The following is a 72,089-nucleotide window of genomic DNA, read 5'->3' on the forward strand; positions in this document are numbered from 1 at the left end:
TCTGAGTCCCAAAGGAGGGGTGCACATACTCGGGGCAAAACAAGGGGTATGGATGGATGGCCAGGTTCGTGCAGACCATCACGAGTGGGACTCACCTGTGTTAGGTTCACATCCTCATGTAATACTTTTGTATCACCATGAAATTCATATTTTGTGACTTCAGACATACACATGGTCACTCGGAAAACCGAATATGTTCTTAGCAAATGCGTCTTCTAGCAACTCTGCCCTTTTGAGAGCAATTGCAAAACAGTAATTATACAAAAATCAAGGGGAAGTGAAGGTTAGTCAAGTTATGTGGCCAGGCGTTAAGACACTTGGTGAAAGGAGCCCTGGGGCCCTATATATATGTGCATGCACGCTCAACTTCAAGCCACAAGCCACAAGCCACAAACCACCACCTTACAGAAGTCTCACTTTTAGTAGCAAGGAAGCTATTTCCTTCGAACACATTATACCCTCGTAAATATCAGCGTTGAAGAAAAACGATTTTCTCAAACATCTACGGTGACACCATCAACAGGTCCATGGGCAGCAACTACAAACAAGAGGGCTAACTTGCACTCAGGCTTAGATCACCGCCTAGTATGTTCTTTTCGGTTTTAAATCTTAGCCACCAACAAACTAGTTATCTGAGCAGCATTTTAGTGAAAAAGGCACACTACTAGTAGATGGCCCCATGCTTGCAAATCCCAACATCAGAGCCACATTTAATACACACTCCCAAAGCAGAAAGCAGAGAAAGATGAACGCACAAAGCAAGGGAACAATACGTTTAATGATGTCTAAATGTGTCACAAATTTGACTCTCCTTTCTAGGCCCTTCGTGTGTAGTGTTTACTAATTACACAAAGCCAGAGCAGAAATCTCCGTTTAAAGCAATTTTGAGGGAAGTAAAATCTGTTGATAAATTTCACTCACCCTACAGAAACTGTCTTCCCAAATGTCAGGATTCACCCAATAGATGTATTAAAGTACTAATTCCTAATCACCAACCTCTTAGGTGTGACATACCCATTGGCAGGGCGCCCATGAAAAGCCAGCCATGACATTATAATGCAACTCTTCATCAATTTCGATGGTTCTTAACAGACCAGATTCAAACCATAACTCTCAACCTGATGTCTCGACATCAGTAACTTCTTGGGTCTTGGAGTCAGCTCTTCCCTCACCAAAATCCATTGCAACCTACACAAAACTAGACTATGTCATGCTCAGAACTAGCTTTGTACAAGACAACATGAGACCACAAATATGTGATGCCATGAAGGGAAAACACAATGTGTGCATTCACAATAGAAAGCCCACACAAATCATGTCTTTCAACAACTTAGATTTTTAACAGTGACGGCGCACACGTAGACAATTAAAAAAGAAACGACCGTCACCCTTCTTCCTCATCAACTGTGCAGCAGCATTTTAATCTCTAGAAGCGCTTGCCTTATCAGATGAAGACGTCTTCCCTGCATACCGCTGCAGAAAATCCCCAGAAACAAAAACTCTTAGAGATGCGTATAACATGACATTTACAGATAGTAGCCAGATGCATGTATTGATATGCTCCTAAGAAAACTACCTGTTTGCCAAAATCAAATGGGACATATTTGTATTTGATCATGTGTCGTAGTTGCCGCTTCATAGTGAGAACAAAGAGTACCACCCAGTAAAGCAGTAGAATAGGCCAGAAAACAGGCACATCGAATACTGAGAAGAATGTCATTACAAATGCCACACAGAGTGCTTTTGTCAACGAGTACCTGTAAAACAAACAAAGCAATTAAAACAACAGAGGATACTGTAACCACATACACATGCGCTTGAGAGAGAGAGAGAGAGAGAGAGAGAGAGAGATTTATCGTTGCCTGAGAGAGGCCAAAATAACCCACGACATCAAAAAGGTACAATGTCTATACAGCCTGTAACAGGAATAGGGCATCCATAAAGCTATAAAGAAATAGAAGAACTGGGCAGGTCATAGCTACGACCATGTGTATCTCTGCTATAGCTGCAAGCTCACTGTGTCAAAGCAATGGGATTTTAGAGGCAGCTGAAAACCTCATGTTTAGAGGCACAAGATGGTAAAGCCTTCCATGTGTCTACAATAACCCCTCTGCACTCTGCAGTTTCCCCGGGGCAGCGAACATAATGCTGGGTCCGTGGGATGCTGAGTTCCAAAATGTCCTTGGACACGTGGTTAGAACCTAACTTAGAAATTGAAAGTACCCTCAATAAGTTGTAGCATTAACTAGATTCTTTTCACAAGAGTAAATAGTAGGATTGCATGTTCATAGTCCCAGAGCACTCCAAACGTAGGTTTTTTTCCAAAGCACCACGTCCATTGTGGAGAAAATGATCCTTACAGCCCTTCTTTGCTTCACAAGGCCTAATGATACAGAGAAAGGATATGCATCCCACATGCAGGCCATGCCACACGGAAGGTATGCACGTGACATCCTCATCCCCTCCTTAACTTGAGGAGGGGTGCACATAATCCTCTGTCGCTCCAACATGGTATCTGACTGCAGGCTCAACCTCCAACATGATCTGCCTCCTTGGAAATTGCAAGCACTCAAACTAGCCCCTTTGCCTTTGGATGCTCTGCTGGCATGGTAGATTCACGAAAACCTCGAGAAAAGACTGAAGCACTCAACTCATTCTCATTCTCAATGGATTTGGAGAAGGCATATTCTTCCTCTGCGGGATCACCTTCGAGTCTGGCACTGTCTGCACCTCAAGATCATCCTCTGGAATCTAGTCCTTACTTGCGAACTCTGTCTCTGTTGCCACTTCCTCTCTTGAAAGTTGCATGGCACACTCAGGCACTCCCTCTTGCTGAGCTTCGTCCATGGGTGGACTCACCACTGTACTTGCTCCCTTTCTTGCTTGAATCTCTCATTGGCATTCTACCAACTTCTCCCAACACTTCCCGTAATCAGCATTACTTCATGAACTCCACTCTTTCCATTATGGAGAACATATTCTTGATGGTCTCCTACCAAATCACCAACCATCCATCTGGAATAGTCTTGATGGCTTTCGTACTCAGCATGCTGCTGAACTTTAGACAACTGGCACTGACTTGAATCAGTTGATTTTGACCCCACTAAAGGGTGTGTTTGTTGTCCACAGAGGCTGCTCTACTGCACTGGCCCTTGTCACCAATTCCTAATTTTGCGGAGCTTCTTATGTTAATCTTGGGCATGTGTATGGATCTTTATGCCACTTGAGGCCAAGGACATGACAGGATTATTTTTGGAATCTGTGATCTGTACAAACACTGTAGTGCTAGTGCCTAGATTCAAGGTTTGTACACGTGCTTGTGCCCTAGGGCCAATATTTATTCATGGTCTGTACAGGTGTTTCTACTTGGGCCTGTACATATCTTTGGTCTGGACAGGTATTTATATCTGGGGCCTATAATGGATTTTTGGAGTACAAATGAGTTGATGGGGAATTTTTCCAATCTTCAATGCATGCATGTGCATGAATGATTCTATTTGACTGTGTGAGACTTTTTGTGACGACATGGACAATGCCTGGTTTTACTGCATGTGTGGTCCATGGGACGGAGGACGCCTAGGTACCCTTGTGGACACGTGCTGCACACTTGTTTTGGACTAGCAGGTGGTCGTATGGGTTTTGCAGGTGGTAAGTGTATTTTCCAGTTTTAATTTATTATTTTAAGTCATGTTACTAAGAGTCATGAAGACAGATTCACACACCGGCCGGGTTGGAAATGTCCCAAGACACGACCAAATCACCCTGTTGGGCACTATGATGGGGAGGAACTACCCTCACACAGGCACCGAGATTGTGCGTGGAATTATCAAGTTTGGGCCATTTAAGAGAGAAAAAACAGTTATAAGTTACTTTCAACTATTTTTGGCAGTTTTGTTCCATCTTCAGTGAAAAAGCAGATCATGACTCATCGTGCGGAGTTTTTTAGGACAGCAAGAGTCAAAAATACCTCGTTTTGCGTGCCAATTGATCCTGGCCCTTTTTGCCAAGCATACTCAGTTTTACCTCCCTTTTGAAGCTGTTCGTGCATCAAATCTTTGTATCTGCCATTGGGTCATCCTTACTTGTTTTTGTTGGTTGCTGGAATTATTACGTTTTTTGGCACTTCTCTTCATGCGGGCGCTTGCTACAGAGCTGATTACTTGTGCTTCTTTTATGGTCATATGTAACTATTTGGCCCTTCTAGCTCTTCTCACATGACGAAACCCGTGCCCGGACACTGGATAGGTAGATGAAAGTAAGGGAACGGGGACCATGATGTTGGCACATGGAAAAGCACCAGTTTTGGTCAAAAAGCAAGGATAAGCAAAAAATCAAACTGATTTGACCCGAGCCAAGTGCACCATTGGCAAGAGGAGACTGAGCCAGACCAAAAACCGGGAGGTCATGGTTTTTGCCAAAAGCTTAGTCAAGCTTTTGCTTTTCTCTTTTTTGACTTTGCTTTTCCTCTTTTACCTTTTAATAATAAAAATATTACTCATCTTTTCTCAAAGTTCTTTTGTTTTGCTTTCTGGCTTTAGGGAGCTTTTTCGTCCTAGAGTTGCTTTTTGAAAAAGTGGCTTTTAGACAAGTATAAAAGAAGCAAGAGAGTCCCTCTTGAGGCATCATCAACAAGGGGTGTGAATATCATCAGGAACGTGGAGATCATCCTCGACTTCATCATCATCATCTTCTTCTTCAACTGCCCGTACCGTTGTGCACTGAACCACCTGCCGTACTGCTAGGTTGCGCCGCCAACTTCTTCCGCCTATGCCACCAACTACTCCAGCACCACTCGCCTCTGCGTCTGGTTGTTCCCTTGCCTAAGCCGCCTCTGCCTACTACTATCCAGCGCTGCCCTTTTCAGCAACCAATGCCACCAGCGCCAGCCTGCGCCGCCTCCGCCACCCCATCAGAACTGATGCCCGCTTGTCGTACATCAGCCAGCCGCTTGCCAACATTTGCAGCTGTCAGCCGTTTGAAGAGTCGCCCAGATCTGTCATCTACCGACCGACAAAACTCCCAACACTGCCTATCTTCTGATAAGGCCACCCGGTTATTGCACAACCTTGTTGGACCGTAACTATTCCAGGATTGGGCATCTCCCTATGATCCATACGCATGCCCAAGCCATATGGTTCACCAAGGCAACAACCCTTCCATGAAACCATACACGCTCGCCAGAGTTTCCCCTTCCACAAGGCTTCACTCACCAAGGTCACCAACCCTTCCATGAGTTTAGATACTAACTCACTAGAGTCACCAACTCTTGCATGAGTTCACAAGGCCACCAACCCGAAATCACTCACTAGGGTCGCTAACCCTTCCATGAGTTCATGATATACCCACTGGAAACCCTACTCTCTATCTTCTCTCTCTATTTCTATCTCTTGGATACGTGGTTGAATCTGTCTCACGGAACGCCCCGTTGGGCTTACATCATAACAGCCGTTTGGCATGTTTTATGGTGTTCTCTCTCTCTTCCATACATAGGCCAGGGTTTGCTCGGTGAAAGCACACAGGCAAGGTCTTTTTCTTGGATTCAGAGAGGGCTGGATAGCACCTTAACGCGAAGAAAGTGTCCGACTCGCAGGTATCTACGATGTCCATGGTGCCTTCTAGGTGTCCCATGCATAGCAAATGCCACAGGGGTTGATTTGGGACTGTTTTGTCACGAAGAAGGCCTTGCTTTTAAGGTGAAGATTGAAGAGCAAGGGTTCTACTCTGACAAGGCCCACCTACAGGGTTGACATACTCACGCAGGAGGCGAGGTTTGACCATTACGACCTCGTGGCGAGAGAGTAACACCAGTGAGGACCAGTCTGGACTATTTGCTTTTGTTTTTTTCATTGCTGTATTGAAAGAATTGGGTGCATACCAATGGTGAACCCTAGGCACCCGCAAGTTTGTACTCTGGAGCAGACTCCTTTTGGTAATTGATATTACCTTTGGGGGGGGGGGGGGGGTGCAGCCCATCTTTCTAGTCCCTAGTGTTGAGCACTGTGCAGATCTCTTTTCTCTTTCATGTTGATGAAGATTAAAGTGTGTTAAATATTGGTTCTCTTTTATCAACGCTTTCGGTTCCGTTACATTGGTATCAGAGCAAGGCTTCTTTGTCTGCTCAGAAAGGGACGGTCTTGGACACACGGAGGATTCCAATTCGGGCATCCAGCTTGCCAATCATGAGTGCTCAATCTCACCCGCTTGTTCCGGCGAATAATCAGAAGGATGTATACTCAGAGTTGGAAGCTCTCCAGCGTCGGGTTAGACGCTATCAAGAGGAGACAACGAAATTGCAATCACTAAAAGAAGATCTTGATGTGAGAAGGATTCTGGATGCCAAAAAGAAGACTCTAGCAGATGATACAGTTTTTGAGGCCATGGCTACAAAGAGGGGATTCAAAAATCCTAAGGACTTTGCTTTGTCTTATCTCAGGGGCAGTAAGGAAGTAACACATGATACTCATACAAGGCAAGTTTCTAATGTAGGTACACATATGGGTCCAGGAGAGTCTTGGGAAGTTACTTCGCATACTCGCCGCCATGATGGCTATCATAGATCTTTGAGTGTTTCTCGAGATCATGGTAAGAGAACCAAGGATGATTCTTTTATTTTTCAAAGGAAGGTTCAAGAGAGTTTTCCTCAAAGGAAGAAGCCAAGAGAATTCGATAAGGATGTAAAGTTTGAAAACTTTCATGGGAAGATGGATAATGTCACCAACCACCCAGTATGAAAGGGGTCTGGTGGACCCAAGGACGTCTAAATATTTAGAAAGTACAAGCTTTGGGAATGGGGGATTATCCTGGAATACAAAGGATCACACTCCTAAAATTTAGAAGAGTTGCTATTTTTGGCCCGACTCCGATGGAAATTATGTTCGCGTCATTACATCTAGAATTGAGCAGATACCAAGAGTTGCCAAAGTACCTAGGACAAATGGGCTACTAGTTGGGATATTTTTAGAGATGAAGATTATGGGAGAACCCATCTCTTGGTACATAAGGTACAGCGGCTGGTGCAACAGGTACAGTGACTGGGACAACAAGTACAATGGCTTGAAATCATAATTAAATGATTAAATACCTTGTCTTCAATATTTCTTTGCAATGGAAGCCTTCAAAACAGTCCCCAACAGCCAGTATTCTCATGGGCAGCCTTCAACAGTCCCCAACAGCCATCACTAGGGCAGCCTGTAACAGTGGTAGAGGCTAGTGTGCAGAAAGAGAACCTCCTCCAAATGAAGAGAGAGGACTCCAATTTTTAGATTTAGACCTCCCATGAGCTAAAATGGTAAGAGAAGGCTATAATGACAAGTGGAGAGCCACACAATAGCTGAAGTGAGAAGTGTGAGGCCACTTGTCTCACTTTGATCCACTTTCTTGCCACATGTCCCAATCTAAGAGATGGGTTCTCCCATAATCTTTACCTCTAAAAATATCCCAACTAGTAGCCCATTTGTCATAGGTACTTTGGCAACTCTTGGTATCTGCTCAATTCCAGATGTAATGACGCGAACATAATTTCCATCAGAGTCGGGCCAAAAATAGTAACTCTCCTAAATTTTAGGAGTGTGATCCTTTGTATTCCAGGATAATCTCCCATTCCCAAACCTTGTACTTTCCAAATATTTAGATGTCCTCGAGTCCACCAGACCCCTTTCATACTGGCAAATGCCCTGGCTAGTGACAGATAATGCAAAAGCACTTGCTTTTATTTGACAATTTGAGATTGCTGAAGACTTTTCTGAGAAATCTAAGCTCGGACATGTGGGCATACACGTGAAGGATATGGCCAGTGATTGGTGGATGTCTAAAACTTTTGGATGGTGCAGCGGCTCTTTCTTGGAAGGACTTCAAAGCACAATTCTATGAACAATTTTTGCCTCTAGATTTTGCAAAAGAGGTGCGCAAAGAGTGGGATTGGTTGTCCCAAAGTGAGGATGAGAGTGTCTGATCCTATGTTGCCAAGTTTTGGAGAATTCTGTTGAAAGTCACCCCTTTCATGAAGATATCCGAAGAGGAGAAGATGCAGAAGTCTGAATCGGGATTACAAAGGATTATTCAAAAGAGTCTGAAGTTGTATCCGAACTGCACTTTACAGAAGCTCGTTAATTCTGCTACTATTTCCGAAGAATTGCATGTCAAAGGGACTCCATAGAAACAAGAATTCAGCACCTATAAAGCAAAGCTCAAGGCTGCCCATGTGCAAAAAAAGGGAGGACAACCACCTGAAGGGTTTCATAAAGAGGAAAAAGACACTCAGGATGGCTCAAGGAAGAAGCTAGGAGACAAGCGAAATGGTTCTCACATGCCCACACAGCGATATGAGCAATATCGGAAAGAGGGAAAGTGCTTTGTATGTGGCAGCAAGGATCAAATGCGGAAGGATTGTCCTCTGCAAGTGAAAGAAGGGGAACCACAGGTACCAAAGCCAAGTGTGAATGTAGTTCCTGATGTGCATGTGCCATGGAAATACTTCATATGAGCCAAAAAGCAGATTGCTATGCAAGGCTTGGGGTAATATATATATACCGTCATAAGTCCAAATGAATCTGAACTTACAAATAATTTTAAAAGAAAGAAGAGAATCACGAAAAACAAGCAAAATTATTATTATTTTTAACCTTAATAGAGACACCCGAGAAAAAATAATAATAATAATAGTAATAATAACTTGCAAAAATAGACAAATACATAACTAAATCACACACACCCACATACACACAAACAAATTCTTTATTAAACCACAACAAAAGAATTTCTAACAAACAAGCTAAATAAATTTTTAATAACTAATTAGCAAAAACCGATGTTGAAACTCGCTGAAGCTCCCGCCTCCACCCTGCTCTGCGCGCGCCCGCCTGTCCCCCCTCTCTCTGTCGCCTATTCGCCCTCCCACCTCTCCGCCTGTTCGCCCTTCCACCCCCGCCTGCCTTCTTCTCGCCATTGCGCCCCCCCCCTTCTGCCTCGCTGCTTCGCCTCCCCCCTCATCGCCATTTCGTCCCCCCCCCTCCTAGCCGCCTCTTCGCATTTTCCCCCCCAACCCCCTCTTCGCCTGTTCGCCGCCTCCCACCTCTCCGCTTGTTCGCACCCTCCTCCCCTCAGCAGCGCCCCGCCTCCCCTCCCTTTTTTTTTTCTTTTTTTTTTTTCGTTGCCGCCCCCCCCCCTCAGGGCTTCTCCTCTCTTTTCCCCCCTCCCTCCTCGTTCGTGCTGTTTTTCACCCCCTGGGGGTTTTTGTTTTTCTTCATTTCCTTCCGGTCTTCCGCCTCTTCGTGTGCAGCCCGTTTCTTGCAGGTTTCCCGCATTCGCCTGAGCTTCAGACTTTGATGGAGACTCCTCCCGCCTCGCCTCAGAGGGACTCATCCGCAGCCCCCTCGCCCGCCCCCGAGGACATCCCCATCAGGCTTTCTCTTTCGCCGGAAGAGGAAGCGAGCCTCACCGCAGAGGTGGAACGCCTCCAGGCTCATTCCACCATCTGCCGTATAGTCGGCACTCGCCCCAGCAGAGGGGAGATCAGGGATCTTCTTCAGGCTCGCCTTCTTGCAGATGTGGGCAAGATCCTTGATGTACAGCTCCTGGGCAGGGGCCATTATCAGATCGAATTCGAGGCCGCCCAGAGCGTTGCCAAGGTCCTTGCCATGAGTCCTCTGGACATCAGGGGTGCTCGGGCTTTCTTCAGACCTTGGCAGCATGGTTTTGACCCAGCAGCGGCGGAGCAGGGAGAGCGCCTCTTCCATATTACAGTTTGTTTCCCTGGTCTCCGCCGGGAGTATCTTCCGCTCCTCTCCAGGCTCGGAGCATTGGTGGGCTCGGTACTAGAGACGGGCCCCTCAGCTGCTTCAGTGGTGGCCAGAGCAGCTGGGCTACCTTCGGTCAGAGTGTTGGTGTCTGACATCTCCTCCCTTCCTAAGGTCATTCAGCTACCTAGGATAGGGGGGGGGTGGATAGATCAGAGAGTGGAGTTTTCGGGGCTCCCGAACCAGTGCTTCATTTGCAGGCAGGTCGGTCATCTGGCCAAGGCCTGCCCTCGCAGGAGACCTCGACCCGCACCACAGCAGCAGGCTACTGATGGCCCACCCACAGATTCGGCTCGGCAGGCTGCCTCAGGGACACCTGCTCAGGCCACAGAGACCTCGGAGTGGCAGCCTGGACAGGGGCGCCGCCGAGGGAGACAGCCACAGCAGCACGCACAGAGACCGCTGCAGCAGCAGCCACAGTCTCAGCCTCACTGGGTTCCTGTGAGGAACAGCTTTGCTCCCCTTCAGGAGGAGACCCCTGCAGCGACCGAGGACCAGGAGATGCCAGCTCCCCCTCCTTCACCTCCCCCACCCCCGTCTCCTCCCACCGCCTCGCTTCCACCTTCGCCTCCGCCCGCCCCCGCTCCGGTTTCGGCAGCGGCTCCCTCTCCACCTCCCTCGCCTCCCCCTCCTCCCCCTCCTCCCGCCTCACCTTCCCGGTAGACCCTGGCAGTTCCCTGGCGCTCACCTGCAGTCCGGAGAGCGCTGAGCACTGACCTCGCTCGAGTATCACAGAGGAGACCTATGCCGATTAGGGCCTCACGGATTTCATCTATTCGTAGTCGGCTGAGTCGCCTTGGCATTAGACAGCGCTCGGAGGCCTTTGATTATACCTTTACACGGCTTTTTGGAGCAGAGGGCCCCCATGAGCCAGCACCCATTCGAGTTCATGTAGTGATACCTCCGGCCCGCGGGGAGGAGGCACTAGACTCAGCGGTGGCCTTCTCGTTCCCTCTTTGTGGACCCTGTGATCGAGAGTGGACTCTAGAGCTCGCTCTCAGCACTTTGAAGACTCAAGCAGTTGAGTTTTCTCACCACATGAGCGATCTGGAGGTGACTGATGTGATAGGCCGACTTTGGGAGTTGGCTCATTTTTTCCTGGATCCCGGGAGTGTGGATACCTCAGGGATTCGGCATTTGGTCGTGCGCATAGTGGCAGACTTGGCACGCGACCCTGGATATGTGAGTATACACGAGGTTTCTCTGTCAGAGCAGGAGGCAGTCGCCATGGGCCACAGCCACTGGCGCCTGATCCGGGATTCTTGCAGTACACCGGGTGGGCAGATTCGCAGCCGTTCGGATGGGGACTACTCCCCATCCAAGCCGCTTGCGAAGGCCCGCCGTACAGCTGAGACAGCATCCACCTCAGCAGGGCATCCATGAGGATCATCTCATGGAATGTACAGGGCCTCGGCGGAGCACACTTTATACGCTATCGAGGTTGCTTGAGGCAGGAGCTTCAGAGATGCCTGGTTGGTGGCAGCATTGGCATTTTGATGATGCAGGAGCACCACTTGGGTGAGAGCAGGATCCGGAGATATGGTTCGGTGATGCCTGGTAGATGGGACACTTTTTGGTCTGCAGGGTTTGGTCCTTTGGGTGGACAGGGAGGAGTATGCATGGTTATTGCAGATGTATGGCGGCAGGCCATTGTGGATCGAGGGATCATTGTGCCAGGTAGAGCACAGTATGTCATTCTGAGGATGCATGGTGAGCTATTGGGTGTGCTCAACATCTATGCGCCCAATCATGCTAGTGCCAGAGCAGAGTTCTGGACTCAGGTTACAGATGCATTGCCAGAGGCCGCACATTGGTGTGTTGGAGGAGACTTCAACATGCTTGAGGACCCGGCAGATAGGGTGGGAGGCAGTCATGTTACAGTGCACGGCACGGAGCTTGCAGCTTGGGACCGGTTTTGCATGTCACTGAGGATCACTGATGCATGGCAGCATGGGGCTTTCTCCCGGTCTCAGGACAGTCTTAGTTTCTCTCGGTCGGATCGCCGGCAGGGAGGGACTAATTTATCACGGATTGATCGCTTTTATGTGGGCGATTGGTTAGGGGAGCGAGGGGGCTCCGTCGGCATTCTCGCTGGCACCTCATTTTCAGATCATGCGCCAGTTATATTGACATTGGAGGAGGGGACACGGGAGCCCAGCTTGCAGTTGAGGATCCCAGAGAGGGTACTTGCCGATCCCAGTCTCGCTGAGGACATTGAGAGGATCTGGCATGATAGTCAGTGCTCTGACCAGGATGCAGCGGGCCAGTGTGCCCAGGGACTCATTGATCTTAGCTCTTTTCTACACGCTGCAGCTTTGACTCGACTGGGAGAGATTCGCGAGCGGGAGCAACGGCTGAGACGCAGCCTTGCTTCGCTACAGCGCCTTCAGGAGCAGCAGCCTGCATGTGAGTGGGTGGCGTCCCAGCTGAGCCAGGCACGCCAGGAGGTTAGAGAGGTAGAGGAGCAGAGACATGAGTTTTACTATCGTCGTCAGGCCTCACAGTGGACGCAGCTTGGTGATAGAGTGACTGGGGAGTTTTTTGAGATCACTGGACCCCGTCATGCGCGAGCAGGAGTTCGTCAGCTTGGTAGACCGGATGGATCGGTAGCTACTGAGCTCGGGGAGATCAGAGCCATCGCCACTGCTTTTTATAGTGACCTGCTTTCAGCAGAGCCAGCCACTGAGGATCGAGATGTTTGCAGACAGACTGTGTGGGCCCATGTGCAGAGGAGGGTCACAGACCATATGCGTACAGTTCTAGGTGCGCCTCTGTCAGAGATTGAGCTTGCCGAGGCCTTGAGGGTCCTACCGCGACATAGTTGCCCAGGGGAGGACGGACTGACGCCGGCCTTTTTTATGCGCTATTGGGACCTTTTGGGGCCAGGCCTCCGCAGGGGCTTTCAGCATGTTTTGGACACTGGGGTGATGCCGCAGAGCTTTTCAGAGGGCTTGATCTATCTTATCCCCAAGGGGGAGGGAGTATCAGATGACATTCGGCATTGGAGGCCTATTACGATCCTCAATACTGTCTACAAGGTCTTAGCAAAGGCCTTGAGTTTGAGGATCCAGCCCTTCCTGGGGGAGTTGATTCATGCTACTCAGACAGGATTTGTCAAGGAGCGCAGTATCCTTGACAACATCTTTACTTTCTGGGAGGCGACGGCCCGAGCTAGGTTTCTTGGCGAGGACTTGGTCGTGATGCTTCTCGATTTTGAGAAGGCATATGATAGAGTTGATTGGGGATTCTTAGAGGGCACTATGCTTCGCCTGGGCTTTGAGCCAGGATGGATCAGAGGGGTGGCAGCTTTGTATTCCACAGCTCGCAGCCAGGTGCTGATTGCAGGAGGCCGGGGGCCGAGTTTTGAGCTGACCAGATCAGTCCGTCAGGGGTGTCCTCTCGCCCCTTTCCTTTTTCTCTTCTTTGCGGAGGCTATGAGTATGTATTTGACGGCAGAGGAGGTTGGTTTGAGAGGACTTCAGCTCCCAGTCCGGGGAGAGGATTTGCTTGATGCTGAGTTTGCAGACGACACGGGCTTATTTTTGCATGGCCAAGAGGCCAATCTTATTCGGGCTGAGCAGTCGCTCCAGGTTTTTAGTGCAGCTTCGGGAGCATTGATCAATTGGCGCAAGACAGTGGCCTTTTGGATCAGTAGTGCTCCCACTCCGGCATGGAGCCCGGACCCCGGTTTTAGATGGATTCCTCCAGGCACAGCAGTGCGGTATTTGGGATGCCAGATTGGCCTCGATTTGTCACCTGAGCAGCAGATTGCCCCGCTTCTTCTGAGCATTCGGAAGAAGCTATTGTATTGGAGTACAGCTCGACTATCCTTGGCTGGGAGGGTGGTGGTGGCAAATCAGGTGCTGTTAGCGACCATGTGGTACATTACGTCTTGCTGGATTTTCTCGAGCTCTTGCATCAGCCAGGTACAGAGGCTGATCACGAACTTTCTGTGGTCTGGGCGGGACGGTCAGCCAGCTCGGGCAAAGGTTGCATGGGCAGTTATTACACTTCCGCTGGCTCAGGGCGGTTTGGGCATTATAGATCCAGTCGATCAGAGTAGAGCCTTATTGGGGAAGCTTATTGTTCGGGGTTTGCTTCCAGGCGCTGAGCCTTGGAAAGAGCTCCTCATGCAGCGGCTGCAGGCTCGGGCGCCCCCAGCAGGGGGTACTTGGGCACCAGAGATTCGCTGGATCTTCATAGAGATGAGGAGGACAGGCCTCAGTAGAGGATGGGAGGACAGATTTGCTTTGAGTATCCTGAGAGCTTGGGAGCTGCTGAGACCGGGGCTCTCTCAGCGGCCTCCTTCTTGTGTTGAGGAGCGGGCCAGGCAGCCGCTCATCTAGAGCCCAGCGGTTCGTACGGAGCAGGGTCATATGCTGGGTTCTCGGCCTTGTCTAGCCTGGGGACCTTTAGCGGCAGGCCCAGCTCGTAGTTTTGGCGACTGGCAGGCTTTCTGCAGTCTACCAGAGGAGATCCAGGTGGAGAGGCTGAGTCACTTCAGAGGGGGGTTGATTATGAGGGATGATATTCAGGAGGCACTTACAGAGGAGTGGTTCACACCTCTCGAGCCAGTGGCCCCACGGTGGATGGGAGCCTTTACACAGTTGGAGATCCTGATTGCTGTCAGAGCTAGCACTGAGGATGGCAGATGCCTCTACTATGAGATTCAGGATGAGGGCAGACTCCAGAGAGTGGAGGTGGAGTCGCCTTTGGTTGCAGAGTGCACCTTTCAGAGGATCAGGGTAGTGGCTGCCGCTTCTCGGAAGTGGCATATTGACCCCGACCCTGCTGATGTGCTCCCGGATTGGCGCATATGGGCATATGCAGCGCGCCCCTTGGCCCGGCTACAGTGGGACCCCGGGGAGTACGAGTGGCATGATCCTTATGCATCCCTTGAGGCCACAGAGATCACCTTTTTCCAGTATACTGTTCGGCTGGGACGGCATATTTTGACGGCGAGGAGGACGGTTTCTCCAGCGGCAGCGGGGCATTGGCGATTACAGGGACTCTCACAGGAGTTCCTGGAGGATTTCTGGGCTCGGCTCTGGGCTAGTCGACAGGCCCGCAGGATCTCGGCTTTTCAGTGGCTGGTCGCCCACAGGGGCTCAGCAGTTGGCACTTGGCTTGTTTACAGCGGTCTTCCGGCGGCCTGCGTCCAATGCGGCCACCCTATGGAGACACAGAGACATTGCCTTTGGGACTGCCCTCACGCACAGCAGATTTGGCTGCGGATGCTGCGTATTCTGGCCCCCCTCTCTCCAGAGGGTATGTTTACGTGGGGTGCCGCTGCTTGGTCGACTTCGTCAGGGCCTGCTATGGGCTATGAGATGGAGCAGGGCAGTCAGGCCATCAGATTTATTAGGGGCCAGCCTCGCCTGGTTCCGGCACCGGATTTCTCGTCCGCCAGCTGGACACAGGAGAGGGATTTACGATGGGAGCTCCTCAGCAGCCTCACCATCTGGTTCACCTGGAGGGCCCGGTGCTTTACGGCCTTCGAGGGGAGATTAGAGCCACCAGCAGAGACTGTTCGGGGGATTTGGCAGGAGTTGATCCACACCCTGCGAGGACAGTACGACCGCATCCGGGGAGACTCGGATGAGGCGATCTTACGGCGCCAGGCCTTTCACACCACTTGGCGCTGCGGCCCGTTCTACACCCTACACACGGGATCCCCCCGTTGGCACTACAGGCCACCTGTTTGGCTCTTCCCCCCCCCTATTGTATGATTTAGCCACTCAGTTCTTTATACTGATGCTTGTATTTTGCAGCACCTAGGGAGAGTCTCCCGGGCTGCCATGATGTATTCACTGCTCTTCTCTCTCTTAGGAGCAGGAGAGATCTTTTGTAGCCCTACGGGCGTTTTTACATAACTAATGAAAGGATCTTTTCTCGGAAAAAAAAAAAACTAATTAGCAAAAACCAACTTTAAATGACTAATTCACTAAAACAAAACAAGTAAAGCCAAGAATACAAAAAGTGTGAACTTTACCTCAAAGATTGTCCAGTCATGAAGTATAAGATCATCAACTTCATCATGCATAGCATGGACTAGGTGCTACGACATCCCTACTCACGTCGTCAGCACCCCAGAGTAGGTGCAGGTTTACATATAAAAAATTTGTCCCAACCAAGAGGACACAATTTTTATACAGAGACCAATGAGCTGAGTTTCTATCATTTCTCCGAAGGTGAAGGGCAGACTTAGCCATGATGACGGCTGGCACTTACAACTAGACTAGCAAAAACAAATCACTTCCCTATTAAAGCAATGATTAAGCAAGACTAGAAGCAATGATAAATAACAACTAAGAGCTAAAATTATCTAAATAGAAAATGGACTTTTAAGCTCCCCATTTTTGTGAAACTTATTGCTTATAATCTTAAACATTCCAAAAGCAGAAATCTCAAAGATATATCTACTTCGATTTGCTTAAAACCTTTTTAAAGCAATAATCCTTTTGCACAAGCAAAATGATGAGTTGGCAAACTTGAGTAATAAAAGCAAACTTGTTTCAACAAATACGAGAGAATCTGAATAACTGAGAAGAGACAACACCATATTTAGTTATTTTAGAAATGTTAGAAGTGAAGTGAGGCATTCTTATGATATTTAAGTTGGAATACTCAGGTTGTACACATTTATCATATATATCTACATCAAGGCTTGGGATAAATTGAAATATCAAAATGCCTTGTTCTGTTTGACGATGTTTCTCCAGACAATTTTATTTCGATGCAGATGGCTAGTGCACCTGGGTTCAAACCCGAGGAGATGGGTATGGAGATTCATGCAGACGTAGCCTTTGAGGGCAAGGATGTCCAAGTAACCCCAATGATTGGAAAGATCCGTATGCAGATATAGGGATACTTGGATCGTGAAGACTTTTTGATTGCACTACTTTCTGGGTGTGATGTTCTTCTTGGGATGTGCTCCTCCTTATGCAGGACAGAGAGGTATCTTGGCTACTACACGCTTTGGAGCAATATTTTTTTGGCCACAGCTTCGCAAGGATATTAAGGATTATGTAAGGAAATGTTTAGTTTGTCAAAAGGTTAAGTTTGACGAGCAAAAACCACCTGGATTACTTCAGCCTTTACCAGTTCCTAATGAACCTTGGGAAAGCATTGCCATGGATTTACCGAAGTCTACTTTTGGGAATGATGCTATTTGGACTATGGTTGACTGATTTAGCAAGCAAGCACATTTTATTCCCGTGAAGAAGAACATAAAGCTAGAGCATATGGCTAGATTATTCTTGACACAGGCGTTCAAATATCATGGTATGCCCAAATCAATTGTGGGAGACGGGGATCCCAAGATCACAAGTCTCTTTTGGAGGGCTTTATTTGATAACATGGTAACGCAGCTGAATTTTTCTTCAACCTCTCATCCACAGACGGATGGACAATGAAATTGCTAACCTGGCAATACTTGATTTACTCAAGTGTTATGTTTCTGAGCAAAAAGCATCTTGGGAAAAGTATTTGCCTTTGGTTGAGTTTGCATATAACAATACGGTGCATAGTTCTACAGGAAAAGCAGCGTTTGAGGCTATTTATGGCAAGGTGGTACTTCCGCCTATTTTGAGAACTAAGGATGAGATCTTTGCAGCAGATCAATATATCACGGACTTGGAAACTGCTTTTGCACAAGTTTGGACAGCCATAGAGAGACCTCACGCTAAGTATAAGAAGGCTGCAGACAAACATAGGCGAAAGGTGGATTTCAAAGAGGGTGATTGGGTATTGCTGAAATTTCAGAAAGCACGATTGAGGAAGAGGCCAAGCAAGGAAGGAGAGCATAACCCAGTACTATGGACCTTTTCAAATCTTACAAAAGATCAATGAAGTGGCTTTCAGGCTTGTTTTACCCGACCACTGGAAAATTCACAATGCTTTTCATGTGAGTTTGTTGAGGCCTTATGTGGGGCCGCCTCCTATAGAACCCGTTGTGGAAGATCAACCAGAAGTGGATAAGCTTGAGAAGGTATTGCAACCAGAGCATATTGTTTTTCATAAGGAGCAGGAGGCAAGTTCGTATGCAGATACCTTGTGAAGTTCAAGAATTGCTCAGCAATGGATGAGGAGTATTTTCAGGATTATCCAGATCTTTTGAAAGCTTATCTTGAAGCATTCAAGTTGCGGACAACCGTTTAGAAGCCAGGGGAAATGTCACCAATCCCTAATTTTGCGGAGCTTCTTATGTTAATCTTGGACATGTGTATGGATCCTGTGGTAGCATATGCCACTTTGAGAACAGGGACATGACAGGATTATTTTTCGAATGTGGTCTGTCCAAACACTGTAGTGTTGGGTCCTAGATTCATGGTCTGTACAAGTGCTTGTGCCCTGGGGCCAATATTTATTCATGGACTGTACAAATGCTTGTGCCCTGGGGCCAATATTCATTCAAGGTCTTTACATGTGTTTCTACTTGGGCCTGTACATATCTATGGTCTGGACAGGTATTTATACCTATGACCTGTAATGAATTTTTGGAGTACAAAGGAGTTGATGGGGAATTTTTCCAATCTTCAATGCATGCATGTGCATGAATGATTTTATTTCACTTTGTGAGACTTGTTTGGACTGCATGGACAATGCCTGATTTTACTGCGTGTGTTGTCCATGGGACTGGGGACACCTAGGTACCCCTGTGGACACGTGAGCTGCACACTTGTTTGGGACTAACAGGTGGTCGTATGGATTTTGCAGGTGGTAAGTGTATTTCCCAATTCTAATTTATTATTTTAAGTCATGTTACTAAGGTTCATGAAGACAGATTCACACGACCGCAGGGTTGGAGATGTCCCAAGACAACCAAATCCCCCTGTTGGGCACTATGATGGGGGGGGCTACCATCTGGAAGGGTCACAGGACACGGGCACCCAGATTGTGCATGGAATTATCAAGTTTGGGCCATTTAAGAGAGAAAAAACAGTTATAAGTGACTTTCAGGTATTTTTGGCAATTTTATTAAAAAAAGAGCTCTATCTTCAGTGAAAAAGCAGATCGCGACTCATCGCGCGGGGTTTTTCAAGACAACGACTTGCAAAAATACCTCATTTTGCATGCCATTTGATCCTGGCCCCTTCCTGCCAAGCATCCTAAAGTTTTACCCCCCTTCTGAACAAATTGCTCAGCAGCTTATCAAGCCAGTTTTATAAGCAATCACCCTTCTGTGTAGAATTTCAAGCAGCAGACCAGTCCATGGTCACCCTCAATACCACCTGCAAGCCGCTTAGCTGAGTTCAGAGGGTTGCATCATGGATACTCTGTTCAGCAGCACTGGCTACCTGCAGACGAGTTCGACTTCGAGCCTTTGGCATCCAGTGTCCTTCAGAGAAGCCCCATCGCATAATGTAGTGGAACTGTTTATTTTTCTATATATAGAAGCATAACTTCTGATTGGCACAGACCCTCTCCCCCTAAAAGTTGCATTCCTATTAACATATTGTTTCCTTCGTTGAATAACAGGGGAAGCCTTCACACAAGTCTCTTTTTAAGTATTCTGCACGAAGGGAGCTAGGATGTTATACCCATGTGTGAAGTGTACTGCACAAAGATCCTCATGGTCGTAAGCCCAACCATTATGCAGCTTTAATAGGGCGGTGGTGACGTTGGTGGTGTTGAAGAGAATGCCTACGGTGAGGCGGGCACATGTGGTTGCGGTATCATAGAGATGTCATGCATAAGCTTCCCATATAAGAGCATGTGTTATGGTCGTGGGTGGCTTCTTTTTTAAAGATTGTGCCAGTCTGAATTGTACTCACTCAAGAGGCCTGTTTGTGCAGTCAGAATCTTCATCATCCATCATTGGGTCATCCTTGCTTGCTGTTTTTGTTGGTTGCTGGAACTATTACACTTTCTGGCACTTCTCTTCATGCAAGCGCATGCTACAGAGCTTATCGCTTGCTGATTTTCTGGTCATAACAGCCATTTGGCATGTTTTTTGGTGTTCTCTCTCTCTTATATTATTCTACACTAGGGGAAGTATTTCTTACGGGTGACTTCAATGCCCACACACAGAGTAGACAGTGTGAGGTGTATGACTATACATGGAGATCCTCCACCCTGTGGATCCAGAGGAGATAGGGGCTAGTCGCGCATCAGAGGACACTGGACCAGACAAGACAAAGGACATTATGGGGACCACTTACTAGAGTTGGGAGCCAGGCATCGTCTCGTTATTTATAACGGGATGCTACAATGGCCGGGATCAGGAGGGCTGACATGCTTCCCACATGGGGGTCATACACGGACCGGAGGCACAGTGGTAGACTACATTATGGGGTCTTTGGAGGCATCACAGCTTGTCACCTCATTCTCCATCCCACCTCGTCCTATTGGGGCAGATCATACATACTTGGCATTTTCACTAGCCGGATCACCGGTATCACCAGCCCCCCAAATACCGACGCCACACACTACCATCTACTTCACACATGACATGGCAGACATATACACTGGCAGAGTAGAGGATGGGCTCCTACTCATGGATCCCCTGGCACCTATGGATACCATTACAGCCCAACTGGCATCACTCCTACACACAGCTGCATTACAGAGCTTCCCACATCGTGTCCACTCAGGAGAGCCTGCGAGATCCGAGACTATGCCCCAGAACAGATGGTATGATGACGAGTGCAGAGCCCTATACTCACGGCTCCGCATATAGAGAGCCTTGGGAGCCATCACAGAGCAGGAGTCGAGGAGAGAGATGAGGAGACTTACTCGCCGCAAAAGGCGGGCCTTCGCAAAGATACAAGAGCTAGAGATCTTCCATTTCTTCATGAGTAGAGATAGCCCTATCTCATGGCGGCACTTCAGAGAGCCCCGAACACCGACACCCATTGCAAACCCACAGACATGGCACACATATGCAGAGGGCCTATACCACGCCCCACAGCAACCACCTATACCTCAGCCACAGGAGCCTCGACCTACCACAGCTAGCTTCTTTACCCACTCGATGGTAAAGGAAGCTATCCGCCGCCTACAGCATGAACGGGCCGCCGACCATATGGGCCTACACGGTGAGCATCTCATATATGCAGTAGATTCTTTGGCTCCTTTTCTTGCACACCTGTTTAACAGGGCACTAGCAGAGGGTTTGCCTGCGGATTGTGCCGATCTAGAAAACAGGGGATATGCTCGATCCGAGCAACTACAAGACGGTTATGGTTGGCCACGTGTTGGCCAAACTCTATGGTGCAGTGTGCTTAGCTTATATGCTGAGCGAGCAGGTTTACGCTAATCAGGACAGGCAGGCTTCAGGAGAGCTTTCTCTACCACTGACCATGTATTCACTTTGAGATGTATGATTGATCAGGCCAGAGTGAGGAAGAGAAAGCTCTATTGCTGCTTTGTGGATTTCCGCAAGGCATTTGACACAGTACCACGAGAGAGGCTCTTTTAGCGCCTGCAGTCTCTTGGCATACCAGCAGATATGACATGGGGCATCTATGCATTATATGAGCAGGTTTTCGAGCGAGTCAGATGCCGAGGAGGTATGTCCAAGACTATTGCTAGCACCATTGGTGTGAAGCAAGGATGCCCACTTTCCCCCACGCTATTTGGGTTATACATTGATGAGGTGGCTGACTTCATTACACGGGGAGGCCGAGATGGAGTTGATCTAGCAGGTACCTCAGTACATATTATGCTTTATGCTGATGATATTGTATTAGTGTCTGAGTCTCCAGGAGGTCTACCGCAACATCTACATGCACTCAATGATTTCGGCACACAGAGGGGTCTTATTGTGAACCTTGGGAAAACTGTCACCAGCCATTTCCCAGTCTGAAAGGGGTCTGGTGGACTCCAGGATGTTTAAATATTTGGAAAGTACAAGCTTTGGGAATGGGGGATTATCCTAGAATACAAAGGACCACACTCCTAAAATTTAGGAGAGTTGCTATTTTTGGCCCGACTCCGATGGAAATTCTGTTCGCGTCATTACATCTGGAATTGAGCAGATACCAAGAGTTGGCAAAGTGCCTATGACAGAATGTCTACCAGTTGGGATATTTTTAGAGATAAGTTTATGGAAGGACCCATCTCTTAGATTGGGACATGTGGCACGGAGGTGGACCAAAGTGAGACAAGTGGCCTCACATTTGTTAGAAAGTGGATCAAAGTGAGACAAGTGGCCTCACACTTGTCACTTCAGCTATTGTGTGGCTCTCCACTTGTCATCGTAGCCTTCTCTTGCCATTTTAGCTCATGGGAGGCCCAAATCTATAAATTGGAGCCCTCTCTCTTCGTTAATAGAGGCTCTCTTGCTACACACTAGCCTCTACCACCGTTGAAGGCTGCCCTAATGATGGCTACTCTCTTTCTCTCTCTCTTGAAGGCTGCCCATGAAGAATACCGGCTGTTGGGGACTGTTTTGGAGGCTTCCATCGCAAAGAAATACTGAAGGCAAGGGTATTTAATCATTTATTATGATTTCTAGCCATTGTACTTGTTGCACCAGCATTTGTACTTGTTGTACCTGCTGTACCAGCCACCATACCGGCTGTACCAACCACTGTACCTATTGTACTAGTCATTGTACCTGCTGTACCAACATTTGTACTTGCTGTACCTGTTGTACCAACCACCGTACCGGCTGTACCAGCCATTGTACCTGCTGTACCGACTGAATGGAGAGTTGTACTTGCTGTACCAGCTCTATTGCATGAAGACCCGTGGTTTTTGGGGAAGAATCAGTACCCACACGGAGGTATATGGATTATATTGTTGGCTCGGCATTTCTATAGCCTATGTTCCGGATTGGTAGCCTTGTGTTGGGCTGTGTTATGGCATTTGTATAGGGATAATCCGGCATCTCCCGTGGGGAGAGTAAGGCCCTCAAAGCTTGTACATGATATTATTCTCCTTGGGTAATAAAATACTCCGGGGGGGGGGGGGGGTGGCCCATTCCGGCCTCTATGCGGTGTCACACGTGCAAGCTCCATTTTCAGCATTTGTGGATGTTTTGTCCAGCTTTATGTTTTATGCAAAGTGATGATGGATATGTGTTAAGGCTGTGGCCATGTTTAAGTGTTTTAACATGCATTGATGGTATCAACAAGTGTGTAAAAGGCCCTAGTCCCTCGGGCACCCGCCGCGAGTTACATTGGTATCAGAGCATAGACTTCCTTGGAAGCGGAGGCTTCCTTTTATCAATAAGGAAGAGAAAAGGTCTCAAGTGGGGACCACACTTACCATCATTGCTATTAAGCATGGCCAGCCACTTCATAGCCTATGAAGCAAGAGCATGAGCTGTAGACAGCTTGTTGATCTAAGGATTTATGAATTCACAAAATGTATCTTGGAAGTATGGAGTTGGCTTTATGTGCATACATTTAGCACTCTTTCTATATGGATATTGTGGATTATATTATCAAGCTTACAAGCAAGCTATATGAAGATATATCTCCGGATATCTGGAGGATATGGTGAGGAGATATTTCTTTTGGCTTCATGACCAACCTGCAAAAAAAAGCTAAGTATACTTTGAGTTTGCAAAGTTGGTGCTTTTGCTATTTACTATGAAGTGTTTTTGATGTTCACTAACCCTTGTATAGCCATGCAAGGAGAAAGGTGGTGGTGTTTGCCTTGAGATGGTTTCAGGGAAACATTGTTTATGGCTCCCTTTATTGGGATGGATTATATCTATGGAGATTTCTTTCTTGGACGAGATTTATGTAGATATTGGGCTTTACAAGCAAGTTCTATGGACGAATCTGTCTGAGTTTATAGAGAAGAAATCTTTGGATATCTCATGGATATGATGCTTTTATGGATAAAGTCCACCTCTACTCCAAGGTGTGTGGTTAGCACAAAGTATGTGGTAAGAGTTATAGTATACAAGGATTATGGTATACAGGTCTATGGATTCTTGGACTTCTTTTCTAGGGATTTGGATCCATCCTCAGGTTTATGGATTATGTTTATGACTCCCTTTTACTGGGATGGATTATTCCTTTTGGCTCCCTTTATTTGGGATGCATTGGACTTATGAAACTCATGATTCACATACCCTGTGTAGTGTTCTCTTGTCCTACGTGCTCTCTTGAAGTTTGTTTCTACCATGTGAGGGTGGAACAATAGAGAGCAGATGGAAGGGAACATGGGCACTTCAAAGGGTAGTGACAAGCACAACATACCCTGTGTAGTGTTCTCTTGTCCTACGTGCTCTCTTGAAGATTGTTTCTACCATGTGTGGGTGGAACAATAGAGAGCAAATGGAAGGGAACATGGACACTTGAGAGGGTAGTGTGAGTTGGTGGCCGAAATGCCTACAAACTATTGGTGTGGCCGAAATGCCTATAAACTATGTGTAGCAGAAATGCTTATGGAACACCAGGTTATCTATGCCTGTGAGAGTGATTGTTTTATCTTGTTACTTGAGCCCACCTCTCATCCAAGGTGTGTGGTCAGAGTACCAACACGGAGTGCAAGTGGTAAAGTGGACATGACGGGACTTATGTCTATGCCAACGGTCATGTGGACCGATGTCTTGTTGGCAGGAGACTTATTTTGTCTCGCCCATTTACTTGGGACATGGATTATGATATCTGGACTTATGGGACTGTTTTGTCTCGCCCAATTACTTGGGACATGGATTATGATATCTGGACTTATGGGACTGATTTGTCTCGCCCATTTACTTGGGACATGATTATGATATCTGGACTAATGGGACTGTTTTTTGTCTCGCCCATTTATCTTGGGACATGATTTTGATATTGGTATTATGGAGACTTATTTAGTCTCGCCCATTTCTTTGGGACATGGATTCTTCAGTTATATTGGATTTTTGAGACTGTCTCGTCTCGCCGACTCGATGGAACATGATTATATCTTGAATATATGGCTTAAAGCTTAAAGTTACGAACAACTTTTAAGAAGCTGGGGAGGATGTCACCAGCCTGGACATTTCCCAATCTGAAAGGGGTCTGGTGGACTCCAGGATGTTTAAATATTTGGAAAGTACAGGCTTTGGGAATGGGGGATTATCCTAGAATACAAAGGACCACACTCCTAAAATTTAGGAGAGTTGCTATTTTTGACCCGACTCCGATGGAAATTCTGTTCGCGTCATTACATCTGGAATTGAGCAGATACCAAGAGTTGGCAAAGTGCCTATGACAGAATGTCTACCAGTTGGGATATTTTTAGAGATAAAGTTTATGGAAGGACCCATCTCTTAGATTGGGACATGTGGCAAGGAGGTGGACCAAAGTGAGACAAGTGGCCTCACATTTGTTAGAAAGTGGATCAAAGTGAGACAAGTGGCCTCACACTTGTCACTTCAGCTATTGTGTGGCTCTCCACTTGTCATCGTAGCCTTCTCTTGCCATTTTAGCTCATGGGAGGCCCAAATCTATAAATTGGAGCCCTCTCTCTTCGTTAATAGAGGCTCTCTTGCTGCACACTAGCCTCTACCACCGTTGAAGGCTGCCCTAATGATGGCTACTCTCTTTCTCTCTCTCTTGAAGGCTGCCCATGAAGAATACCGGCTGTTGGGGACTGTTTTGGAGGCTTCCATCGCGAAGAAATACTGAAGGCAAGGGTATTTAATCATTTATTATGATTTCTAGTCATTGTACTTGTTGCACCAACATTTGTACTTGCTATACTTGCTATACCAGCTACTGTACCTGCCGGCTATACCAACCACCGTACCAGTTGTACCAACCATTGTACCTGCTATACCGACTGAATGGAGAGTTGTACTTGCTGTACCAGCTCTATTGCATGAAGACCTGTGGTTTTTGGGAAAGAATCAGTACCCACACGGAGGTATATGGATTATATTATTGGCTCAGCATTTCTACAACCTATGTTCCGGCTTGGTAGCCTTGTGTTGGACTGTGTTATGGCATTTGTAGAGGGATAATCCGGCATCTCCCGTGGGGAGAGTAAGGCCCTCAAAGCTTGTACATGATATTATTCTCCTTGGGTAATAAAATACTCCAAGGGGAGGGGTCGGCCCATTCCGGCCTCTATGCGGTGTCACACGTGCAAGCTCCATTTTCAGCATTTGTGGATGTTTTGTGCAGCTTTATGTTTTATGCAAAGTGATGATGGATATGTGTTAAGGCTGTGGCCATGTTTAAGTTGTTAACATGCATTGATGGTATCAACAAGTGTGTAAAAGGCCCTAGTTCCCAGGGCACCCGCCGCAAGTTACAAAAACCAAGGTTATGGTCTTTCATACATCGAGACAGGGCAGGAGTCAACTGACATTCACTCTCGCAGGAGGCCAGGTGGAGGTGGTGACATCATACGTGTACCTAGGGGTTACCTTCTCTGCAGCAACCACGCGCTTCACCATGGGTTTAGCAACCAGAGCTAGATTGACACGGGGATATGCAACATTGGCTATGCTAGAGAGACAGTGCCACTAGGCGCATTTTCAGGAGCCCCGAACGAAGGGGTGGCTATTTGACACATTAGTCACACCGGCACTGATGTATGGAGCAGCGGTATGGGCGCCAGGCCTTGCTACCCATTGGTGGACACAGATAGAGAGACCACAGGCCCTCATGATGGCACGCATGATACGCAGCAAACTGTCAGTACCTCATGACATTATCCGAGCAGAGTTTGCTGCGCCTCCTATGATGGTAGAGGCCATAGTCCAGACTATATGCCTGCTAGACAGATTCAGAGAGATGCCACAGGACAGATTGTCATACAGAGCTTTTGAGGCATCTAGACAACTGGCTGAGGCAGGAGACAGAGGATCATGGTATGCACAGGTCACACATTGGTTCTCACAGCATGGCCTAGACATGGATCATCTACCACCATTTTAGTATGACAGGGATGCACCACATATCCGTCTCTCTCATAGTGAGAGGAACAGAGTATTGAGACAGGACCTATGGCAGCTCTATACACGAGAGACATGGATACCGCCTACACAGCCTCTGTTAGAAGTCATCTCCTGTCTATTTGTATACACCAGGGCCTCTGTTGTGGGTGTGCCCGCCCGTATATCATTTTTCCACACTCCCCGTATTTTTTCCCTATTTTTCCCATTTTTTTTCTAGTGGCTGGAGGGCTGCCAGGTGATGCCAGGAGCACTCTGAAGCTGGCCGACTGCATCTGTATCAGTCGTGGGCTATCTGAGTGCTGGCCGACTTGTTCTGTGCAGGCATGGGGCATCAGATGCTGGCCGACTGCTAATATCAGCAGTCGTGGACATTTATTCAGTCGTGGGCCCCTTTTAGAGCTGGCCGACTGCCCTCATGGGCTTGTATATATTGCCCCCCATCCTCCTCCACTTTCTCATTCAGTATCTTCGGGATCTTGTGTATAGAGAAGAGTTTACACACATCTCTCAGTGTTTCTTGTGCTGATTATTTTCTGCAGTCTACTTGCTCTTGTCTACCCAAGTTTGGATATCATTTCCGCTGCATATTCTGACATGGTATCAGAGCCCTAGGCTCTAGGAGATCTTGGGCGTTTTTCTGAGCAAGAGGGGGAGCAACAGGTTGCTGATCGGTGGACTGTTTCGGGCTGAACGGGAAGTGAAGGTGCAAGAGGAAGGCGGGCAGAGGGGCTGGACAGCCACTTGCATATTTTCTGATTTTCAGATTTTTCCCACCCACCCACCCTTTCAGGTTACTCTCCGAGATGGCGGATTTACTCGAGATGGCTGAGAAGCACGTGAAGATTCCGACTCTCCCCACGTTCCCAGTGGATCGGCAGTTGGACGGGTCCAATTATGGCATCTGGAAGGTCATGATGGAGTCAGTTCTGGAGTCATATGATCTTGCTGATTTTATTATCAAAGGGGTGCCAAGGCCGGAAGCTGAGGAAGGGGAGGTTTTATCGACGAGGAAGGACCGAGAGGCACAGGCACAAATGTGGGACCGTGTCAACGCCAGGGTCCGGTCGTTTATATTCCTCAATTGCACACCACAGGTGATCAACCATGTGAAGCACATGACGCTAGCGAGAGGCATTTGGGAGCACTTGGCTTCTTTGTACAACAGGGTGTCACCCATGAAGCGGATATCCTTGGAAGTGCAGATGCGGGTTATGAACCCTGCAAAGTCTTCGACGATGCGGGAACACATTAACAAGCTGCAGGCCCTTCAGCAGGAAGTCCTTCAAGCTGGGAAAGAGATATCGTCCGAAGATATGGCCATCACGTTACTTTCCCACTTGCCTGGTCAGTATTCCGCTTTCTATTCCTCGTTGATCACTAGTGGCAGGCTCAGCACCATTACTTGGGAGGAGCTTGTGCCAATGGTCCTGGACCAGGAGGAACGTTTCACGAACCCTCCTCACGGCGGAGGTTCGGAGGCCTTAACTGGCCAACGGTCGAAAGGCCGTAATACCAACAAGGGCAAAGGGAAGGCTTCACTAGATAAGTCTTCCGAGAAGAAGCCTGATCCAGAACGAGAGAAGCTGAAGGCCGAAAGATCTTGTAATGATTGTGGCGAGAAAGGCCACTACTGGAGGAAGTGCCCTAAGCGGACAGGGAAGAGTGCTGAGTCCTCAGCCTCAGGTGCGAAGACTCCGGCATTTGTGCACTTGGAGATGGTGGACTCCGATGATTCATCGTCTTCGAGCGAGGAGGCAGTTGGCTTCACCGCAAAGGATACTCAGGAATGGATTCTTGACAGTGGTGCTTCCAGGCACATGACTCCATCCCGTGACTTCTTCCTGGATCTGAAACGGCAGTCAGGTCGTATCTTTATTGGCGATAACTCCACTATCCCGATTCATAGTGAGGGCCGGATGGAGATCATTCCCGACGGCAAGGGGGGCAAGCATGCTTCCCGTGTTCTTTATGTCCCTGCTCTGGGCTTTCATCTCTTGTCAGTGCATGAGGTATGCAAGACTGGCTTTCGGGTGGAATTTGAGGAGCATTCAGTTGCTCTAAGGGACCGTGAGACAGGCAAAGTTGTTTGGGAAGGTGGTGTGGAGAACAGTATCTACAAACTCTCTGCACTCTCCTCACTGACAGGCTCTCAGGTCGGAGACTTGTGGCACTTTCGTTTTGGCCACTTAAATGTGGATGCTTTGCGGCGCGCCTTCCGGGACCAGATGGTGGTTGGCTTGCCAGATGTTGGTAGTAGGCAAGGACGCTGCAGTTCTTGCATACGTGGTAAGCAGCACAGGGAATCCTTTCCGAAGCAGGCTTCCAGGCGGGCTTCGAAACCTTTGGAGTTGATTCACACTGACTTGTGTGGACCACAGCAGATACCATCCTTGGGAGGATCTCTCTACTTCATGCTGCTTGTTGATGATTGTACCATATTCACGTGGGTCTACTTTCTTTCATAGAAGGACCAGGCTTTTGCTCGGTTCAAGGATTGGCACGTGATGGTGGAGAAAGAGTCTGGATTTCAGGTCAAGACTCTCAGGGCTGACAAAGGAGGGGAATTCTCCTCGACTGTATTCTTTCGGTTTTGTGCAGATCATGGCATCAAGAGGGAATTGGCCAATACCGGATCGCCTTCGGAGAATGGAGTTGTTGAACGTAAGAACAGGACTGTGGTGGAGATGGCGAGGACCATGCTGGAGCATCGAGATCTTCCTCGTCCACTTTGGGGTGAGGCTGTGGCAACAGCTGTCCATACCATTAACCGCTCTCCGACGACTTCTGTACCGCATATGACTCCGTTTGAGGCATATTTTGGCAAGAAACCCGATGTCTCGCACTTCCGTGTCTTTGGGAGTGACGCGTATGTACATATTCCGAAGAAGCAGAGGGGGAAGCTTGACTCCAAGTCCCGCAAGCTGGTATTTGTGGGGTATAACTCTCTTTCCAAGGGATACAGGTTGTATGATCCAGAGAGGAACGAGATTATTGTCAGCCGGGATGTGGTCTTTGACGAGCATGTTCCAGCATCCACTGTCGAGGAGCCGCCACTTCTTGGAGATCCAGAGGAGTCTGATGATGATTCCCAGTCTACCACTCCAGTTGATCCACCTCAGTCATCACAGGATGTTGAGCCCGCAGCTGGAGTTGAGCCCCCGCGACCACAGGAGGCTCCACGATCTGTTCGAGTACCTAGGTGGTTGATGGACACCCTTCGGGAGTCAGGTGTCACGGAGCTACCCTCCGAGTGGACCACAGAGGACGGCCCTCGAAGATCACATCGAGTTCGAGATAAAAGCAACACAGCGGAGCTTCTTCAGGTGAACTATGCTCTTATGTCTCGTATCATGCGGGATAAAGAGCCCACTTCCGTAAAGGAAGCCCTTTCACAGGATACTTGGAGGAAAGCCATGCAGGTGGAACTTGACGCCATCGAGAAGAACAACACTTGGGAGTTGGTACCGAGGCCGTCGAAGCGGTCAGTCATTGGTGTCAAATGGGTCTTTAAGACCAAGTACGCGGCTGATGGGTCAGTGGACAAACACAAAGCCAGGCTCGTGGCTAAGGGTTATGCTCAGCGGCCAAGCATCGACTACGAGGATACCTTTGCACCGACAGCGCGGATGACCACGATTCGGACCGTTCTTGCCCTTGCTTCTTCTCACAGATGGCCCGTGTACCAGATGGATGTAAAATCAGCGTTCCTTAATGGTGACCTGCAGGAGGAGGTGTACGTTGAGCAGCCTCCAGGCTTTATTGTTCCAGGATCGGAAGGGATGGTTAGGTTACGTAAGGCCTTGTATGGTCTTAAGCAGGCTCCGAGGGCTTGGAATCAGAAGATTGATTCCTTCTTTATTCGGACTGGATTCCAGAGATCGGTTGCAGATCCGAACCTGTATCTCTTTCGGGAACGCGGAATGGTCACACTCATCATCCTTTATGTGGATGATCTCATTCTCACCGGCGGTCATGTGGAGCACATTGGAGTGACGAAGGCTGCCTTGTCAAAGGAGTTTGAGATGACCGACTTAGGCTTACTCCACTTCTTCTTGGGATTGGAGATCTGGCAGACCCAGAGGGGGTTTTTCGTCTCTCAGCAGCGGTATGTTCATGAGTTGCTTGAGGCCTTTGGGATGGAGAACTGCAAGCCTATTACTTCGCCGATGGACCCGAACACAAAGTTAACCGTTACAGATCCTTGTGAGCCAGTTGATGCCTCGCAGTACCGGAAGTTGGTTGGTTCATTGATCTGGTTGCTGAACACCAGATTGGACTTGAGCTTCTCCGTGGGGCTGTTGAGCTCTTTTATGCAGACGCCATTGAAGACTCATTGGGACGCAGGATTGAGGATCTTGCGGTATCTGCAGAGTACGAAGGATCTGGGACTCTTTTACACAGGAGGGAATGGAGTCAAGCTCCAAGGTTGGAGTGACTCAGATTGGGGAGGAGATCCAGACACGAGGAGATCTACTTCAGGATACACTTTTACCCTCGGCTCAGGAGCGGTTTCTTGGAGCAGCAAGAAGCAGCCGACTATTGCCCTTTCTTCGACAGAGGCAGAGTATCGGGCTGCTTGTGGTGCTGCTTGTGAGGTTGTATGGCTGCGGAGGCTGCTAGGCGAGATGGGGTTTCCACAGAGGGAGCCCACAGTCATCCAGTGTGATAACCAGAGTTGTATAGCTATTGCTCGGAACCCGGTTTTCCATGCCCGGACCAAGCATATAGAGATACAGTATCACTTTGTTCGTGAGAAGATCTTGGCGAGTGACATCTTGCTACTTTATTGTTCGACGGAGGACAATGCGGCGGACCTCTTCACGAAGTCTCTACCTCAGGCTACGCTCAGGCGGCACTCCAGCTCCCTGGGGTTGGTTACACAGCCAGGAGCTGAGAGGGGGCATCAGATGCTGGCCGACTGCTAATACCAGCAGTCGTGGACATTTATTCAGTCGTGGGCAGGCATGGGGCATCAGATGCTGGCCGACTGCTAATATCAGCAGTCGTGGACATTTATTCAGTCGTGGGCCCCTTTTAGAGCTGGCCGACTGCCCTCATGGGCTTGTATATATTGCCCCCCATCCTCCTCCACTTTCTCATTCAGTATCTTCGGGATCTTGTGTATAGAGAAGAGTTTACACACATCTCTCAGTGTTTCTTGTGCTGATTATTTTCTGCAGTCTACTTGCTCTTGTCTACCCAAGTTTGGATATCATTTCCGCTGCATATTCTGACAGCCTCTTCCACCAAAGATGCTATACTACAGAGATCACTTCATGAGTATCACTGATGATGGATTTATAGAGAGGCCTAGATATATGGAGGGCTTTTTACCACACGGCTCCCGAGTGGCTATTGGTCAGCTTAGAGTTTCATCACATCGATTGGAGATCGAGACTGGCAGAGCAGCACGGATCCCCCGAGAGGAGAGGGTATGCAAATTGTGCAGAGAGGAGGTGGAGAGTGAGGAGCATTATGTATGCAGATGCAAAGCATATACAGCCATCAGAGAGAGATATCCCATTTTATTCAGAGAGCCACATTCCCTACGCCAGATCTTTGAGGCAGCAGACCAGCGCATACTGGGGAGATTCATTCTAGACATACAGCGTCACAGAGAGACATCATTATAGGCTCAGACAACTCCAGCGGGGGGACGACAGACACAAATTACTACATTTTTTCAGAGATCCATCCCACTCCCAGCCCCTACACAGCAGGGAATTACTCTCCAGAGAGCAGACACTCAGAGCCCACAAGAGACAGAGGACACCTGGCTTTCGGACACCACGCCTATACCAGAGAGAGAAATGACAGAGATCAGAGCTCAGTTTCACAGAGAGGGTGCGGAGCGACTGGCTTGCTTCAGAGCAGACCCAGGCATGTTCTTCAGGGAGCTGTGGACACCCCCTTCATTGATGTATACCATTTTATACCCCCAGTATGGTACAGGATGGAGCTAGCTAGGTTGCATATCATGATTGTATACTCCATGCATATAGCTTTGCATTCTCCTAGTAGTAGAGCTCCATCCCCTCCCCCCCACTCATTGTACTTATTGCACACCCAGATTCAGCTTTTTATTTAGTTCAGTACTTTTTCATTTTGTTGGGATGCCACACAGGTACACTGATTTGTCTCATAGGCCGAGTTCGGTCTTTTGGAAGACGTTAATAAATCTTTCTCTCTCTCTTTCTTCCACACATAGGCCAAGGCCAGGGTTTTCTCAATGAAAGCACACAGGCAGGGCCTTTTTCTTGGATTCAGAGAGGGCTGGAAACAGGTTTTCAGGGCTGGACAGCACCTTTCATCGCAAAGAAAGTGTCCGACTCGCAGGTATCTGGGGTGTCCTTGGTGCCTTCCAGGTGTCCCATGCATAGCAGATGCCACAGGGGTTGATTTGGGACTGATTTGTCGCGAAGGTCTTGCTTTTCAGGTGAAGATTGAAGATTGAAGATTGAGGGTTCTACTCTGACAGGGGCCACCTACAAGGTTGACATACTCACACACAAGGTGAGGTTTGACCTGTACGACCTCGCGGTGAGAGAGTGACCCCTGTGAGAACCGGTCTGGACTGTTTGCTTTTGTTTTTTCCGTTATAATTGGGTGCATACCAGTGGTGAACCCTGGGCACCCGCAAGTTTGTACTCTAGAGCATACTCCTTTTGGTAATTGATATTACCTTGGGGGGGGGGGGGGTCAGCCCATCTTTCTGGCCCCTAGTGTTGTACACTGTGCAGATCTCTTTTCTCTTTCATGTTGATGAAGATTAAAGTGTGTTAAATCTTGGTTCTCTGTGATCAACGCTTTCAGTTCCGTTACAAACTTGGCCCCCTTATTGAGATGCGTTTGATCTTCCTGAAGCTGCCCTTTAACTGCGTTAACTTGCAGCCTGAAGAAGACCTAGCTTTCCGCTCCTGGGGCTACCTAATGATGGGTGATGTGGTTCTCTGTGATCAACGCTTTCAGTTCCGTTACAAACTTGGCCCCCTTATTGAGATGCGTTTGATCTTCCTGAAGCTGCCCTTTAACTGCGTTAACTTGCAGCCTGAAGAAGACCTAGCTTTCCGCTCCTGGGGCTACCTAATGATGCGTGATGTGCACTAGATGATGGCTTGAATTGATGCTTGACCTTGCTAATACTAGGAATGACCTACAAAGTTTGATATGACCTGGGAAAAAAAAAAAAAGCAAAACTGAAAATCCTAATGCAACACCCTGTCTTTGTAGGAACTTTCCCTGCATGCTTTACATTGATAATAGAGATTAACACAAAAACATAGATTAAGTTGCAGCAATAGTTGCATACCCTTTTCCAAGGAAAAATCCACCTGTGGGATATCCCGGGTATCAAAGTTGTGGGGAGGTGGATTGAGCTTGTCAGGATACTATGTTTCTCACTCGATGTCGACAATCAGATAGAGGTGAAGATCCCATATAGAAGACCTGGAAATTTATCCTCACCAGAAGTAATTTTCACACACATACGACTCTGATTGGCTGGTCATACCTTGACACAGGCTAATCTTCAAGCTTCCAAAAAAATTCGCACATAATCGACTACTAAATGGAGACGCCCAAACCTACCCACAGAATGGAATCCATCCAAAAAGGGTGCAGAGAAATTCTTGATGTGCGCTGCAAAGGGCTGATTTTGTAGCATGTGCATGGGGTGACACAGTCATGTTGATCATTTACAAATTCTTTGATCTTAAGATAACGCCATAGCCAGGGGACTTGGTAACTGAATTTGGCGTAATTCACAAAAACTTGGCAAGGGCTATGGTCACAGGTGTGCACATTAAAATCAGCCATGGCTGGATTGTGCATGAGAAAAGACATCCTTCATTAAATGCACCAAACTTGGCCACAACCAATTTAACTGGCCGTTGGAACCCCACCATTGGAGTGACACCCTATTGTCACAAACACAGCAGAACTACAACTGTCAACAAGGCCACTAGCTGGCAATATTATTCCTTTTATTTACACTAGCCAGCACATTATGTCCTATCCTCCAAACGAACAAAATAAATAAGTATAAAGAGGCAATGAAAGTTTTCATTATTAAAAACTAAGGGCCGGTCAAGTGCTCGTACGTCTAGGCATCCAATCAGCTTAACCCTTCTACAGCGTCCAGGCAAATATGCATTCACAATCGTCTGCAAACGTGCAGCCCAGTCACGGCCATCTTCAACCAAAAGTATGACCGGCAAGAAACCCTTCGTCATCATGTTGCCATGCACAAAAATGAGCACTGTAGAGTATCGAACCAATCACCTCTTCTACAAAATGTGCTGCATTAGCCACTTGGCCTGCTTCACATGCTGTTGATGAAAACAAAATAGATACACTGTGTACATTCGTTGTTTGTGAAGCTAAGAACAGACAAGAAACTGCTAACCTTGGAGATAAGCCAGATAAGATTTTTTGGGGTTTCATTGGTCGCCGATGTTTGTGAAGCCACCCTAACATATACATGGAGCTAATGTGTTCAAAACTAAGGTAAACATGCAGCCAGTAGGTTTATGGTTGTCTGTGTGTGCACACGCATGTGTGTGGCCGTCTGTGTTCATCATGGCTGAGTCCAATCTTCATATCCAAAAACATGATAGAAAAAGAACAAACACAGGAAATGATGAATTAAACATGGGATGGCCGAAGAACGGAGAAGCTGCAATTCATTACAGAGACAAGTATCGAAGGTGATGCTTATGAAATGAAGAAACAAGGACTTTATTACAATTCACGTCAAAGACAAGGAAATATGCCAGAAACAAATGAAGAAACGAGGTTTTAATTGCAGAGACAAGCAAACGGAAGCTGATGAAACTGACATGCAATGCATGCATAAATGTATATTTGTACGTGTTTATCAATGCAAAATGAATAAACAAGCATTTTACTGCAGAGACAAGAAAACTGAAGTTGATGTGCATCACTAAATGAAGAACTAACGCTGATGTATGTAAGTATGTGCAGTTTTACCAGAACTTGAACTCTGGAAGCCTGCGTATGAAAGGCCTGAACTCATCGGTGCCTTTGGACGGCAGGGTTGGGCCTTCGCTCTCAGGGTCTACTTGCGGCGAGAGGAAGCCGATCAGGAGGTTGAGCAAGTAGATCCCGAGTCCATATGTGACGATGTAGAAGCCCTGCAGGTAGTAAACCCTAATGCAGTAAATGAGCGCCACGGCAACAGCCCCTAGCCATCGCCACAAGGTGTGTGGGGTCGACTTGTCCAGGTAATGCTGGAACTTGCTCGACAGCTTGGCCCGCCATTGAAGCAGAGAGCTCGATCCGCCATCTGTATCCTCTGTGTAAGCCGCTTCCATGGCTTCCTCGCAGAGATGAATCTCGACGTTGCAGTCTTCACGGTTAGGGCAGAGATCAGACGTAGAGGGTAACAATCCAGCAACAGTAAGGGTTTCGCATCAGCATTCCATGGCAATCTGAGTTGGGGATTTCGCCTCAGATTCCATGGCCATTTGTGGTAGATTTTGCCTGCACGCTTTTGTGCTTTCTCTCTCTCTCTCTCTGTGCTTCAAAAGATCCGCCAGAAAAACCGATCTCTATGTCACAAAGAAGGAAATTATCGGATACAAAGGTAAATTAAAATTCGTGATCCTCAAATTGATTAATTTGGGTATGGCTCGTGACCACCAAAAAAAATAAACAAATTCTTAGTTTAATCTTATGCTTGAGGCCTACTATCCAATGAGCCCAATTTTAGGGAGTCTAGAGCTTTTCATATCTCTATGTGCCTATATATATCTATAGTATCTTGGAACTTTCATTGCTTTTTATTTGTGCTACATACTACTATGATTGAGGCCAACTATCCAATAAGTGCTTATATATTTGTAGAATCTTGGAACTTTCATTGCTTTTTCTTTGGAGAATATAGGGGGGGTGGATCCTTTTAGCCAATCAAAGAGAGACGGATAACATGAATGTTCATTTCTAGGATTAACGGATGTTGCCACTAATATTCTACACCATCATTTCTGGGATTAACAAATGCTACCACTAATATCCTACACCAAAGAGCAAAGACATCTGGACACACCAAAAGTATAATTAAGCTACGAAGCAATGGTGTCTATATCTACAGCTTGGACGGGTGCCCATAATGGTCCAACAAAATATATGTGAGGATTCTTCTCACTCCAAGAGCATGTGGTAGCAAGCTAGGATGAATTCCCTAAATGTTTTTTTATATATATATTAGGAGATTAAGTATTGAATAAGCAATAGGCCACTTATAAGTATGTGTGTTCACACACTTAACATATAAGGCCTTGAATATAAGTTAACTTTGCAAACACACTCTTCCATAAGTTGACATGGGTGCTTGCTTGACCACACTTTAAGTGTGCGTGAACATATAAGGCCTTATATATAAATTAACTTTGCAAACACACTCTCCCATGAGGCCTTATATATAACTTGACTTTTCTCATAATGCAAACACACTCTCCCATAGGAGGTGTTAGAGAGATGAGGGTGTACCCATGAATGAACTTCTTCGAGCCGGCAAATTGAGTGTGGGAGGAGTGACATCGAGAGTTGTCCAAACGAGATGGTTATCTCACCAAATGGTTCATCAATCTAATGGTCCTTACAACACTAGGAGTAGAGGTAGAGTGGATCCTAGCCGGGGTCAGAGACAAGCAGACTCGTTCTCTGGACTCGAATAGAGAAACACTTTTGTCATTAGCTTCGTCGTCCTTAGCCACAGAGATGGTTTCGCTACTTCCTTAAGGCATTACCTCGAAAGACCCATGATATGGGCACTATAGCGACCAAGTACTCCCGGAGTAGCCCAGGTATCCATTTTTTGTCTCTAAGCTTAAACATTTTTGGTGCCACTATACTGAGGACAGCCGGTAGCCTCTTTGATATTCTCTCTCACCACTCTTCGGAGGTTTTCATATCTCGGTGTGGAGTAGTGGTGTGTCCACAAAAACACATACAATTGGATGCGTTGATGTAGTGAAGAAGAAGGGATTTTTTTGTTGTTATGTATTTTTAAACCACTATGTTGGTTTACATGGTTTTGCATGCCAATTTTACCATAAAGCACTTCGCCAACTTACTCACATAAAACAGAAGCCTAACTTTTGTACGGACGATGCTAGACTTTATGAAGTAGCCTTACCCTTAGTGCCAAATAGGGAAACTTCATGTATATACACTTGCTTAAGGCTAGAAATAGTGGCCTTGGAGCTTTTTGTACAGCCAAGCGTGAACACTAGCCATTTGTATACGAGTCAATTTTGACACTAAGCAATACACATTGCAATAGAATACTTGTGTGGGCTCTCCCTCTTCTTTACTCTCTTGCTTGATTGTGTTTTGTTGGATTCTTATATAATTTGATGGTTCCTTGCATGGATAGGATTGGTGGTGTAGGTATCCAACTCTCATGAGCTTCTCCTCTACCCACCTCTTATAAGTAAGAACCTCCATGTAGGCCACCTTCTCCTCACCTCCATCAAACTCCCATAGCCATGGAAGCTCTTCAGTGTAACAATGGAGAGAGAATACAAAAAAGGGCCTTGCACAGCCACGCGGGAAGTTGCTTCTTGTAGCTTTATGGTGGTAAGGTACCTAATGACACATGTTTCGACAAAGACAAGGTAAGCTCTAGCCTTGAACATATTTGGCATCACGCCATGGAACTAGCCTAGGGCTTTGCTCCAATTTCCATCCATTCCACGTTATTAGTTTAGCCAATATCACTGATGAATACTATAAGGGGTTCACACTCCGAATGATTTTCAACTTTAAGGTCTTGGAGGCATTTTCTTTTAATGTTTTGAAGTTTGTTGTATTGGGTTTTGACATTCTAAATACAAAGTTGGAAGGAAAACCCCTAATTTACATGGCTAGTTACATTAGATTTAAGACCAAGAGGCTTGGATTTGGTGGCATTGAGCTAAGAGATTGCTGAGCAATGTGATTAGGAGTGTCATCCTCTAACATAAGCTATAAGCTCCAATTTTTGTGGATTAGGGTGTGGTTTCTTTGTGTTATTCATGCATTGATTTCAAAATGGTAGCACTAAAGCACATAAAAACAACAAAAAGCAATCAATAAACACTCAATCACTTGCATAAACACATTAAACACCCCCCCCCCATCAAGTCCAAGAAAAAAACCAAAGAAATCAAGTCCAAATAGCTCTCGAGTTGAAGACATAAGCACACAATCACGTGCAAATGAAACGTGACATCATGAGCAGATCCAAATGTGATGTGAGAAGATCCAGACATGAAGTGAGTGGATTCTACAACGTGACATGCGTAGAGTGGTAGTTGAATGTAATATTGAAGACATATAAGGTCATACTTACCCATGTCCTAAAAAGTTTTTTTGGCCATAAAATCTATACAAGCTTCAAATTCCAAGGAAATTTATTGTCCTTTTCAATTATGGAGTATTAAGGCTAATTATTGCTCAATAAATGTTCATTAATTTCATCATAGGTAGTACTGGGCCCTATTTATCACCTGCCTCATCAGACCCCACTTTGTAAATGCATTGAGCCACCAAGCGTGAGAGCCACGAGCCACCAGATGTGAGAGCCACGAGCCACCAGATGTGAGATGACATGAGCCATTAGACATGAGCCACCAGAGGTGAGTCGTGAGATGTCATGTGAATCCATTTCATAACAAAAGACATGTGAGCCACCAGGCATGAGACATGCACCCACCAGACAAGCGTGAGCCATGAGATGTCACATGAGTCCATTTCATACAAAAATAACACTAGGTGTGAGAGCCACAAGCAGACGTAAGCCAACATGAGACATGAGCCAACAAACTTTCGTTTTTTACAACTTGGGTAGAACACACGTGTCTAAATCCATTTAGACTTACTTTATGCTACTAGAGACCAATTCACCTTAGAGAAACCCTTAATCCAAGCTAATTGTTTTGGAAACGATAATTTAGTTGCCTATAGTGCATCAAACTGTACTTTCTCAAACAGTAATTCAGTTGATTGTAGTGCATCAAACCATACTTTCTCAAACCCACCCAACCTTAGGTCCCAATAAACGACCAACACTCAATAAAGTGCTTCCATGTGTTAAGAAGGCAAGACTCCTTCAAATCTACCATAAGTGAGGAGCTTTGGGAACAAATGAGCCAAATAAATACATATGTGGGTGGAAGAACCATGGAGCCCCTAGAAACAGGAGTGATAAGCCCTATATTCACAACATGCTCAATGAGTAGCACCATAAATTTCGTGAAAAGGGTATTGAACCATCCCATCTTTGGGTAAAGTCCCACTGATGAGGGAGTGGGAGCGTGGACCAAGGCCATCAGTGATTTGCTCTAGGTAGAAGTGCTTAAACCATGTTGGATGCAACACTTTTCCAAAATTTTGGTGTCCACCCCAAGTTATGAATGCCACACTTTTCCAAAATTTTGGTGTCCAACACCCTGAGTTAGGAATGCCACACTATTTCAAACTTTTGGTGGTCCATGCTGAGTTAGGAATGCCCAGCCCCATCATTTCCCTTGCGGTAATGGGAACACATCACTTTTGCAGCATCATTAGGAGTGCAAGCAGGAGTATGACCTCCTAAAGGAGCCCATTTTGGAAGCTTCTTCATCACAAAACCAAGTTTCCAGGTCCTATCCGTCAGACAAGGAATAGAGAATGTAGGAAAAGGTAAAGAATCATTTTACAGGTGTTTCACAAGGGCAATAACCTAATATGCCCTCAACCGTCTTAAGCCTTCTTCATCACAAAACCAAGTTTTAATTCCTATCCATTCATATGAGGAACATGGAATACAAGGAAAGGTAAAGAATCAGTTGTTGGCAGGTGTTCCACAAGGGTAATCCTAATATGTCATCTATCGTCTCGAGACTTTTTCATCATGGACCAAGTGCATGTTCCTATCCATTCAAACAAGGAATAGGGATTGTAAGAAAAGGTAACAAATCAGTTACAAGTTTTCTACAAGGGCAATCAGCTAATGTGTCATTAACCATATCAAGCATGTAGCCTCAAAGCCAGACATGTGTAGGACGAGTGCCATTGAAAACTGCACACCTTGTATAGCCTCAAGAGCCATGTAGGCGTAGGACTCAGTTGTTATAACTAGCTAATCCTTTTAGTTGTTAGATTGAGGATGCCTGAGATACCAGTGCACCATGCTAAAAGTTGTTATCATGAGTGATGTCATTAAATATTAATACGCTAGTGTTATTGGTATATGCATATTTGGGACCATGCTAGTGTTATTTGTTAAAATTACAGCAATGTGATGAGATATGGTGGATCAAATGCTAGAATCAACATCATTAACAAAGAGATTAGATAATAATTAACATGTGATTAGTGAGCAATTAATTGACAGCTTAATGTAGGCATGGATAATAAAAAACTAGCAAATTCTCATTAGGCCAATGCCTCAATTTATAGAGTTTACATCCAAGCATCCAATCCCACTGATTTCTCCTTGATTCACTCCACCTCTTTTGCTTGATTCTCTCCACCTCTCCCAAAATATCTCCACACCTCCTAAATCTCCTCATGCTACCCTTTATTCTCTCCCAGTAGATACTTCTCACCTTTTCACAGGTTCTCTCACATTTACAGATTCTCTTTTACAGCCTCTAGCCAAGGACTTGTTCCCGCACACACCCTATTCACTTGTATATTTCAACATTATTGGTATATGCCTATCATGGGGGCCATGCTAGTGTTATTGGTGTATGTGTATTTGGGACCATGCTAGTGTTATTAGTATTGTGGGTAATTCTATATTATATATTGAGCTAGTGTTATTGGCATTTATGCTTGTGCCTAATCATGTTAATATGTTTGGATCGATTGTGAGGAGTACAATTGATTGTTTAACTAACATGGTTGACATTGATGATGAGTAATAGGTGACGTGCACTACGACGTAGCCGACTAAGACATCATATGGATGGAGGCATGTACAAAGCATGTGATATCAAACAGAGCTTCATTATTTACTTGGTCATGTGATAACCTTTTGTTATATTATTCATTGCGCATTTTTTATTATTGGGGCATGATTCATATGCACACATGTCAATGCAATTATTTATGGTTGCAACCTTAGTTGTATAAACATATGTTATTTTTGTAACCTCAAGCCCGAATTTGTAAAGGTATGCTATTTATCGATCCTTATGCTATTTTTGGTATGAAACAGAGCTTCATTATTTACTTGGTCATGTGCGAACCTTTTGTTATATTATTCACTACCCATTTTTCATTATTGGGGCATGATTCATGTGCGTACATGTCAATGCCATTATTTATGGTTGCAACCTTAGTTGCATAAACATACGTTATTTTTGTAGCCTCAAGCCCAAATTTGTAAAGTTATGCTATTTATGGATCCTTATGCTATTTTTGTTATGAGATTCATAAATACTTGCATGAGGAAGACGAAGCCATTCACGTTGCACAAGAGAAGGTGGGGGCGCCGCGGGGGGGGGGGGGGGGGGGGACATTGCACTCAATACTTGTGATGTGTTAATTTTATTATGATTTCCATTTACTTTGTCAAGTTTTGATAAGAGATCATTTAATCGGCCAAAAGGATGCAAAAAAATTAACTCTCAAGGCTTTTACAAGTCTAATAAATGAGCAAAAAATTGTTTTTCTCTTCAAGAACACGATGCCTTCTTCTTGCATAATTGAATGGATAATGGGGTTTTGTTTTTTTTCATCTCTTCACCAATTGATTGCATAGGGATGTTCATCATCGTAATGGTTACTCATACATGCAAAGATATGAAGATTTGGTGAGTAAAACAAGAAGCCCATCTCCTAATCAATAGGCACCAAAAAGTGTCAGCTTCTATAAGGAGCTTATAAAAATCTTAATCTCATTTTCATGAGACAAGCACATGGATTAAGGCCATGATCTCATTTATGCATATTGAAATGGGCCTTTTTGGGTGTTTAAATCTTTTAGAATCTTTCCCTTTTCATAAGAGGAGGACATCTACAAGAGGCAATTCTTGCACAAGGTTTTGAGAGCTTACAAATTAAAGAAAATATCTCCCAAATGCATGTTGATCATCTCGGCTTGTAAGTATAAGTTAAATACTATTTCCTTACACCATTTGTAACACTTTTAAAGATTCTCTAGTTTCATTACCACACTCAGGCTATTGGATGTGGAGCTAATTCGACACCCATCTTATCTATCAAACATAGAGTAGATTTTGACGTTTGAAAGAAGGCAAATTAACTAAAAGTAGGCGATAATTTTTTTCTTCCATTGTTCAAGTGAAAGATAAGCCAATTTATTGCTTTTTTTCTTCTTTTGTAACTTCTTTCACAATCTTTTATTTCCTTTAAATTTTATTTATCATGGCTCACAACCCATTACCACCCATTATTCAAGACCAACTTAATGCACTACATGCACATATAGCCAATAAAAGGTAGTTGAGAAGGGAACTAGATCACCGTGTTTCTTTTATAGAAAAAGGAGTAGAAGACATAATGATTTAGAATCATCTTAAGGCTACTTTCACTAGCACAAAGTATAATTGCACAAGAGAAGTGAAAAGCTTAGCTCTATCTATCAAACCCTATAAGGATAAGAGATATTCCCTTGTAGCTTAGGTCTATTTATCAAACCCAATGAGGATAAGAGAGATTTCCTCGTAGCACCATTGTAGGGGGTAGATATAATTTTAGGTATACCTTAGAGACGTCAATATAATCCTCCGACACACATACTATAGGATGGTAAGGGGATATATTTAGGGTTAAATGAAAAGAGAGCTTAGCCCATTACTTAGCCACACACAAGATAAGAAAGCTTTGCATAAGAGGATATGTCTAAAGGGTCAAATAAAAAGAGAAATTAGTGTTTTGCTTAGGCACACATAGGATAAGAGAGGTTTGCATGAGGGGAAAACTTATATAGTGTTAGTTAACAAGACCATAGCTATTGAAACTACAACCATTAGTCCCTCTTAACAAGTATTCAAGGATTTCTTCTTCAAGTATTCCTTTGTAAATTTAAGGATTTCTTCTTGAGGAGTACCACCTGAACTTCCACAGACCCGAGGACTATAAGTTTGAGGTTCTCTTAGGTAATACCCAACCTTGCAAGGCACCTTATAGAGTCAAATTATGCAAAAGGAAATCCAATGATGCTAAATAGAGGAACTTTTAGAAAGAGGGTTGATTAGACAAGAATGATGTGGAGTAGGTAGAGGGCCCTTGTTCCCTCTTTTCGTGATAATGTAAAAAGGACTCATATGCTATAATTTCTATCTTTTTGAGGTTTAATATTATAAATATTATCCCAAACAAGACCTAGTAGCTCGTACTAGTACTTTTGGTCAAGAAGAAAAATGGAACTTATTGTATGTGTCTTCACTATAGATTCCTAAAAAAGATTATAGTAAATAATAGATACCCTATCCCTAAAGTTGATGACCTATTAAACAAATGGAGAGGGGCTAAGGTCTTTAGCAAAATTGACCTCAAGTCTGGCTACTACCATAAAGTAAGAATGAGTGAAGAGAAGATAGCATTTAGTACTTGGTCTATCCTTATGAGAGTATTTGATTATGCCATTTGGACTAGCCAATGATCCTATGACATTTGCCACATGATGCACCCAATATTCCTCAAATATCAAAACTTGTGGTAGTATTTTTTGATGCTATACTAGTCTTCAACAAGAGTATTAAAGAATATGAGAATCCGGAGCTAGTATTCTCATTATAGAAAGAAAACCAACTCTATCTCAACCCCAGGAAGAGTATTTTCTCTTAAGATAAAATTGAATACTCGTGCCACTGCTTTATCCAAGGATATTCAAGTTGATTCAAAGAATTTTGAGAGCATTGTTACTTGACCTACACCTCGTGACGTACATAACTCATGATGATTTTAGGGATTATGTAGCTATTATAGGAAGTTTATACATCGGCAATTTGAATTTGACAATGATCTAGATTTGGGATCGCACGATCTAGGAGTGGACAATCTGAAATTAAAATTCATGATCCGGAGTAATTGAAAAAGGATAGGCATCGATGATCCAAAAGTGCATTTAAGATAGTAGGTGCTAGTCTCTGTGTACTTTCTTGGTATAGCAAGGGTCTTTACATAACTTTATACCCTCTTATAAGAGAATATTGGTACCTTGAAATCCCCCTTTTTTATAGCTCATGGTGTGGAAATAAAGATCATTACCATTGGTTATCCTTTACAACCCAATTGCAACTCTGGTCAAATGATATGAACTTTGAATTAGCGATTTGGATGCTAGACGATCCGGATCTTGGTCAATGATCTGAAAAGTCCAGAGAGCAAAAAGCATAATTTTTTGAGGATTTTGAATTTTTCAAGGTTTTTCTTTATGTTGTTTGCATGATGGTGATGCTTAGAAATACTCTAATGTCATGATTTTACAGGTTGAGATTGTATATATATGTATGTATGTATGTGTGTGTGTGTGTGTGTGTGTGTATATGACACGACATTTACACACACATGTATGTATGTATGTATATATACATGTACAGATATATATAAAACATGATATTTTCATATGGATGAAGAGTTGACATACTTTCTTCCAAAATATTTTAAGACCAAGAAATGTTATTTTTTAAAAGCTTGAAAGCATCTTAATTTTGAAATCTTGCAAAACTCTAAGTTTTCATATCTTGAAAAGCTTTTTATGCACTTTGTCAAACCTCTAAGCCTCAGTATAGCAACATGCAAGCATGGATCTTACAAAATCACATTATAGTGCTTGTGTATATTTAATCCATTAGTGTAAGAAATGTAGGAATATTTGAATCTTGCTATATGTATATACATATATAATTATATCAATTAAACTAGCTATATATACATATAAAATTAAGAACTTTTTCATATGGGTGGAGAGGTGGCACACTATCTCTCCAAAAAGATAAAGAAATGCGCCCTTTATGAGGAACATGGTTTTTTGAAAGCCTTTGAGTTTTGAAATCTTGGAAACCTTTGAAAACTTAAATATGAAAAGCTTAATATCTTAGACCATGCATGACCATAATTTTAAGATTTCATATGCATGAATAATGCTACATATCTTGTATCATATGGTGTAGTTATTTCTCTCTCTCTCTCTCTCTCTCTCTCTCTCTCTCTCTCTCTCTCTCTCTCTCTCTCTCTCTCTCTCTCTCTACACACGCGCTCACACACACACACACACACACACACACACACAAAGAATTCAAAAATAATACGTGTGCCTCCATCAATGTGCAACATACTTGTGGATACTTCCTCCATTGCAAAATGAAAAAGAAAACTAAAACTAAAGATTAAATTTGTACCTATACTGTTTGGATTTCCATGCCCATAATTGCACTTATATAACTTTTCTAGTTAGAGGTGTTGATTCTTAATCTTTTCTTGATTAAATATAAATAATCTCAACCCTAGCTCGTAATGATGGGGATGCATAAAGCCCAACATCCTAGATCATGACATGGGAAGCACTTAGGCATTACATAATGGCTTGGAATTTTGCTACTAGCATTATATCAATGCTCACACTATTACCGATCATAAGCAAATCATAAAATTTCATAAAATACCTTTGGGTCATATACCATCATATGATTCTTTGCAACACAAATCCCACATATCATTGAATATTTATACACTAAGCTAAGTTTTAGCCTTAACCCCATAGGAGCTCTTGTCCCAAGATCAACATCAGATCTACTTCTCATCATAACATTATGGATATTAAGCTTGTTTATGCTATGATCACACACCTTCAATTCACTTCAGAACTTCCAAGCCCATTGCTCAAATGCATCTCACCATCTCACGTCTACTTGTCCATGCCTTTACATCTTTTTAGGAATGGACTTGATCACCATAAAGGAAGTTGCCACCCCTTTAAATGTGCCCAATTTACCTCCTTTTGTCAGGCCTCCATGCAAGGCAACCTAGGTCTCTATATCAAGCCTCATGCAGAGAAAAGAAGATTAACTCAAGAATAGCAAAAAGAAACCTAGCTTGGCATACCATGTTTGACTGCCCAACCATTATATATATTAGTGACCCCGGGCATCCAATGTGTACCTTACCGGCCACACACCATACTCACATGCCTCCTATGTCCCCACTGGTACCCCCATGCTATACATCAATGGGTCTTTGGCCTATAATTGCCACCCATGAACATTATCCATTCACACTTATTATTATAAGCGATGATGTGCAATAGTATGCCGCCATTGGTTTTCCCATGCAATGTCCACTTGTCCCACGTAGTACTAGCATGTAAATCTTGTGTAATAGTGTGTATGCGTCCTATATGTTGCCACGTGTAAGTCATAACATTATTTCCCCCTTTTAGGTATCAACATCCTCGATGACAAACTGAGGATAACACTTACGAAATTAAAACTCTGTTTCCCAAGTTGTATCTGTCAAAGGATGTCCTTTCCATTTTACAAGGAACTCTGGAAGAATACAATTTCTCAATTGTGTTTCCCTTTGTTCCAGGATATGTTCTGGTTGATGATCCTCTTGATTAGGTTCCTACAAAGCAATCATACCATCAACTAAATTATCACTATCGTGAAGATAACGCTTCAATCGACTCGCATGAAATATTGGGTAGACACAACAGTCTTGTGGTAAGTCTGACTTATAAGCCACATCTCCAACTCGTTTCAAAATCATCCACCATGGCCCACAATATTTAGGCAACAACTTAGTAGATTTACCCATACAAAGTGTCTGAGTTCTCTAAGGAACAAGTAGAAACACTTCTTCAACAACTTAGTAGATTTACCCATAGGAAGTGTCTGAGTTCTCTAAAGAACAAGTAGAAACACTTCTTCAACAACTTAGTAGATTTACCCATACGAAGTGTCTGAGTTCTCTAAGGAACAAGTAGAAACACTTCTTCCCCCTCGTTAAAAGAACAAGCTATCCTCTTGAGATTAGCATACTTAACCGCTCAATTCGTAGCCCGATGGATATAATCTCGAGTTCTAGCTAAATTTAACTGCATCTAAGACATAAAGTCAGTTGCACTAGGTGTCTTTTGAGGTAATCCAATTATTCCTAGCATCAATGGATTATATGCACAATTTAATTCAAATGGACAGAAGTTTGTAGAGGAATTCTTGCATGAATTATACGCAAATTCCAATAAAGGTAAATACTTTTCCCAATCGCTTTGTCGTTCTCCGACATAAGCTCTCAACATATCCTCCAAGACTTGGTTGACTCTCTCGGCCGCCTCACTATCAATCTAAACAAAATGTGCCATCTTAGATAACCTATCCACAATGACAAAGATAGAATTTTAACCTTTTCTGGTTTTGGCCAAACCGATAATGAAATCCATGTAAATACTCAGCCATTTCCTCTCTGGAATAGGTAACGGATGTAACAATCCGGGAAACTTCACACATTTGAATTTAGTAACCTGACATTGTGAACAATGTGTCACATAATGATTAACATGTTTCTTTTACTATGGCCACCAATAGAAGCGTCTAATGAGCTTAATTGTTTTCTTAATTTCTGAGTGTCCAACACATGGACTATTGTGACATTCTCGCATCACTAATACCCTCAAATTATCTGAGTTCAGAACACATACCTTGCTGTTCCTTTTGAGAATTCCATTTTCAATGGTAAATCTAAGTTTACCAGACAATAAATCAGATGGAGCTGATTCCTCATCTATTTGGCTAGTCTTATTCCATAACGACTGAATGTATGGATCCATCTTTTGGGCTTCACATATTCTATGAGTGATCTCATTCTCGACTATACCGAAACTCATCTCATACATTAAATGAGACAATGCATCAGCAACATTTTCTTTTCCTCATCTATACAAGATTTTCATATAAACTCTTGCATCAATTCAGCCCATCTTGCTTGACGGCCTCTTAAATTTGGCTAGTTAACAAAAATACTTCAGTGTATCATGATCCGTGTATACCTTAAACTCAAATCCATACAAGCAATGGCTCCACACCTTAAACTCAACTCCATACAAGTAATGGCTCCACACCTTTACTGTATGTATAACTGCATACAATTCAAGCTCATGTGTGGGCCACTTGCCTTGTGAACTACTAAGTTTCTTACTCCTCTCAAATTTGGCCACTTGCCTTGTGAACTACTAAGTTTCTTACTCCTCTCAAATTTGGCTAGTTAACAAAAATACTTCAGTGTATCATGATCCGTGTATACCTTAAACTCAACTCCATACAAGTAATGGCTCCACACCTTAAACTCAACTCCATACAAGTAATGGCTCCACACCTTTAGTGTATGTATAACTGCATATAATTCAAGCTCATGTGTGGGCCACTTGCCTTGTGAACTACTAAGTTTCTTACTCCTCTCAAAAGCCATTGGTCAGCCTTCTTAGCTTAACACAGCTCGTATGGCAATACTACTAGCATCTGTCTCTCGACTACAAAAGGTAATGACGGAACCATGATCTTTAACACAGGTGTAGTTGCAACCGCCTATTTTAACTTATCAAAACTTTGCTGTTGAATGTTGGTCCAGATATAAACAATTGTTGCCATATATATAGGCAGTGATGTGTGCGAACATACTTAGGACCGTCGGGGCACTTTTTCCCTCTTTAGGAGGTTTTTTCCCCTGGCTTGTATATACGCCCATCATTCTAGGGCTAACTTATCTTTTGTACATTGACAAAATCTAATACATTGTGTGTTGTGTGCATTCTTGTTTCTTCTTCTCCAAGCTTTGTGTGCTTTCCTACAATCCTAATTCCAACAATTGGTATCAGAGCAGGCATCGGCTCCCAGGGCTATGCCGCTAGCACCCTCCGACTCACGTTCTCCGATTGAGGTGAGCTTTCATGAGTGCTTCACGTCCCTATACTCTGCAAATCAGCCCATAGGACTATGTGTTCTCAGAAATTGCATCTGAGGTCGTTTTGGCCTCCGTTTTTGCATTACAAGTTCTGTACAGGTGTTTTCGTCATTTTGTGCAGAAATTTCGACAGTGCAGTTTTCTCCAAAACAGGCATACGTATTCTATTGTGGACCGTGCTACATAGCATGAGTTGTTTTCTGTTCAGCATTAACTTCATTAAAGGTAGCTTTTGCATCAGTTTCAGTCAGTGGCCATGGGTGATAACAGCAATGATGTATTTCGCATGTTGTTTGTTGCTGATGACAAATTGGAAGGAGACAGCAACTATCCACTTTGGGCATACATGATGTAGCATGTTTTGGTTGCAAAAGGAGTGTGGAACATTGTGCAAGGTATGGATGTATGTCCAGGTTCTGTGGATGTAGGATCTGTTGATGTTGCAGGTTCTAGTAGCTCTACTATTGCTGCTGTTTTACCCATTGCTGAACAAGCTCGTTGGGATGGTAAAGATGTGCAGGCTCATGCCTTGATTGCACTTTCTGTCAAACGTAACATCACTCCACATATTTGTTCAGCTAAAATAGCAAAATAGACTTGGGATATTCTAGCTGGTTTGTATGTAGGTCGTAAAACGAGGCAAAAATCTCTTACCTCCTGATCATTCTCTTGTGCAGACTGTTCTTGATGCTTTACCTGAGTCATATCAGACTTTTGCTTCCACGTGGAGACTTGTTACTGAGGACAGACCTGATGTTGTCAAGTATAATACTTTAGTCAACAAGCTCTTGCAAGAAGCGTAGTCCTGGCAAAACAAGGCTAGGCAACGTGCAGTTGATCAGGCATTTGTTGCTGCCCAGCAGAGAAGAAGTGGTAAGGCAGCCCCTTCCATTGTTTCTTCTCCTATTAGTAGGTCTGCAACTTCTTCTCCTTCCACAGGTAGCAATAATAGGTCTGAGAAGGCTCTTGATAAAGGCAAGAAAAAGATCAGGTGCAACTATTGTAAGGTAATTGATCATGTCATTAAGAATTGCCCTAAGCTAAAGGCTAAAGAGGCAAAGAAGAAAGAGTCAAATGCAGCCACAATAGCGGATGCTTCTACAAATGCAGATTCTGTAAATGTTGTGCAGGATACAGAATGGGCGTTTAGCGTGTATTGCCAGTATGACCCATCTGTACATGATGCATGTTTGGCAATTTTTGTCGACTCTGATGTATGGTATTTTGATAGTGGTGCTACAAAGCACATTACCTCGCATCGTGATATGTTCACTTGCCTTGAGGCTGTCCCTAATGGGAATACTGTCATATGTGCCAATAATGCTTCTTACCCAGTGAAGGGCATTGGTAAAATTATGCTTATTGCTGCAAATGGTGGCGCTTTCACACTTTCAGATGCTTTATATGTGCCAGGGATAAAGAAGAATCTATTGTCTATCTCTGTGCTTGCTAGACTTGGACTTGTAGTCAAATTTGTGGATGACAGATGTACTGTTCATGATTTGGTGATACGATTATTGTATCTGGCACCTTGTTTTGTGGGCTGTATAGGCTCAATTCTTATGACAAGTGTGTGGAAGATTCAGCAAATGCAGTTTCTGATGAAAAGGCAGTTTCAGATGCAAAACTATGGCATGCTCATTTTGGTCATCTGAACTTTGCTAGTTTGCTACGTTTGCAGAAATTTGATATGGTTGCTTCATTGCCCCCTCTTGAGACACCATTGAAACATGTTTGTGAAGGCTGTATTTTGGGCAAAATGCAGTGTTTTGCGTTTCCAAAGGATGGTTCTGTGCGGGCCACTCGCAAATTGCAACTTGTACATAGTGATGTATGTGGGCCTATGCAAACTCCGTCATTTGGTAAAAACTTGTACTTTGTGACTTTTATTGATGATTACTCAAGGCATGCATGGGTATATCCACTGATGGAAAAGTCCGAAGTGTTTTTGTACTTCAAATAGTTTTTGTTTATGGTTGAAAATGTATCCAATTGTACTGTGGGCACCCTCCGTTCTGATCGAGGGGGGGAGTACATGTCTAAAGAGTTTGATGCATTTCTGGCTAGTCGTGGGATAAAACACCAATGTATAGTGCCGTATACCCCTCAGCAAAATGGTGTTGCTGAGAGGAAAAATAGGTCACTTATGGAGATGGCACGATGTATCGTCAAGAGCCAAGCTTTGCCACATGCGTTTTGGCTTGAGGCTGTCATGTGTGTTACATATGTACTCAACAGATGTCCCACTAAGGCCTTGCAGTCTGTTACTCCATACAAAGCTTGGCATGGTAGGAAACCTTCTATTGGTCACTTGCGTGTCTTTGGTTGCTTGGCCTATGCTTTAGTGCCTATGCGACAACGTAGAAAATTGGATGATAACGCTGTCAAATGCATTTTTGTTGGTTACAGTGTTGAGAGCAAGGGTTACAGATTGTATCATCCGCACAGTCAAAGCGTATCTTGATTAGTCGAGATGTTTTTTTTGTGGAAGATTCTGTGCAGCCTTTGTTATCATGTACCAAAGAGACAGGTGTGAGCTCACGGGATGTATTTGATACGTTATTGCCTCTCTTTACAGGTGGGAATTCAAATGTAAGTCCTAATGAGGTAAATATTCAGCCTATGTAGATTTCAAACGACATCATAGATCAGCCTATTTCTGATGCAGATTTACAGGATGTAATTTATGAGGATAGGGCTGAAAATGAGCAGGCTAGAGGTATGCCTAAATGGCTGGTGCAAACCTTGCGTGATAGTAAAATTGATGCACCTATGTCTAGTCGTACTCGTTCAGGTTTTCAGCATGCCTCTTATGCATCAGATTGTTATGCTTTGGCTATGTCTAGTATGTGTGAAGAGGAAGAACCTCTTTCATTTGATGAGGCACAAAAATAAAAAAATTGGTTGGCTACAATGCAAAGTGAATATGATGCTATAATGAAGAATGGTACATGGTCTTTGTGTGATTTGCCTATTGGTAAAAAGGTCATTGGATGTAAGTGGGTTTTTAAGTTGAAACGAAAGCTAGATGGCAGTGTTGATCGCTATAAGGCTAGACTTGTTGCAAAGGGTTATGCTCAAGAAAAGGGCATTGATTTTGATGAGACCTTTGCTCCCACTTGTCATATGACTACCATTCGTAGCATTTGTGCATTGGCAGCTCATAATGGTTGGAATGTACATCAGTTGGACATAAAGACTGCGTTCTTGAATGGAGATTTGCATGAGGAGGTGTATGTATCGCAGCCTCGTGGTTTTGTTCAAAGAGGGTAGAAAAACAAAGTGTGGAGGTTGAAAAAGGCTTTATATGGTTTAAAGCAAGCTCCACGAGCTTGATATGAAAAGATACATGCATATTTGACTGCACGTGGTTTTCAGAATAGTCCAACAGAAAGCACTTTGTATGTTAAACGTGTGGATGATGTACATCTAATCGGTGCTCTCTATGTCGATGACATGCTACTCACAGGACCAAATGAGAGTCATATTGCTGATTTTAAGGCTATTTTGAATGCCTCTTTTGAGATGTCAAATTTGGGACATTTGCATCGTTATTTGGGACATTTGCATCGTTATTTGGGGATACAATTTAAGCAGTGCGATGGAAGTATTGCTTTGTGTCAGACAAAGTATATAGAGACATTGTTGCAGAGATTTGGCCTTGAAGACTGCAAGCCTATTGCTACTCCAATGGAGACAGGTTTGAAGTTGAGTCTTCATGATGCTGGAGATCACTTTGATGTCACACTTCTCACTGACCCTAGAAAGAAAAGCACATCAATGGTTCCAAACCCGAGGATAAGGTTAACTTCACACGTCTCAAGAATGTGTTTATGCCCAACTTTGCCAGAAGTGGCCATACAGATGGATTCCTGTGGTGGCAGCACAGCTGCACAATATCAAACAAAAGGAAATGGAGTCAATGAGAGACTATGTGTCTCGGCTAAAGCACTTAAATTCAAGGTGCAAACTATGGGAAAGGCTAACTGACGATCAATTATTGCCTTGCTTCCGAAGAGGAGTTAGAGACCACAAGATGCATGATTATCTAGTATTAGCCCGACCGGCTACTCTAGATGCATGTTGCAAACTGGCAATTGAATATGAAGATAATATGCTGGAATTGCCACAACTGGAAGATGTTAGAATATCTTCGACAACAACTACTTCGCGTGGTTCGAGTCACCAAAAGATTGGAACTCGAAGCAAGCAAGTCGGAAACATGACTGTGGACGAGCTTAGTAATGCAATACTAGAGAAATTAAAGGTAAAGGAGGGAAGAGAAACATTTGAGCATGGGCACACCCATCTTTACCCCCCTAGGGAATTGGTGTGGTGCTCTATGTGTAGATTGAATCACACTACCACTGAATGTCCACAGTTAAGGGCAGGCCCACTACTCTATTGTGCACACTGTGTCAAACTAGGGAGCCGTGACACTTCCATGTGCAGATATCCAAGGTTCCAAATAGTTACACAGCTGTCGCCAGCACCTAGAGCTCCATTAGCCTTACCAGCACCAGCTGTGCCAATCACTATAGCTGTAAGACAACCCAACTCTTTCTATTTACCTAGGGAGATGTTTCGGGTGCAGGACACTTCACCTCTACCACCACCTATTCTACCACCACAACCACCACCACAAGCTAAAATAAACCAAGTATTGATTGAAGAGCCATCAGAAGATATTGATATGGTGTGTGAAGTAGAACTTAGTGGAGAGTACTATGAGGAAGTTGTGCGGAGATTGCACCAGAATTCTATGTCTACAGAATAACACACTAGTACTTGTGTTTCAAGCCATAGCACGGTGGAAGGGAAAGGACATAAACTCAAACATAAGGAGAGAACCGCTACAAGTTTTGGCTACGGTGGGCCGCATCAAATCTCCGAGTGTCCAAACAAGATTGTGGTTCATACGCACCAACCCCAACAATTGACTGCTCCACCCAATGACATGCTAGTACTTACTTGTACTAAATGTGGCATTGATCATTTGATCAAGGATTGTCCATACCGTGCAAGTGGTTATACTTCCACTTCTAGCTAGGTCACCATCCAGACCATTAGTGTGTAGCCTCGAAATATCATGCCACTCAATGTCTTGACACGAGCCCATATGCAATGGGGGGACAAGGGGAAGAACCGAGCAGATGTGACCACTTCCAGAGCTGGCCGGAGAAGAAGAGTGAAAAAAGTGAATAAGGGTGATACCAAGGTCACAATCCAAGATGGCCGGATACGATCAACACACTGGGTCCACCCAATCGAGAGAAGAAGGGGATCAACCGGTCAATCAAAAAGAGCCTAACCTAGAGGTGCAAAGGGAAAGACCATCAACCCCTAAAGGAGTCGGGGAGTACCTAAATGCCGAAGAGGATATAAGGAAGCTCAAAGATGCCAGGGCCTTAGTAGATGTTAATCCAATTCTAAGATTAACAAGAGCTACCGCCATTATCTTACATCAAGGAGTCACGGTAGATACACCAAAGGGTCATACATTCAAGATATGAAGCAATAGTGTCCAAAACTACAGCTTGGACGGGTGCCCGTAATGGTGTGACGGAGTATTTATGGTGATTCCCGCTTCAAGAGCATGTGGTAACAAGATAGGATAAAGTCCTAAGTGATGTACTTCATGGGGATATATTATGAGAGTAGTCATTGTAATAGCATTAGGCCTCTTATGAGCCTAAAGTGCCCGATCGACCACAGTTTAAGTGAGTGTGGACACGTATGGCCATGTATATAAGTGAATATCTCTCACTTAAACTGTGCCCGGTCGGCCACAGTTTAAGTGAGTGTGGACACGTATGGCCATGTATATAAGTGAATATCTCTCATAATACAACTGTGCAATTGAGTCTTGCTCTTACTAATCCTCTTGCTAATCTCTCTCCCTAATGCATGCTAGTGAGTGTGTGTGTGAGTGACGTGAGGTGAGAGGAGGGACGAGGACCCATAGTGCAACGCAAGGTATGACAATGCTCGTGGGAGATGCGGTGGAATTGCTTCTCAAGGAGTTGTAGAGCTTGGAGACCTCAAGGGTTATGAGCTCGGCCATTGGAAAGATCCTCGCGATAGCTGCGGTTCACCAGGTAATCTCTTTTTGGATGTGTTTCAAGGAGGGTTAGGGTGAGCCATAACATTTTTGGTGCCACTGTCGGGGGAGCCATCCCTTGGCTTTTTTTCATCGTTTTGCCTCTAATCTACGCATAACCCATTGCCATTATCTTGATTAATGGTTTACCATGAAAAAGATGTGGATTTGATGTGCTGATTTGTGTGAGATTTAGTGTAGAATAGTTCTCTTATTTGTTTTTGAAAAGAATGTTTTTTATTTGTTGTTTTTGTGGTTTTTCATGTTCTCAGAACTTGCACATAGTTTGTAGTAGGCTTAGTTTGCGACCATTGCATCAAACAATGCAATAGAATGTAATTTTTAGTGAATGTTAGCTCTCTTTAGTGTTAAACATAGAACTAAGATCATTAATTCTAGTTTAATTGTGTGTTTTTGTTGAAATTGTTTGGATTAGAGTGTTAGAAAGCATCAGGAGTAGCTTAATCTTTCAAAAAATTTCTTAAAACCATAAAAAAAACCCTTGAATTTGACTAATTTCTCTTAATGGACTGGTTTTTATCATTAAGAGTGATTAATCTTGTTCAAAAGGCTAAAATTTTAGAAAATGTGTTAATTGGGGTCTAAATGGATCATACGAGTAGTCAAAATTAGTGTTTTTGATTGTTTTGAGAACATCTAGATGCATCAAAACACCTAATCACATCATTTTTTTCATCAATTGGAAAAATTTGACTCTCTTTACTTAATTTTGCCTTAAAAGAGGAGACCATAATCAAGAATCTAATTAATCTCCTATTTTAGATTAATTTACATAATTGTTAATGCGCAAAGATTAACATTCCTTTGCTCTATCCAATGATGTGCTCAATTGTGTGAATTAATTAGGGATTAATGGTTAATTATAGTCTTTGATTAGTGTAAAAGAGGGAAAGATTAGTGAAAAGATTAATCTTGGATTAATCTTTAAGCACTTTTTTACATAACTCATTAAGGCTAATGAGCATTCAATGAGTAGATGCTCATGAGTTGTCAAATTGTCCATTTTGGGAGTCATTTTAAGGGGTGTCATTAAAAGGTTGACTTTTTTTATTCCCACTTACTTTTTTGGGAAAATGCCCATACCCCTTTTATTTTAAATTCAAAAATATTCCCCCACCAAAAAAAGAAAAATTTGTATTTCCCACTCCTAGACTAAAAAAAAAAGTCCGACCATGAACAGAATTCCGACCGTGAAAGAAATTCTGACGTGAAAGTTCAGGCTGGGAAAAAATAATAAAAAAATTTGAATTTAATATTCCATGGAGTCCGGTTTCACGGCGTGAAGCATTAAACGTTTCACGGCATGAAAACCTAAGGTTTCACGCAATGTGGGAAAAAAATTTCGAGTTTAATATTCCATGGAGTCCGGTTTCACGGCGTGAAACATTGAACATTTCACGACGTGAAAACCTAAGGTTTCACACACGAAAATAAATAAATAAATATCAAAATTTATAAAACTCGTGAAGTCCGTCGGAGGCCCGTATCTCCTAAATCGTATATCCGATATAAGGCGCTCTAAGGCTCATGGAAAAGCTGACATCGAACCCTTCGACTTTGGACTTGGTCGTCCGAAGTCAAAATCAACCATTTTAGCCTCCGACCAACAGCCTCAAAATTCAACCTGAAAATCGAGGCAAAAAATAGCCTAAAAACCATGCAAAATCGTAAAAAATAGCACGAAAATGACGACAAGCCATATTCGGGCTACTTTTTGAGGGTGTATTGATTATCTTTAAATATATTGAAATGTAAATTTTGGGTCAAGTATGGCGTTATATTGGGACACATTGCGACAAAATCACGAACGCCTTAGGGAAACAAAGTTGTAGTACTCCAAAAATACTACAACTCCCTTATATAGAGTTTTTCAAAATTCCTTTTGGAACACCCTCAAAAACGTGCTGCGAAACAGGAAAAAATTTCTCGATTTTTTTTTACCTTGATATTCAATGATGGAAAATAGATTTTAGAACCTTCTCTTCCATCTGGGAAGTTCCTAGCATACGCTTTTTTCGAAAAAAATATCTCTAAGAGGTTCACGTGCGTATAGCGTCTAAGCTAATTAGGGCGAATAGACACCCGTTTGATTCAACAAAGAGTACACCAAGCCTCTTGAGGCTATAATGGACTATGGAGAATATAAAAAGCAAAAAAAAAAACCCTTAAAAAAAACTATGATTGCTCATTAAAGAGCATTTAGGCACTCTGACATGGCCATGATAAAGGGATTGCCAAGGATCACACAAGGACTGAACCCAATGGCTGACATCTTCGAGCCATTGAGATCTATGTCACAAATTCACGTCCCTATGCCATTGGCCATGCCTATAACAAGCGTGTCATCAGGCTTTACATCCCCTCTATTGCTTCGATTCCACCGAGCGTTAGTCCCTTGCCTAACATTCTTGCAAATCCTATAAGTATCAACCCTTTTCCTGGATGCCCACATCTTGGACATACTGACTAGTCTAGGGGGGTGGCCCAAGGACTCACTGAGTCTCTTCCAACAAGAGCACTCACATACGGCCTCACTGATTCATACAGAAATACGGCCGTTCAAATTTCTAAAATTATGGGCAAATATGACGGAACAATAGACCCTGTTCAATTCATTCAAATGTTTGAACAGAGATGTGAAGCCTTTGAAAATCCCAGCTACCCCACTAAGGTACATGCATTGAACTTATGCTTAGAGGGAAAATCTAGTTTGGTTCATCACATTGATGCCGGCGATCAAGACCAACTTCAAAACCTTGAAATCAGCCTTTATACATGGCTTTTCCAGACAAGGTGTTCGGTGGAGTGCAACAACAGAACTCTATTCAATTGAGTGTCAACCCAATGAATCCATTAGAGATTTATCCTTAGGATAAAACTCTTAGACTCACGTTGTGAGTCATGGGAAAAATTAAACAATGTTCAATTGAAGAGATGTTTCATGATGGGCTTGAAAAATAACAGCTTACACAACTTGATCATTGTATCCAATCCGGAAACGTTACGATCAATGTTGCAAAGAAGTAATACGTTTAGATGACAACATGCTAGAAGATGATCATGCTACGAGGTGTTCCTCATCAAGTGAAGCAATGGTAAAAGAAAGATCAATCTCGGAATTGACATTCCATCAAGTGAAGCAATGGTAAAAGAAAGATCAATCTCGGAATTGACATTCCCCTTGCTTAAAACCTTACAGTAAAAATCTCTAAGAGAGGATGAAAACCTTCAAAACCAGACATCCTTAATGCCTTTAAAAGTGAGGAACGAAATGCCTTGTGTTGAATTCAATCACTATGACCATCCCAATCCTCATTGCACATACAAGGCACCTATTCTTCTATACTGCATATATTATAAAACCTTTGATCATGATACTAAAAAATGTTCCGCTTTAGCCACAATGTACTCAAAACCTCCATCTCCCATGCACCAAATAGAAACAGTCCAAAGGGTAGAAACTGCTCTCAGGAAGCAGTTAATCGAACACTTCAGTGTTTCTATTGTCGTGGACCTCACAAGGTGGGAGACTGCACAATTTGGAATACTTTCATGCCCATAGTCACTAACATCTTGTAACCCATGTGGCATTGATCACATGTTCCAAGATTGCCCAAGACGAGTTGCTTCAATGCAACTTGTCTCACAAAATACAACTCTTAACATCTTAAGTGTACAAAACGGGCAATTGTCCATGGTGCCCTTGAATGTGCTTACACGCTTACAAGCCAAGGCAAGAGAAATAGTCAAAAGAATGTAAAAGACACCTCAACATGGGTAGAAGAACATGCTTTAAAACAAAACCCAAAATAAGGAGCAAAACCTTCTAAAACAAAGAAAAACAAAAGACAACAAACTGTCGAAGGGAAAAGGAGTCTGTAGAGGATATAAACCCAAAAAGGGACATAAACACAAAAGAGCCAAAAGCTATACAAGATGCAGAAGCAAAGGGACATAAACACAAATGAGCCAAAAGCTATACAAGATGCAGAAGCATCCACCTTAAAGACCACCACACAAACCTCAACACCCATATGTGCGACACAAAATACAAAAACCCAAAAGAAAATTTGACCTCATTGCATGAGTAAACATAATGAAAAATTGACAATCCAAACAAGTTCTAGTACATCACTAAGTGAGGATGAAACAAGTTCTTACTCCCATTACCTATAATTTTCCTTCAAATTACAAACCTCTCCAAATGACGCTACAATCTTCACAACTCAATGATTTTCAATCCCTAGTGAAGATATCTATATTAGCCAAGAAGTCGACGTAATTCTTTCAATCCTCACCAACAAGTGGCTACTTCAACACAGAGCAATACGATAAGAGTCTATATGACTCAATTCTTGTACTTCATGTAAATCTACTTCATAAGAGCACTTAAATATACATAAAAACATAAAAAGCACATGGACGAAGAAGACAAGAACATGTCCTTCTCAACAACATTTGACAAGAATCCACACAAAGGGACATCATCAAAGGCCAAATTCTTAAAATAATGAATGTCGCTTCAATGAATCAAATGAGGAACTAAGAATCACCATCTCGTTTTGATGATACGTTCCTCTAGATCCATCCCTCTCTTCTCTCCCATTATTAACATCTCTTATTGTCCCCACTAACAAAAATCATATGTAACCTTGCCGATGATTGCCAAAAATAAATTGAGCCAAATAAAGGGGCTCACACAAATATAAAAATGCAATCATTTGTAAAAACCCCCACCCCCCATCCCATTAGGAATTCCCAATACACTACTAGCCTCTTTATTTATTAACTAGCTTTTCTTATTTCTTCCGGAGGAACAAAGACCATTGAACGTCACTCAATATCAACGCCGTCGACAAATCTTGTTCATTCTCCCCACACAAAGGTCTTCATGGATATATTACGAGAGTAGTCATTGTAATAGCATTAGGCCTCTTATGAGCCTAAAATGCCCAGCCGTCGGCCGCCGTCGGCCATAGTTTAAGTGAGTGTGAATACTTATGGCCATGTATATAAGTGAATATCTCTCATAATACAACATACTCTTCCATTGTGCAATTGAGTCTTGCTCTTACTAATCCCTCTCCCTAATGCATGCTAGTGAGTGTGTGTGAGTGAAGTGAGGTGAGAGGAGGAACGAGGACCTGTAGTGCAACGCGGTGGTGTGACAATGCTCGCGTGGGAGACGTGGTGGAATTGCTTCTCAAGGAGTTATAGAGCTTGGAGACCTCAAGGGTTATGAGCTCAGCCATTGGAAAGATCCTCACGACAGTTATGGTTCACCAGGTATTCTTTTTTTGGATGTGTTTTAAGGAGGGTTAGAGTGAGCCATAACAGTGGAAGAATGTCAACAACTTCACGAAGGGATACAATGTATCCAAGAAACAAGCCAACAAGGGAAAGAGAATTGGATGTACCTACTCCAATTTCAGAAGAGACGGAAGAGGGATCTTAAGGGAATACAATGTCAAGAATGTTTGAGGAAGATGCGCAGGATGAGTCCATCCATTCCTTTCCTAGGGATGGATATGAGTCACAACCATGGAAGGAACCCTCAATTGCCAGAGAACCCAAAGACATAGGAAGCCTTGTGGCTGTATTGTCCACATCTATGCAAATTCCATTGGGACAACTGCTACACAGTTCACCAATACTATGGGCAGACATAAAGGAATAGGTAGAAGGCAACCGACACTACAAAGGATGTTATGTCACCTCTGGTAGAAAGAACCCTAAAACACACAAGGGGAAGAACAACCAGAGTCGTCAAGATACCAGTTAATCAATTGGGATGTTATTACGAAAGTGACAACACTAATGCTACAATCTCGATTCATCATAACGGGTACCAGGCACTAGGCTATCTTGGATGGTGGGGCGAGGGTTAGCATCATTACAAAACGGTGTTAGGAAAACTAGGGAAAACCTAATCTAAAAAGAGAAGATCTAATCGTTAAAATGCTTGATGGAACATCTTCAAGACCCATTGGGCTTTTGGAGAATGTGAAACTCAAACTCTTTACATTTCGCTACCATCATACATTTGTGGGGATAATGGACTTCCTACGCTAACCATACTCATATGACATAATATTGGGGAGACCCTTCATGAGGGAATCCAAATTGGTGCACGATTGGGCATTAGATCATGTGTATGTGCTTAGGGATTCATAAATTTTAAAGATAGATCTGAGAACGTGGAGAGCACACCCCATGGAAGGGTAACTATTTGGTAATGATTCGGTCACACAACTGAACGGACTACATCCATACAAATATGGTAGCTCATGGTGGAAAATTACAAAGAGGAAATGGAAATGTATGCATCACTTCTTCCTCCGAATTTCAGTGAAAATTGGATGCATGTGCTAGCTACCATAGATGTGATGCAACCTAGAGGGACCCAATATGTGGAATCTGGAACTGTTCCCACTACCTCTGTCTGTATGGTCAATTGGCAAACCATTGATGAAGAATTAGAAGAGGAGACCTCCAGCATAGAAGGGACTCGATCACAAGGCCGTACCAGCACTCAACACCTCAGAAGATGGAGAAAGCAAAAACGATATATTGATCGACGAAATGCCCTATTACAAAGAAAACCCACGAATGCCCAATGGCTGAGATACCTCGAAGCCACTAAGATACACGATGAGTTTTCTAAGGATTGGGGTGAGGAATTGAGTAAGATATCACTTGAAGGAAACATAAGGAGAAAGTCATCCTTCAAGAGCCAGAAACACCTAAGCTTACGAAAGCTGGGTGTCAAAAATGGAACAAAGCTTTGGCAGAAGCCGAGCGCGAGAGGCCAGGAAAGTCATGGCTAAAACAAAAAGTGAAAATGAGGATAAACCAGACTTGCTTTCAGTACCATACCACTTCAAAACCTACAGTGTTGTGTGTGACGAACTAATGAGGGTTAAGGAAGATGGGATGTCCACATCATACGATGGCCCAGGAAGTTGATATTGCGAAACTAGGGGAGGAAGCTAAACTTGTTTATATTGTTAAGGACTTGACTTTGGCTAAATAAAATGAGCTCGTTACTCTCCTTAAGGAATTTAAGGATTGTTTTTCTTGGAACTACAAGGAGATGAAGGGTGTACCACCTGAGGTGGTGCAACATACGATCCCAATCATGAAAGAATTAAGGCCAATCAGGCAGAAACCATACCAGATGAATCCTAAGTATGCGACAATTGTAAAGGATGAAATAGATAAACTCATAGCTGCAGATTTTATCTATGAGATAGAATATACGAAGAGGTTGTCACCAATCGTAATAGTTCCAAAAAAGAATGGGAAACTTAGGGTCAACGCAACCTACTAGGAAAGACGATTATCCATTGTATATGGACAAGTTTTAGAGGGAGTGGCTAGCGAAGAAGCTTACAGCTTCTTGGATGGATTTTCAGGCTACAATCAAGTGTCTATAGCACTAGAAGACTAGCATACGATAGCTTTCAATACAATGTGGGGGACGTTTGCATACAAAATCATGCCTTTCAGTCTCACCAATGTCCAAGAAACATTCCAACGATTAATGTGCATAGCCTTCAAAGACTACTTGCATAAGTGGTTGGAGGTATTCATTGATGATCTGTGTGCACATCTCAATGGGTAGACCATCTAGCTTGCTTAAGGATGGTGTTTGAGCGATGTCAATTATATCGTATATCCCTAAACCCTTTAAAGTGCCAATTTTGGGTCAAACATGGTGTGATGTTGGGACACATTGTCTCAAAGAATGGTATATCCACGGATGACAGCAAGCTCAAGTTAATCTTGAAACTACCACCACCCACTAATTACAAAGGTGTGCAAAGATTTATGGGCCACGTTGGGTATTACCATCACTTCATAATCTTCTATGCTGAAATCGTCAAGCCATTGTACAAGCTACTCATTGTCTTTGAATGGAGAGAGGATTGCCGGCATATGATTGATTGAAGTAAGCATTGATTAGCGCGCCAATTCTAAGACCCCCCAATTGGATCAAACTTTGCTATTGGATGCCTACTAGCACAGTGCGGCGAGTTCAAATTGGACTATTTAGTCTGCTTCGTTAGTCGTCAATTGAATGATGCAGAGGTGAATTACACCACCACAAAGCGAGAAGGGTTGGTCATGGTTTACGCTATTTGTAAGAAGTATCGACATTACGTATTGGCCAACAAATTCGTATTCTTCGTGGACCATCATGCCTTATTATACTTGGTGAACAAGCCTTGTACCATGAGAAGAATCACACGTTAGTTGCTATAATCATTGGAATTCGACTTTACAATTACGGTAAGGAAAGAGACACAGCATGTGTTGGCCGATCATATGTCAAGCAAATGGGTGTTGTGATGAATGACCTCCCTACTGCTTGTTTGTTCAAACTGGGCATGGTGCGTGAATGGAGCGAGGAGATATCGGATTATCTAGCTTATGGTTTTCAGCAAGAAACACCCTTGAACAAAGATAAAATGGGGCGGCTTATCAAGCTTGCTGCACCTTGTCAATTAATTGCAGGAGAACTATATAAGCTAGGTAAGGACAATGTCCTAAGAATATGTGTGAGAGAAGATGAGTTCGTCCACGATATTGGATGCTCATTCCGGGATAGCCAAAGGGCATTTTGCTATAGAGAGATTACGGCTCACAAGGTACTTCAAGCAGGACTATGGTGGCCTACGTTGTTTAGGGATGCCATAGACTTTGTCAAAAGGTGCGAAGAATGTCACCGATTTGCTAACAAAGGGACAAGATGTAAGACAACCTTTCGAGAAATGGGGGACTAATTTTGTTTGACCCATTAGTCCAATGGCACATCCATCGCAAGCCCGATATGTAATTGTGGCCCCACAGACTACTTCACCTAATGGGCAGAAGCCAGAGCCTCGAAGCGAGCTAATGCACGAACAACAACAAAATTCTTATATGAGCAAATTATCTCAAGATTCGGTTGCCCATTAGAATTAGTTAGCGATCTCGGTTCACATTTCATTAATTAGGTGATTGATCATTTACTTGCTAGATTCTTAGTAGTCCATCAGAAACGATCACCTTATTATCCACAGGCTAATGGTCAAGCAGAGAGTATAAACAAAATTTTGTGTTCTATCTTGACAAAAACTTTGGAAGAAAGCCGAACAGACTGGGAGCATAAGCTGACAGCAGCCTTATGCGCATACCAAACATCATATATGGTAGTGACATGATACACTCCCTTTCGTCTAGCTTATGGTGTTGAGGTAGTAATGCCTATGGAATACCTAGTTCCAAGCTTAAGGATTACAGTGCAAGAACGTCTGATGGAGAATGCTTTAGCTGAAAGGCTAATCAATTTAGAGAAGCTTGATGAGACCAGACTAATTGCATCGCATGGACTCATGGTCAAGAAACTACGTAGAAAGCATTGGTTTGACAAAAACTTGAAACAAAAAGAATTGGAAACGGAGGACCTTGTTCTCATCTATAGTGTAGGAAGCACCATGAAAAAGAAACTCAAGTTAGGACCCTTCCAAGTGACACCTCAGGGGTCGGTTAGAATTGAGACAATTGAAGGCATACAGATGGAGGATTATGTCAATGAGAGAAAACTCAAAAAATATTATGGACCACTGAGCCAAGAGATGCTCTTGCAAGAACATCTCTTAAAACAACAAAAGCAGCTCACAAAGGAAAAAATCCAGCTAGCTCAAGAAGAGGCTAAGGCAAGGGTGAACAAAGCCAAACAATTACTCCAAAAGAGGATGTTGCACGTGAACATGGCCTCAATAACTCTTCTAGACGAAGAGGAACTAAACATTGAGCTAGAACGACTCAAGGAGGAACTCTCTATGGCTAAATGCCATGCAACGAGCATTGCATTAATAGATACGGGGTCAAGTCTCATATGAGACATGGGTAACCTTAGATAAACCGCATCTTGAAACCACCAATGCACAAGTACACAGTGTGCACTTGACAACTAAAAATTGAGGGATTTTTAAGTGTTAACATTTCCATCAGAAATAATTCCTTGGTTGGGAAGGTGTTTGTCATACTTGCAGGTTCCATGAAAGAGGAAATGATCCTAGGACGATCTTGGATTTGCACCAGCAATTGAATTATCCAATGGGAGAAGAGGACAGCATTGCTGAACAAGGGCGATAATGTCATATCCATACCCTTATATGGAGCTTGACAAACAAAGGGAAGTAGGCCATGATTGAGGCGATAGCAACACCAAACACGGTGACATCAGCTCATGAAGCAAAAAAGGCAGCAATTTCGTAATCCCTATGCAAAAAACATCCTAAGTCACAAGGTACACAGCAAACTTAGAAACCAGCCCCACAAGGAGGAGAAGGAGGTTAATAAGGAAACAATAAGTAGGGTTCAAAAGGGAGTCAAAGATCGGACATGGCCTTCACAAGTAGGTTGGCGGTACTCCTTGGCGGTACTCTAGACAAATCAACACTCACAAGGCATTCTTAAGCAATGGGTTCGAAAGGATTTACTAATGGCACAAGGTTACTACCAAGGCAATATGACAGTATGGGTGCCCAAACCTCACCCAGTGGTGGCCACCGTTGTTGTTGTAAACACCTCCGAATACAAAGGAAAGGGTAGTAAAAGCATACGGAACCAACTCCCAACTAAAACCAATGCTCAAAATGCCCAAACATTGGTGTGGAGGAAGAAGCCAACTCAACAAGATGGGTTAAATATTGCCAAAACAATACCAATAACCACTTCGATCAAGGAGCTGGACAAGGACCTTGAAGGGAGAAAAAAATAAGTTGAGCAAATGGACACTGATACAAGCCCCAATCCACAAGACTTAGTAGTAAAACTGTTCAATTGGGTGGAGGGAAGAATCAGACACTCCCACACGGAGCTAAAATGCCTGCAACAACACCTACCCACCAGAAGTGCCAAGGTGTCACCTTAGTTCCCATGGCAATAAAAGATGAAGGTATCCATTAGTCACGAAATGGATACAAGGTAAATCTAGGTATCGTTCACTCCTTTATATGCATGTGTGAATGTCTGAGCATGAAGAAAAATAGAAGGTATCAATCTTGCACACTCATGATCCGAAAAAGTTCACTCCGTGAACTGGTACAAAAAGGTTCACGTCGTGAAACGGTTACTTTTCTCAGACCAATCGCAAGATGACAGCATTCTTCATTAAGGAAGCCGCCCAGTCTGCCGATGGTGGCTGTGCCATAAATTCATAAATCTTTCTTTTTTTTTTGGGTCATTTTACAATAGTCTTCCATCGAGTGCTCAAACGCAATCGCATCTTCTTGCATCGCATCCCTCCTCACGTTTTCAAATTCTAATCGACATTCACGCATTGAGGTGGGAGCTTGGGCCCTTCTTTGTTTTTCTTTTCTTTTCATCTTTTCAAACTTTGATAAGCAATTAAATGTCTCGAGCACACAAAGTCGTTGCACATCAAACAACCGTCACTACTTTGGAGTGAGAGAAGATTTGTGGTCATTCTTCATTGACACGTTTCTCTTAACTCTTGTAAGAGTCTTTGTAGACAAATGTACACTAGACATAGTTGCCTTTCCCTTTTTTCCACTAGTGTACCTGGAAGCTTCATAAGTAGATTGCATAAAATAAGACTTGGAACCTTGACCCACTATGTGACTTTGACCCTTTCGACCATCTTCATAAACTAAAGCCATCTCTATGGATGTCGATAAGGTTTGACACTTCTCTTGGTAGACTAATGGTCAAAGTTTATCATTTAACCCCAATGCAAATTTATGACATGTAAGAAATCTGATAAAACTGGGGGTATTTTCATAAGCACCTCTCGATACTTATCTACATACTTCTGAACTGTGAGATTCTTTTGAGAGAGATAAAAAACCAAGTATCAAGTGCCCTACTCTGCTCATTTGGTGGCATAAAATTATGAATAAACATATCTTTAGACGCCTCCCAATTATTCAAGATTGCCTTATCGTTTTGAATTTTCCTCCACCAATAATGCACCACATCTTGTAAATTATATGGCAGTGTGCTGAATTATAATGTGCTCATCTATGATATCACATAAAGTAAAGCATTGCTTCCACTTAGAAAGCCACTAATCAACTGCATCAACTGTGTGAGAAGGTAAAGTGCCAATGTATGTTGATGGTTTGAAATCTTTTAATGCAAGTTTTGGCTTTAACCCCTTTTTGAGAGTACCCTCATGATCATCCAAGGGATGGGTATCTGAAGTCAATGGGTAGTTGAGGTACTATAGGTGATATCATAGTGCAGAGATCATTTATAAACAAATTTATTTTCTCCCGCAAATCATGCATTTATTGGTGAAGAGGGGTAGATTCGGGTGATTGTGGGGCAGAGTGATCAGAATCCATTTTTAACCACCCACGAATATGCAAGAAACTTCAAACGATGGAAAATAAAAGAGAAGGGATAAGTGAGCCCACCATTCATATGAATGTGGAAGCTGATGAAGATGGAATCTATGTAGAGCCACATCATAGATCGGGCCAAGTGCTGAGAGAAGCAATCCACTAGAAAGAGAAATTATGTTTGCCAAAATCACCGCATTAAAAACCTCCTCTTGGAAACCTTTGAGTGAAGACCTTAGGCTTGATTTCTCTCTCTCTCTCTCTCTCTCTCTCTCTCTCTCTCAATCAAGCCTAAGGCCAAGTGCTGCGAGAAGCAATCCACTAGAAAGAGAAATTATGTTTGCCAAAATCACCGCATTAAGAACCTCCTCTTGGAAACCTTTGAGTGAAGACCTTAGGCTTGATTTCTCTCTCTCTCTCTCTCTCTCTCTCTCTCTCTCTCTCTCTCTCTCTCTTTGTAAAAGAAACATGGGATTTTTTCTTTCTATCTATGCTACGTTGTTAGGTGGCTATCGTGATAACGTCAGCTTTGTTGTGTGATGCAACAAGGCCATGAGACAAAAAGGCGGCTTGGTAGGTGCTTACCAAGCCACAATAACTGCAGTCAATGGCCGATCAATAGTAGTTGACGGAAATTAGCATGAGGGACGACAACACAAACGTTGACGGCGGTAATAGTAGCGAGTCTAGATGGAACCACGATGGATTTTTTAAACTGTCGATGATAGAAATAATAAAAAGACGGACGAACTACAAAGACCACACTTTTGCAAACTTCTCCTTGCTCAAAGCAAGCTCATACCTGCTACAAGTCTTCTTCCATAGCCAAGAACAAAATCCCAAGATCTGATACCAAATGTTAGGCCTCCATGTAAGCCATTCTAGGTCTCTGTATGTTATGGGCTAGTGAGCTCCAAAGAAGGAACTCTATGCATTCACCTTTGGAAGAAGCAATAGAACATAACCGTCGTTAGGGAACTTACCAATGCTTCGAGCTCGTGTCCCTTGAGGTCTTCAAGCTCACTTCAAGAAGCTCCAATCCTCCAAACTTCACCCCCATGTTGTCACTATAGAGTCACTCACACCACCACGCAAGGCAATCTCTCTCTCTCACTTCTCTATAACAACACAAGCATGCATGCATACAAGCATAGAGAAGGCACATGCACTAGAGTACTCTCTCATAATCTCTCTCAAGACAAGGCAAGAACTCTCCTAGCACAAAGGGGGATTGTGTCCATTCATTATGAGAAAATACCTTATATACAATTGGCCCTTATTCACACTTGGGCACCCAAAACTTACTAACTTAGGCCTTGGATTGGCCTTGGGTGGCCAACCTCTCATAATGTTACAATTTTTATAACATTTGCCTTTGCATGACACTTATTAATGTCCTCGAATGGAGGAGCATAATTGTTAATCCTAACTGGGATTAACATCCCCCCTACCTGATGTAGGTTCTGTCCTTAGAACCTGTCACTAAGGCCTAAAGACCTGGTCACCGAACTCATGAAACGATAGAAGTTATGACGTGATTGAAGATTTTTCAAGGTTCTTCTGAATGCATAGTGTGATCTCTAGCACCTGGTGTCTACCATATCTTCAAATGTTACATGCATGTACGCTGGTAAACACCTGAGCCGATGATAGTATAACATCATGCCTCTATCAGTAGGACCTTGGTTCATGTCAAACAAGAGTTGATTTGCATCATATCCATCATATCTCTCTTTGGGTTGGTCAAAATAAGGACCACGATTAACTTCAAAAATTGGACACTGGCCACAATAGCAAGGTTCAGGATACGATGCCATGCATGTATCCAAGTCGACAATTGCTTCCTTTGTTGTCCTATATTTGAAAATGTTGTTGACATTTTTGAGGAAAGTTGTAGTAGATATGTGAATCTTGTTGCTTGGCATCATGGAATTCCAATGGTGGTCCATCTTCATTTCAGTGGCATATATAATGGGTTCACTCTCTGTGTGGGTGGAGAACACATGTACTGGTGACTATATTATGGAATTGTCAAGTACTCTTGCTGCCATGCTGGCTGTATACCAAAATCTTCAATTCTGGAGTTTGCATCCTCTTTGAAAATTTTTGTATAACCTCCTCGTGTATGGATGTGCTTTCCTCCACCTGGCAGAAGCAGTAGTTAATCATGAATGTTACAATCTTGATTTTAAGTACATCCAACAAGTGCGAGTTAGCCAGTTTTGTATGCCTTGCCACATTTGACCATAAGGTGCCTTCTCCAGCTAAGGGCAATAGTTCTTCTAACTCCAGCTAAGGGCAATAGTTCTTCTAACTCCAGCTTTGGCGCTTGGCGGAGAGGGTATGGTACATAAGGCTGCTTTGTAGGTGTAATGTCAGAGTATGCTTTTGGCAGGATTCGCTTGGTAGGTTCAAAAGGTGTTATTTGCATTAACACCTTGAACATTAACTTCGGCTTAACTTTGGCTTCAATAATGGATTACCTGCTTTGATGAATCCTTCATATTCTGCAGGACAAAGACTCAAGAACAATATCATCAGTAAAAGGCTCAAGAGTATCTTGTGGTAGTGTGTGACTAACCTCTTGAGTTGGCCGTGGTGGAGATAGGTGGGGTGCTGGCAACTTCTTGGGGGCGAGAGTGTTAGTGGAAAATTTTAATGGAAGAGAAGGAAGACGAGAGAAAATATAATCTGCTTGAGATTTGCCAATAGGAGGAATTCTAGGGTACAGATTTAGTAATTTACTTACTGCAGATAAAAACATCAGATAAGTTAGAAAATTAGATGAACTTGGTGTTTCCTCTTGATCCTCTCCATAACTAGGGGGTGGGTTGGTGGGTTTGTTGAGCTTCATAAACTCCTGGAGGTCTATGAATTCCGTAGGAGATAGATCAGGAATGTGTATTTTATCAAAGTTATAGACAACTGTGGTCAGCATGGCTTCTAGACGTTTATGTATATAACAATACAGTTTAAGAATGCCATAGGGATGGTAGAGGGCACATTCAAAGAGGTTTAAATGTTGATACACATTATACACTTCTAGCCACCATGACTGATTATCCACTGATAACTTCTAGCTACAACCTCATAATTGGCCGGTGTAATAACAGGAATATCATCAGGTACAAAGAGGTCAAGTTTATCGACAATGTTGTCCAAGATGTCCGAATTTTGTAGCACCCAACACCAACTACGTAGGTTGAGCACAATAGGGTGTAATGGTAGAAGAATACATCTTTGGGATCGGTTAGTACTAGGTCCCCCCCGGAAGATACCCATAATAATGGTAGGGTCAGCATCATGTTTTGTATTTTGTTTAATTAGTGTCAAATATCCTAGGCTTAAATCTTCAGACAGATTTATTTCATATTGAAGTAAAGAGAGTGTTAGTGTAGACAAAAAGAGAGTAAGAGTTTGAGGAGGGGCCCAAGGAGTCACGAACCTATCTCCGAGACTCCCTCATTAAGTAAGCGCAACTCATCGGTAGGCTCTTGTCTTTCACTTCATTCTCAGATTGCTAGTTGTTGCTCCAATTCTTGTATCCTTGAGTCTTTGGTGGTTAGAAGTTCTGAAATGGCCGTTTGACTATTCTTGCTGCATCTAATTCCTCAAATCTTCTGGTAGCAGCTTCTTGTGCTCGTCTGGCCAAGGCTTCCAACTCTTGAGTCTTTGTAATCTTTTGAAGCCTTTAAGCTCTGCCAATGCTTGGCTGGCTTGGAGATTTTGGGTAATTTGTAGCATTTCCTATTTGTGGGTATTTATCAGTGTCTCCATCTCCAAAGATTTGGCATTGATTGTCTCATTCAGGGCCCTTATTTTCTCTGCATTGACTTTGTTTGTTTTTTCCCGTTTTGTCTGAAGCTGGAGCACTTTTTGATCAGCATCTTTGAGAGCTGCAGATGTAGATGCCAAGTTCTTTTGTAATTCCTCCTCCCCTGCTTGGAATGTACTTTGGACCTCCTAAAGCTTTTGGGCATGGATGCTGGCTTGTTCCTTAGTGTGCACAACTTCTTTTTGAATCTGTTCTTTGGCTTGCTCCATTTGTGCCTTTAGGTTTGTAT

General features: G+C 43.8%; 1 protein-coding gene across 2 annotated transcripts; it reads right to left on the minus strand.

Moving 5' to 3' along the window:
- Positions 1 to 755: 755 nt before the first annotated feature.
- Positions 756 to 36,406, minus strand: LOC147635263 (protein RER1A-like). 2 transcript variants are annotated; one of them, XM_086802488.1, is made up of 4 exons: positions 35,620 to 36,406; positions 1,577 to 1,757; positions 1,389 to 1,473; positions 756 to 1,188 (listed from the first exon to the last, which is right to left on the minus strand). In XM_086802488.1, exons 1-3 carry the CDS (start codon positions 35,961 to 35,963, stop codon positions 1,420 to 1,422), a joined length of 579 nt encoding a protein of 192 aa, XP_086658614.1. In that variant the 5' UTR covers positions 35,964 to 36,406; the 3' UTR covers positions 756 to 1,188; positions 1,389 to 1,419. The 2 variants fall into 2 exon arrangements, with proteins under 2 accessions (XP_086658614.1, XP_086658613.1); XM_086802487.1 differs by having other exon boundaries at positions 1,441 to 1,473; positions 35,620 to 36,207.
- Positions 36,407 to 72,089: the final 35,683 nt, after the last annotated feature.

Source organism: Cibotium barometz, chromosome 9, assembly GCF_041138505.1.
Source record: "Cibotium barometz isolate CiBa-2024 chromosome 9, ASM4113850v1, whole genome shotgun sequence".
Taxonomy (NCBI): Eukaryota; Viridiplantae; Streptophyta; class Polypodiopsida; order Cyatheales; family Cibotiaceae; genus Cibotium; species Cibotium barometz.

Bases quoted from the DNA above. Each gene is read 5' to 3' on its own strand.
- LOC147635263 (XM_086802487.1), bottom strand. From the start codon at position 35,963: ATGGAAGCGGCTTACACAGAGGATACAGATGGCGGATCGAGCTCTCTG. The intron at 1,474-1,576 runs GTAGTTTTCTTA...GATTTTCTGCAG, and splicing joins CATTTGATTTTGGCAAACAG to CGGTATGCAGGGAAGACGTC. The intron at 1,189-1,440 runs GCAAGCGCTTCT...AGTTTTGTGTAG, and splicing joins AGACGTCTTCATCTGATAAG to GTTGCAATGGATTTTGGTGA.